This window comes from Emys orbicularis, chromosome 5, assembly GCF_028017835.1.
Source record: "Emys orbicularis isolate rEmyOrb1 chromosome 5, rEmyOrb1.hap1, whole genome shotgun sequence".
NCBI classification, from domain to species: Eukaryota; Metazoa; Chordata; order Testudines; family Emydidae; genus Emys; species Emys orbicularis.
The window spans coordinates 123,094,823-123,166,911 of NC_088687.1; the positions used below are offsets into that span (position 1 = coordinate 123,094,823).

Below are 72,089 nucleotides of genomic sequence, written 5' to 3' on the forward strand. Positions count from 1 at the left end.
GAACATTCTCAGTCAAAGCTTGTTTTGTTTTTCAGTATCAAACACAATAAAAATATTTTCTATAAAGTAACAAGAAAATGAATATTTTGATTTACAGTAACAACTAAGGCCCCAATCCTGCAGACTTACTCATATACTTACCTTTACCCAATGGGACTACTCACAGAATGTAAAGTTGGATGGCCCAGATCCTCACAAGTATTTAGGTGCCCGACTCCCACAGAGATCAGTGAGAGATAGGTGCCTAAATATCTTTGAGGATCTGAGTTGATGTGTGCATGATTCAGCAGGATAAGGGCCTAAAACAGTGATGGGCAACTGGTAGCCTAGCGGCTGTATCTGGCCTGACAGATCATTTTATTTGGCTTGTCACTGCCCAGCTTGATGCAAATGATCCAGCAGTGCCAGGCCCAGGAAGTGGGTGGAGGGCCATGGTGGGGCCCCCACATGCAAGGCCCCGCATGCCTGTGTCATGTGACGCTATGGCGAGAGTCAATGGGCCAGGGAGGAGAGCTGGGCCCAGCCCCATGAGATAGGAATTGCCACTGAGGAGTGGATGGGAGGGGCATGCTCGCTTTCAGCTCCCCCCCCCCCCAGTCCCTTCCATCCCCCCAGGGGCAGGATGTGATCCCCCCCCCCCCCCCCGCCCACACACACATCACACAACCCAACCCGCCAAAGGGTTTTAGTGGGTGTGACACCACGGCTGATCTCTCGACTCTCCTCTGCTACAGCAGCTCATGCACTCCTGGACAAGAGCGCTACTGGCCCTATACCATGCACAGATGATCAGCGCTGCCAGGGAGCTAAAAACAACATTCTTATAGAGCAGAAGCATTGGTGGGAAAGTCTAACACACTAAGAAAATTCAGGAGTCCATAGCTGCATCTGCCTCCTTGTCCACTGGACCAGGCTCAGCAAGCTACTCTCTGGCTTGTCCAGAGTGGCCTCAGCAACATGCTGCATTGGCTTTGGTTTCTTCTCCATGTTGTGACTGTAGGGCAGTGGTGCAGACAATAGCTCATGTGGTGGAAGAGTGCCCAACTCGACATCTGGAGGACACTTTACAATGCCTAGTCTCCCTTGATACAGAGGCCATGCTCTAGTTACGGAATCTGGACATTAAGCTCTGATGTCCGCATACGAAAAGAAGGAGTTTCTCCTGCACAGAGCTTGAGTGAGATTTCAACTTGTGTTCATGAAAGAGTTAACATGGAGGGAAAATATATTGGCGCCACAGGATGGAGAAGGAAATAAAGTTAACAAAGATCAAAGACTATAAAAGTGACACAGGATATATCTACACTTCAAAAAAAAACAAAACCCAAACCCATCTGTGGCAGAGTCTCAGAACCTAAGTCATCTCACTTGGTCTTGTGGGGCTCATACTACAGGGCAAAAATAGCCATGTAGACGTTCCTGCTCAGGCTGGAGCCTGGGCTCTGACACCCTCTCTCCTCGCCTGGTTTCGGAGCCCAGGCTCCAGCCCAAGCAAGAACGCCTACACTGCTATTTTTAGCTCCATAGCACAAGCCCCACATGCCTATCAGCTGATAGGCTCTGAGACCATAGATGCTGCAACTAGTGGTGCTGCCGCACCCCATGGCTTGAATTGGTTTCCATTACATACAGGGTTTACTGTTTGGTTCAATGGCTCTCAGCATCCCCACTACACAAGTTGTTCTAGCCTCCGTCTGAGACTCACAGCCGCCGGTTTGTTTTTGCAGTGTAGTCGTATCCACAGAGAGGGAGGTGCAGTCTGAACAGATGACTGGAAGCTAGAAATTACTGAGTACTAATGTTGGCTGTGACAGTGTCCTCTCGTGGCCTTGGTCAAATCATTCATCACCTAAAGTCAACGGGTGCAATCTGGACCTCAATCCATGCCGTAATTGCCCTCTGTAAAATGGGAATATAATATTACATCCCTACCACTCAGCACTATGAGGATTAATTTATATGTGCAAAGTACTATGTAAGTATTACCTCCTACTGAAGTATTTTATAAGAATGAGAATGTAAAAAATAAGAATTAAAGTAGTTTTCAGCTAGTGGTGATTTACAGGCAAAGGGCCAGCTCCTCAGCTGGTGTACATAGGCATGATGATTTCAGTGGATCTATGCAGATTTACATCAGTTGGGAATCTCACCCAGAGCTGGGAGTCAGGAAGTCCTGAGCTGTAATCTAGCTGTGCCACTGAGCCTTTCTGGGGGGTCTGGCAAATCATCTCTCTGTGCCTCAATTTGCTCATCTGTAAAAAGAGGATCATAATACTCACTGCCCTGATAAGAGTGTTGTGGGAATTCACAGGACAATGGGGTCTGATCTTGGTTGGTCGCTAGGCCTTACCACAATGAACACAATTAATAATGTTCGTAGGGTGGTTTGAACATATATAATTTTCTATATTTAAGTGCTATTTAATTAAGGCAAAGGTGAGAGGGAAAGAGGAAGAACGTGAGGGAAGATGATGCCGTAGGCCACTTCCCTCTCCGATTTCCATGCATGCCACGACTGAATTGTTCACAGCTATTTTGGACCATCTGCTTGCGAGTTAATCCCTCATTTTCACACAGTGTAGCTCTGTCCTTCTGCCCACGGGCCCCAGAAATGCTGGGCTCGCTCCTGCTTTTCATCCTCGCTCTGTTTACCAACAGTTACTGTGGTGACGCAAACATTAAAAACCGAGTCTCTGTCCCAAAGTAAACTGCAGTCATTTCCCTTCGCACTGAACCCAGCCAGCTTGCTGACCCCAGACATGATGTAGCCCTGTGAGTGTTTGAAGGGAAGGGAGGAGGGTTCTCCTTCTCCACTGAGTAGGTGGGGCCTGAGACTGCTGGCTGAAGCTGAGGTCTGTGCAGCTGGTCCTGCCTGTGCTGCTGCTGACAGGGACGCCTGAGAGGCAGCTGCAGCAGCAGCCACATCCCGCATATAACTGTCCTGCTTAACTTGCTTCTGTCTTCACTGCCTCTTGCAACTCTTCCTCCTGCAGCGCTCCCGATAACTCCTGCACAGCCACTGCAGACCTGGGGAGATAGAGGCCGTGTGTGGAGGCTTTTTGAGGATTAAATCAGCTTTCGGAATCCCAGCCCTGCAAGCTAGTCCCGAAGAGCAGCTGAGCTGTTGCAAGTTTACTCCATGCGAATGGACTGACCCAGCCTTTACTTAGTGGCTTCATGTTTTAACCTCTTCCCAGCCTCTATTTTCTTTCTGCCTACTGCTCCCTCCTGTATTGTGGAGAGCCCCATAACATTAGCAGGGGTCACAGGCATTAGAGTCACAAGCTGGGGGCTGTTAAGGAAGATTAACCCTTTCCTTTTCTTGTGTGTGTGCAAAGCCTGACTTTCCCTTTTCTATTATTCCCTCATTGCATTTTAATTGCACATTTTGCCTGTTGTTACCCCCACCCCCACCCTTGTTATTCCCCTGGATTTGCACATTTTCCTCTCCCTGATTAAAGAAGTGTCACGGGTGATGACGGTTTTTCTGTTGCGAGTTTTCTTCCTGCTGGTGCTAAGTTCTAGCCGGACCTTTGCAGAGCCCTTTGTGGCCAATGGCAAGTGTCCAGCTCGTTGCAATGTCTCCAAGTGCCCAAGCCCCAGCTGCCCAAGCGGCTACGTCCCCGATCGTTGCAACTGCTGCCTCATCTGTGCTGCGGGAGAAGGTGATTCCTGTGGCCGCAAGGAAGACCCACCATGCGGGGACAGCCTGGATTGCAAGCACCCCATGGGCAAGCGCTTCGGTAAAGGGGTATGCCAGTGCAAGCTCAGCTACCAGGTGTGCGGCAGCGATGGCAGGACCTATGACAATGTGTGTCAGCTGAAGGCGGTGAGCCGTAAGGCTTTGCAACAGGGGTTGCCAGCTGTCATCCAGATCCAGAAAGGCGCCTGTGAATCGGGTAAGACCATGCAGGGCACCGCCACCCGCATCGTTACCGCTGGTAACATTGAGCTGCTGCACTTTCAGCAGGGTCATCTTGGGTGATCAGGACTGCTTAATGTACTCCACCCAGGAGACAGGATGCAATGGGCGGGGGAAGGGAGGCGTTTTGTGGGTGAAAATGAACTCCTTAGCTGTTGTGCACATCATACATCAGTTTCCAAGTTAATGAAACATTTAAATTTCAAGTGATCTTGGAGGATTGGATGGCTCAGGGGACTGGAATGAGATACAGAGCTGATGTCCGTTAGACGCCTTACTCAATTTGGCAACCGAAGAAGATCTAAGCTGTTTGTGGCCTATGTGAAATGAGCCAGGGTGTTCAGGCCTTGTCCATATCAGATCAATCAGACTCACTAATGGGCACTGTGATCTAGTGGTTAGAGCCCTGGATTCAGGAGTACTGTGTTCTAATCCTGGCTCTGCTATTGATCTGCTGTGTGACTTTGGGCAAGTCACTCTCCGTGCTTCCCTTTACACCAGTTTTAAAATGGAATAACGAGACTTACATTCCTTTGTAAAGCACGTTGAGATCTTTGGATGAAAAGCGATATAAAGGAGTGAGCATAGCATTTTATTAGCAGTAAGAAAGCAGCAATAGAAAGGCCAGGACTGCATGGTCAGCACTATCCTTTCATCCTTAAAAGTGGTCCTTCCAAGTCAAAATCAGGGTACTGAAATCTTACCGTCTGGGGCATTTCATAATGCCTACATTTACACAATGAAATGTTTTGACCTGCCATACATCTATAAAAAATGCACCTGTGATATCTTACGTATAAAGTAGGGCAAGAAGAGACATAACAATAACCAGCCTATCAGGTGCAAGCTAAAATATCACTTATTTTTTGTTTTACTGTAACAATGTACTGTAGTCCATCATCCATACAGTAATCCCCACATATCACAGTGCTTTTGTGTATTTTGAAATGGCAAAGATACCAGGATGCTATTGTCTGTTCATCTTGTACACTAAATCATTTGAATGTTTTAGAGTGCAATTTGGTATTACGGTTTTTGCCTGACCTAGGATGTTGTACTATTCCCTGCTCAGGTCCAACTGGATTTACTAACTTCAAAAGATTTCGGTGATCAGTTGTTGATTTTTAGGTATTAAAATGAACCACTTTTCTGGAAGTGTCAATTTTACTTATTTTTGCAAAAGTTCACAAATATTCTAGTAAATTATTTAACGGCTGATTTTCACATTGTTTCCATCAACATCCCTGAAAACAACAGTGGGTAGGTGTTCTGGCATTTTAAGTGACACATTAGTGCTTCAATACTGGCAGATGAAATATATTAGCAAGGGTTGTAAAAACCATTAGAACTATGGGCAAACAATTCATTGGAAGGGAAAGGGGACTTGCCTATTGGCAGACTCTTATAGCACTTTTCATCTGTAGCTCTCAAAGTGCTTGAGAAAGGAACTAAATATTGTTATCCCCATTTTATAGATGGGGAAACTGAGACAGAGAGGTGGAGTGACTTGTCCTAGGTTATCTAGCAGGCCAGGGGCAGAGCCAAGAATAAAATACAAATGTCATAAATCCCAGTCCACTGTACTTTCTACTGAGCCACTTTGCCTCCCTAAAATTTTAAAGTCGTAAAGTGCTTTTATCTAGACATCTCAACATATTAAACCATTAATTCTGACACTTTCGATACTTAGTTTGAACTCATTCATTCAGAACATTTAGAATGTTTAACCATAAAAATTAGGATTTGATATTGTATCTAAGGTCTTAAGGAAAGTTTTGTTTTTAGTGCATGTGGCATTTCTTCATGGCATCCTGCTGTATTCACTGTAATAGAGTCAGGACATTTGGAGCAATGGAGTAGAGGTTTTTTTCAAGTAACTGTTTTTGTGTTCCCTTTATTTGTTTATGACCTGGGAAAACGTCAGCTCCAATGTAACATCTGGTTTAGAGTGAAGTTCTGATTTTTTTTTTAAATTCTACAGCTGTGCTGACTGAAGCTCAAAGTGACCAAATGTTTCGCCCAAAGGTCAGACAGAATCAGTGGATGAGCCAGGCGTAGACCACAATTATGGGTCTTTTAAAAACAATAACATGCTATGGCTGTCATAAAAGATTGTAAAAGAAAGTAACTGTTCAAAGTTAGTCGTGTTTCTACATTTTCTCTATTTGTGTAGGGAATCTGGCTGCAGATTGCTCAGAATTTGAAGACACTGACATACTTATAAAGTTGATCCAATTTCACTCCACCAGATGTATATAAAATAATATCCAGACTAACGATAGCTTTACCAAATGGCTTAGGCTATACCTTACAGAATATACCATGGCACTGAGGAGTAACCTTGGAACTTCTGCTGCTTTGCTTGTCAGAAGTTTGACATATGTAGGTGAGGTTAGGTAGTCAGTATATTTAGCTAAGATAGGGAGATGCAACACTGGCTGTACTTTTTAATGACATACATCTGTGATAAGTGTGGTTGGATAAAAATAGGGCTGGTGGAAGACAGAAGGAGGAAGAATAGATGTCAAAAACAAATGTTTTCCTCATTGTTTTAATAGCAGCTTAAACCCTCCTGGAAAACAAATGCTTTGCAATCAAAGATGCAAACCCTTACCCTCCATTAAAGTAAACATATTTAAGTTGTAATAATATTACTTTTGCTCCCAATAAAGTCAATCAAACTATTCAAATGACTAAAGAATTGAAAGATCAGGCTCAAATTTTGCAGGTGTATCACATATGTTTTGTATTTTTCTTGCCAATTTCTTAAGTATTCAAGACATTTGCATGCAACTGGTTCTTTAGAGCTCCTTAGAATTCATGTGCTGTTAATACAGTATTCCCTGCATGAAATCATCATTCTCTGCAACATCAGAGTTGGTTTCTGTGTGAACAACCCCATTTCTATGATCTGGGGAATAGTAGAAAGGAACAGGTGAAGTCTTGGAAAAACAAAATCTTCTTGTTGTGTAAATACATTTAGCAACAAAAATCCAGACAAGAAAATCAGAGAAAATAACTAATACACTGTGTAAGTGGAATTACTATTAATAAATCTATTATATTTCAAAATAGTGTATGTGCTCTGTATACTGAATATCCACACACACACACACATATTTATCATATATATTTAATTATAATATATAATATTTCAAACGTTGCTCATGGGGGTAAGTAGCTTTTTAGGGGCTTGATCTAAAGACTATTGAAGTTGATGGAAAGTGTCCCTTTGACTTCAGTCAGCTATGGATCAGGCTCTATGGCATTAAGCTGCAAAGATTTATGCACAGAGGGACTTTATGCCATGAATAGTCCTGCTGAAGTCAAAGCCTACACATGGCATAAAGTTACTCATGTGATTCAGTCTTTGCAAGATCAGAGCCTAAAAAGTTGAGTTGACTACAATGTTTAAATACTTGAAAAGAGAATCAGAAAATATGTGACTACAAATCTATCCAGCACAGCTCTGCCTGGGACATTGAGGTTTATCGACTGTTTGCACATGTGCGTAACCTTGAGGCTACAACTTGGTATATAATTACTTAAAATTTTTGAGGATTAAGGCCAAGTGAGAGAAGTACTAGAGTGGGTTTTGGTTTTTTTTTGTATTGCTGTCATAAGAGCCTCCAAGCAGCCTATGACTGTATATTTTAATAAGGGCAGCCCATTGCAAGCTATCAACTGGAAACACAAACTCTAAGTCTAGGGCACATTCCTTTTTTTTTTTTTGACTGTTTTTGTTTAGTCTGAGACTGTTTTAAAACATTTGCTTTGAGCTCTTGCGGGGAGAAAGTAAAATATTATTTAGTGACCAAAAGGAAAATATTATTTAGTGACCAAAAGGACATTTAGAATTTGATACTTTATTGTTCTGGTACAGAACATCTAAGAGGAAAGAGACATTTTGATGATTTCTTATTGCTTTTATTGCTTGTGAAAGAAGATCAGGCAGAAAGGCAAAGTGAAGCTTTCTCCTTCTGAAACAAGCTAGGCAGCAAACTGTCCTCAACTGGAAGGTATCTTTCAATCCATCTCCATCCTGCCTTTGTTAACGCAGCGAAAGATTGAGAGAGCCCATTTCAGTGTTTGTTATAAGAACATAAGAATGGCCATATTGGGTCAGACTAATGGTTTACATAGACCAGTATCCTGTCTTTTGACAGTGGCTGGTTCCAGATGTTTGAGGGAATGAACAGAATAGTGAAACTACTGAGTGATCGATCCCCTGTTTTCCAATCCCAGCTTTTGGCAGTCAGAGGTTTAGGGAAACCCAGAACATGGGGTTGTGTCCCATTGCTGGACCTATCCTCCATGAATGTATCTAATTCTTTTTTGAACCCACTTATACTTCTGGCCTTCACAACATCCTCTGGCAAGGAGTTCCACTGGTTGGCTGTGTGTTGTGTGTAGAAGTACTTCCTTGTATTTGTTTTAAACCTGCTGCCTATGTATTTCATTGGGTGACTCCTGGGTCTTGTGTTATGTGAAGTGGTAAATTACACTTCCTTATTCACTTTCTCCACACCACTCATCATTGTAAAGACTTCTATCATATCGCCCTTAGTCATCTCTTTTCTAAGTTGAACAGTCCCAGTGTTTATAATCTCTCCTCATATGGATGCTGTTCCATACCCCTAATCATTTTTGTTGCCCTCCTCTGTACTTTTTCCAATTCTTTTCAAGTATATCTTTTTTGAGATGGGTCGACCAGAACTGCACGCAGTATTCAAGATGTGGGCGTACCATGGATTTATTTAGTGGCATTATGATATTTGCTGTTCATCATGCTGTTTTCATTTGTGCATGTTAGACATCCATTATAATAATATGTTGCCTGAAACATGACATAGTCTTATACTAACCAAGACTTTATGGTCAATGCACAGCTATGCAACTTAATCTTAATTCATCAGAAAAGCTGCCTGGGATCCTATGGTTCCAGCAGATGTTTCTGTTTTTTAAGCAGACACATAATCTTTTTATTTCTTTTTCATTTCTTTCCATGAGCAAATCCAAGCACAACAGGGACAATGCTTTCCTCCAGTGATCACTTGTCAGGTTGCAGTCCTCTATAAGCCTTAATAATATAACTAAACACACAAATCTCTTCAATTTTAGACTTTAAATAAATTCGGAACCTGAATTTTAAAAAAAATTAAAAGACCACAAATTCCTACTAAGCACAAAATAGCCTATTTTAATATAATGTATTACCTCCAGAAAGGTAATGAGCCTCATTTTGCTCTCACTCTTACTAATAGGCCAGATCCTCAGCTGGTATAAATTGGTGTATTTCCATTGACTTCAAAGGGGCTATGACCATTTACTCCAAGTGGAGGATCTGGCTCATTGCCTCCACGCTGGTTTAACTATTGGCTTCAGCTGAGTTTTCCTGATTTACATGAGGGTTAGTGAGATCAGAATCAAGCCCATCATCTCTGCAGTTTAGCAAATCCACAAGTTATTAAAGTTATTATAGACTTCAGAATCTAAGATAGTAATAAGATGATAACCATGACGCCTACATTTTCAGTGACATAAGATTTAGCCCCACAACTCCCAGTGATGTCAAATGGGATTTTAATGATACCTGTATGTGGTTAAATCCCATAAAACTGAAAACGTAGGGCCAGATTTTTAAGAAAGGTCTAACAGTGAATTACTCCCACTGAGGCATCTAAACAGAGGGGCAGGATTTTGTGTTCTCAGTGGCAGCTGCTGAGTGCTGAACACTTGTGAAAATCTATTCACTTAATTTAGATGTCTAATTAGGAGCTAAACTGTTTGGAGAGTCTGGCCCCATGAGCACTTTTGGAAATCTTGTAGACAACCACAGATTCAGACAGTCCAGAAACAGTTCTGTCCAAAGTGCAATACTATGTAATACCCTTATTTTGATTAACAAATTTATTTGAGCATAAGCTTTCGTGGGCTACAGCCCACTTCATCGTATGCATAGAATGGAACATATAGTGAGGAGATGTATATACATACAGAGAACATGAAAAGGTGGGATTGCCCACTCTAAGAGGCTAATTAATTAAGATGAGCTATTATCAGCAGGAGAAAAAAAACTTTTGTAGTAATAATCAAGATAGCCCATTTGAGACAGTTTGACAGGAAGGTGTGAGGATACTTAACATGGGGAAATACATCTCTACCCCGATATAACGCAACCCGATATAACACGAATTTGGATATAACGCGGTAAAGCAGTGCTCCAGGGGGCCGGGGCTGCGCACTCCAGCGGATCAAAGCAAGTTCGATATATAACGCGGTTTCACCTATAACGCAGTAAGATTTTTTGGCTCCCGAGGACAACGTTATATAGGGGTAGAGGTGTAGATTCAATGTGTGTAATGGCTCATGTCTCCTCAAGTTTATTTTGGTGAGTCTGAGGGATGATCTGGGATGAATGGAGAGTTATAACATAGACAAAATGGACGTTATCAAGGTGCCTTCATTACGTCAGTGGGTCAACTCATACCAAGGTATGCTAGACTACAGCTCTTACCTTTACGGTTCACCAAATGTCTAGAGCTGTGTGTAGGTTGACAGAGTTTGTAAAAACTTAGAAGCATGTGGTGTCCCCACAATCTTTTTTTTTGGTCTTTATTATAAAGCTGTCAGACTGATATGGGACTTCTGACTGTTCAAAAAGTAACATTTATGTAGTTTCAAAAGTTCTCAGCACCCACAATTGGGACAAGATTTTCCAGAGAGTTCACTTCCTATGTAGACTCCTAAATGAAGTGTCCAGTTTTTCAAATGTGTTCAGCTCCCATTGAGAACAATCCAGTTTACTGCTCCTCGGTATCAAACTGGTAGCTCTTCATAGAACCTCTCTCCTAAAATGAACTAAGCCTATTTATTCTGTATCCTGTACCCTCTTTACTCTGGGTTTCCCCTTCCTCCATTTTAGACTTAATGGGTATGTCTACACTGCAATTAAACACCCGCGGTTGGCCCATGTCAGCTGACTTAGGCTCACGGGGCTTGTGCTGCGGGACTGTAAAACTGTGGTGTAGACATTTGGGCGTGGACTGGAGCCTGGGCTCTGGGACTCTTCCCTCTTGTGGGGTCCCAGAGCTTGGGCTCCAGTCTGAGCCCAAATGTCTACACTGCAATTTTATAACCCCACAGCTTTTAAGCCCCAGGAGCCCAAGTCAGCTGACACAGGCCCGCCATGGGTGTTTAACTGCAGTGTAGACATACCAAATATATCACTCCCCTTTTCCACTTATTTCTGCCACTCTCTCTCCCCCCCCCTTTATTTTACTTAAGGAAGAGACAAAAATATAAACTCACCATCAGTTGTTGAAGGCTCTAATGTTAATAAGTTACTTTTTGGAATCTGTCATTCCAGCTGGTCCAAATCAAACCCTCTCAGTACGTGACCTGCGTACATGTACTGTGTTCTAGGCATCCAGGGCTTGGAGGCAGTCTTCTGCTGCTAATTAGTATAAAACATTTCTACAAAGTTATAAATTTTGCTTCTCCAGCCAGTCACAAGGGAGTCACTAGAGTCAGACTCTGAATCACCCTCATGGCTGAGTATACTGTCTGCAGTGCTTCTGATATTTGCTGTTCCAGGGAAAGAGGGACAAAGTTGTCTCCAGGCTAGGTGGTGCTCATTGCTACAGGACTACCCTGCCTCATTTTTGTCAGCCCCCTTTTCTGTTTGTGTGACTCTCCCTCTATTGCCCCCAGCGGTGTCTTCTTCCCTTCCTCTCCTACCATATTTTCCTTCCTCCTCTTCAGTTTATCTTTTCTTCCTCCCCTAGATCAGTGGTACACAAACTTTTCCAGTTGTGCCCCCACTTACCATGCACGGAATTTGTCATAACCCTCCCCCCACCCAGTACTTCTAATCTGAAACTGTGTTTTTTTTTTTTTTTTGCAAGTTGGCAGAAGGAATGAAAAAATAATTTTTATTACTAAATTTATAAGACCAGCTAAAAGTTATTAGGAAGTAGTAAACACAGAGTATTACAAACTGCAAATGTAGATTTTTAAAAAAAAATTTCAAATGAAAACAAATTAACCACTCGTATGGCAATGTGAAAAGTGATATTTGTTAATATCATTTCTCACAGCAGACTTACTAGCACCCCATCGCCACCCTTACTTCTGCGCTGCTGCTGGCAGCAGCCTGGCTTTCAGAGCTGGGTGGCTCTGAAGGCAGCGCCGCCACCAGCAGCAGCGCAGAAGCAAGGGTGGTGATGGGGTGCTAGTAAGTCTGCTGTGAAAAGTGATATTAATTAAATTTCTTCCCGCCCCCCAAGAAAACCTCTTGTACTCCCCATCCCCGTGGAGGGCACACTCCCCAGTTTGCGCACCACTGCCGTTGATCACACCTGGAAACCTGCTGCCACTCATAATGCTTCCTTAGTGGTCCAGCAGGAGCAGCCGTGTGTAACTGATCCATTGTTTGCGAGACTCACTCTGCTGCTGTGGCTACTGATTCTGGTGGACTAGGGAAATGCTGCAGACAGGATCCTAGGCGCAGACACAAAGGGTAAACTGGTGCAGTTCTATTGTTTTAAATGGAGCTATGCTGATTTTCAGGGCCACGTTTATCATTAGATTACTCTAGTTTTGTGGCAGTTTACACCAACTGAGGTTCTGGCCCTCAGCCTTTCAGAGAACCTATAGGAAGATGTGATAATAGTATTATGTCATGTCAGGGCATGTATTTAAACTCTTATAAGTAGATTTCATTGGAACAAGATTGTACTATAGAGTCAAGCAAATTGCCTGTGATTTGAAAGTCAAATGAATCCCATGTAGCAGTACGTAAAATAAACAGCACTATACACCGCTTATAACTGACTGACCTATGTGATCCCTGTTTGCAGTATCCCCTTCGAACAAGGTACTGGAGCAAGTGTATATGGTTAGTTAGAGAGATTGTTCAGAGTGCGTGAGAATGAACATAAAAATAAAAGGCTGCATCTAACTCTGCCAAGTCATTCCATCTATTTACACAATATCATATAAATTTAGCTTGCTGAATGTAAGTGTGGTTTCCACTAAAAAGCAAATCCTGCTCCAACAAAAGAAAAACCACAGCTGATTGTTACTACTATGGGAGTTCTATGGAGAAATGCCCAGTTGTCTTTCAGTTGGCTTAATCTGTGAGAGGTTTCTTTCCTTGGAACAATTCGCTGGTATTCGTGTTACAGTTGTATCCACTCCATACTAAACTCACATTGCACTAAAAATCCAAGTCATTTTACCCAAGCCATCAGGAGTGAGCTGAGTTGGAGTATGTAGCTTAATGAGGGCTCCTTGTTCTTGTGTCACAAGACAAAAAGAGCAGATGCTCCCGATCTACCAGCTCTCTACCATTCCTTATTTTATCATGTTGCCTGTTCTTTCTAAGGTAAACAGTCCCAGCCCACTTAGTCTCTCTTCACATTAAAGCTTTTCCATGTCCCCCATCTTTTCCATCACTCTTTTCTGAACCCCCTCTAATTCTGCCCTAGACTTTTTGAGGAGGGGTGACCAGCCCTGCACCCAGACACTCAGGCGCGAGTGCCACCAATTTATTTTCCGTCCCCTTCCCTATACATCCTAACATCCTGTTTGTTTTTTTGGCTGCAGGCTGCACAGCGAGTCCAGGCCTTCATTGAGCTGGCAATAGGAGCTCCCTTTCCTAAGTTGATACAGTTAATTTAAAACCCTGTAAGGTGTATGAATGGTTTCATTTTTTCCTCCAGTGGTGCATTATTTTGCGTTTGTCAATGAGGAACTTCATTAGCCATTGTGTTGCCCATTCACCTACCTTGTTTAGATCCCCAAGATGCATCCTAGACTTCTCTCTGGACTTCAGTAAACTAAATAACTTGGTGTCATCTGAAAATTTTGCTGCTTCACTACTCACCCACCTTTCCAGTTCATTAACACAAATATTGAACAGCACTAGACTTGATAACTGAGGCACCCCATTGTTCACATTTTGCCATGCTGAAAATTGTCCATTCAGTCTTCTCTTTGTTTCCTGTCTCTTAGACATTTTTTGATCTGTGACAATACTTTGACTCTCACTCCATGACTACTTAGCTTCTTTAGTTCCTTCTAGTGAGAGACCTTGTCAAAGGCCTTTTGGAAGTCCAAATAAATTATGTCAGCTTGTTCTCTTTTATGCACTAGTTTATTGACACATTCAAAGACTTCTAATAGATTAGTGAGACATGATGTCCTTTTGCAAAATCCTTACTGGTTAGACCATATCATATCATGATCTTCCAGTTATCTTATTATTCTATTTCTAAAGATTATTTCAATGAATTTATCAGGCACAGATATAAGGCTAACTGGGCTGTAATTCTCTGGATCACCTCTAGAGCTCACCTTTAAACTTTGGTGCCCAAGATAATCTTTCAACTAAGAACCAGGTAGAATATCAAAATATAGGAAAATGTTTTAAATTATTATTGATTCCTTCTCCCATCCCTCTTCCCCCAGCCCCATGTCTCTTCTTCCTCTTCTGTGTCAGCCTCTCTCTCTATTTTTCCTTTGTTTCTGACTCCTTCCCCCCCCCCCAACCTCTTAGTCTCCCTACTCTTATTCTCAGTCTCCTTCTGGGTCTGTCTCTGTCTCCTTCTTTAAAAGTTAGGTAAGCCGCCGCAGAAAGAAAACAATGTAGATTATGCAGAGAAGTGCTTTATCTGTGCCTCTTGCTTGTTACATTGACTAGGCTAAAAAAAGTCTAATACTTTCAGTAGACTCTTCCATTCATATAGCATTTTTCCCTGAAGCACTACATAAACTGAACATATTATGAGGCCAATTCAACCTTGAGCCTGAGCTGAGCTCAGTGCAGGGACTGAGGAGGAGGCGTAAAAGATCAGGCCTAAACAGAATGGGCCTTACTTCTGTTCTAACAGTGAGAGAATAGGCGTTTGTGTTCCATTCTCATTCAATCCACATCTGCAAGTCTCCCTTAGGTACCAACTGTGATGGAATAAGTTTTATGATGTGTAGTGAGTCCATCAACTCCTTCCCATAATGCATGGAACTACAGCCATTGCACCAGATCTGAACTAACCTAGAGATGAAAAGTGCTATGTCTCATTACAAATCCTCTGAGCAATCCGGTACTCTAAGAGTTTATTTGAAATCACCAGACTGTGTACATATGACTACAATGGAGGTAGGTGAAGATATAAAAGAAAGCTGCGATTGATCTTCTGACAGTGTTACAAAACAAGATTAACTCTTTATTGGTTTAAGCACAAAGTTTCCATCTACCCTGAAATGACTATACTGTGTTCCAGTGGGGAATGCCTTATTGTACTGATTTCTATTATCTGTTTAGTCTCCATCATGGTTTTGCTGGGTGGGAAACTAGTCACAATTTTGGTTACAGGTGTGAAGTGTGATCTCCTCCTGCTGTTCTGTGAGGAAAATCAGCTCAAACTTTATTCCTATTCTCATGCATATTCCTGCTGATTTAGATCCTGAACCTCCAATGGGATTCATTCACGTGGAATGCCATTGAAATCATTGGTACTCCCCGCCAGCATAAGGGTCTGTATAAACACTTCCCTTTGCAGGACTGGAGTCTTAGTCATTATGGGAGTGTACAGTTAGAGTTGTTTACAAACAGCTTCTTTTATGCTAGGAAATTTCAGAAATGTACTATTTGCCTTTGCAAAACATTTGCAACAGAGTTTATCATAAAAGTGCTGAGAAACAATTGTCCATGTCTTTTAAGCTTCCTGTAATTTCTTTGGGGCAAGACTATCTACTATTATGTTTGTACAGTGCTACAATGGGCCCCGTTCTCCCTAGACACTACTGTAATAAACATGATTGATTCAAATCATAGAATATCAGGGTTGGAAGGGACCTCAGGAGGTCATCTAGTCCAACCCCCTGCTCAAAGGGGGACCAATCCCCAGACAGACTTTTTACCCCAGTTCCCTAAATGGCCCCCTCAAGGATTGAACTCACAACCCTGGGTTTTAAACAACAATTATGACTAGTTCTGAAAAAAACCAGCCAGACAAGGCCATCACTAAACCTTGTGAATTGCAATTAATCTAGGAAGTTCTTAGCCAAATGACCTTGCCATTTTCTCAGGACAAAACAAAACACAAGCAATTTTTAAAAGTCTCATGGCTTATATGCCTTTCCCCTGTCTGGTTGGAAAATGTCCCCATGTGAACTATAGACAAATTTAACTCATCTGATTGGTACAAAGGGTATTTTCTTATTAACATACCCAATTTTTTCTGCTAGTATAGGTCACCAACAGCCCAACAGCCCAAGATACAAGTTTAACTTCATTGCAGATGTGGTGGAAAAGATTGCACCTGCAGTTGTACACATTGAACTTTTCCTGAGGTAACTTCTTTTGACTGTGTGTGTTCTAACTGCATTGTTTAGAAGCATGCGACACATGCTTGTGCTGCCTTTTGAAACCAAGCAACCCAGTAGCAGACTAACGCTCTAACTGAAGCCTGTAACTGTTAACATTTTCTTAGAAACCAGCAATCTCCTGTGGTCAGACAAAGATAAACAAAACCAAAGTCTTGCAGGAGTGTTTTTTCAAATGATGTCTCAACCACCCCGGAGCAGTGATGCCCAGTGTTAATTCAGCTATGCTTGCGTGTAGGAAGGAATCCTGGTATTAAGCAGTAGTGCAAATGGATAATAAATGTAGTACTAATAGTACCTAGCTACTTATACTGCTTAACATCTTCGCAGTACTGTACATACATTAACTATCCTCACTACCTTTGGATAGATCAGGTATTATATAGAACAAAGTGAAGCTATCTTATTTGTTTTTGAGATTCATTCAATCTTGATTTGGACAGAATGTAAAATATGAACCATTCCAGTGAAAAAAATGTACATAGAAAGCTAAGCTAGAAAAAGGCTGCTTACAGTGATTGCCTAAAGAACTTCACTCTATTTACTTTATCCAAGAGATGGTTAAGAGGCAATATGATCAGGAGCTATAAGTACCTAAGTGGGGAAAAGATATCTGATAGTAGAGGGCTCTTGAATCTGTTTGACAAATGCATGATAAGAGCCAATGGATGGAAGCTGAAGCTTGATAAATTCAGATGAGAAGCAAGGTGCAAACATTTTTAACAGGTAAGGTAATGAACCATTGGAACAACATACCTGGGGATCTGGGGGTTTCTCCATCACTTGGTGTCTTAAATTAAGTTTGGATGTCTTTCCAAAAAATCTGATGCAGCTCAAAGAGAAGTTACAGGCTTGATGCAGGAATCACTTGGTGAACTTCTATGAGCTGTGTCATGTGGGAGGTCTGACTAAATTATTCTGCCTGTAAAATCTATGAATCTGTTAATAGTTTGCAAAAACTTTAAAACCCAAGACCTGTTTGCTCTCTCTGTGTATATATTATAAATCCTTTCTCCTTTCCAGAAAAGAAAACATTTGCCCCAGAGTTCTTGCAAAAACTCAGGTCAGATTAACTCCTCATCCCTCAATGATATGCAGTGTATTGGGCACTGATTGTGTCCAGGGCTGGCTACACTTCAGTGTTGCTGTATGTACCATCGGCTTCAAATAATTTCACAGCCTGGACTGCATCTTACCAGGGAGATTGATTCCTGGACCAGTTCCCCTCCCATTTGCTATCACTGAAACCATCTCCCTTCCTATTTGCATAAAACACCTGTAGCAATGGCAGCAATTGCTGACAAGGAAGAGTCATACTTAGAAAAAATCTTTAATGTATTTGTAACTGTCTTCAGTGGAGTAAGTGTTTCTTCAGTTTTCTAAATCACGCCATTTGTTTTGCTTTTCATTTTGTCTCCCTTTTCTATCTCTTCTTTCCCCTTCTCAACCCCTGCCTTCCCCTGAACATGCTTTTGTGCCCCCTGCTCCACTCTCCTATCCATGAGTTCCTGCTGCCAGTTCCTCCTCTTTCCTGCACAAGCTGCCTCGCTGCCTGGGGCCTTTCTCCCTTGTTCCCTGGTTCCCCACTCCTACCAGAGGTGTCAGTCCCATTCTTAGTTCCCTCTGGTGTCTGGAAGCTCTTGTTTCCTGCCTTCATTCTCCTCTCACATAGCACCAGTGATGAGTGAAGTCAGACGGGCAGATTCCTTTCCCTTTATTCCAGCTACCTTTACTGGCATCTAGGCGCCTTTTTTGCAATGTAAATTACAGATACCTGTAAAAGTAGCTGAAAACAAAGATGGGAAAGGACCATGACCTTCCAGCTCTTTGCAGACCTCTAGCAAAGTGCTCCACGGTCCCACATTTCAGAATCCCTGGCATGACATTCATTAGAGCTGGTCTAACAATGCACCCACATTTTTGTGAAAATTTTATCTTCTTTTGTCCAAGTTTTAAAATTCAGTATATTTTTAAAAAGCAACAGAGAGTCCTGTGGCACCTTTAAGACTAACAAAAGTATTGGAGCATAAGCTTTCGTGAGTGAATACCCACTTCGTCAGACGCATGTGGGTATTCACTCACGAAAGCTTATGCTCCAATACTTCTGTTAGTCTTAAAGGTGCCACAGGACTCTCTGTTGCTTTTTACAGATCCAGACTAACACGGCTATCCCTCTGATACTTGACAGTATTTTTTTACTGGATCTAACATCAATGATAAAGTGCTTTGGGATTCTTCAGCGTGAAAGGTGATATATATGTATGAGCTGTTACAAACTGTAATAAGCCTCGTTAAATAATAATATTATTATTCCCCACAAGCTGTTTAATTTATGAGATATTTTGTTGTTTGCTTCCGGTACAGACATCCTCTCTTTGGCCGAAATGTCCCCTTGTCCAGTGGATCTGGGTTTATAATGTCAGACTCAGGTTTAATTGTAACCAATGCCCACGTGGTGTCAAGCAGCAATGCTATATCAGGGCGACAACAGTTAAAAGTGCAGCTACAGAATGGAGATACCTATGAAGCAACAATCAAAGACATTGACAAGAAGTCTGATATAGCAACAATAAAGATTCATCCTAAAGTAAGTAATCTAAGAGGTTAAATGAATCAGACTTGTAGCCTCAGCTCAGTTGTGTTTTAGGGTACGTCTTCACTTACATCCGGGTCCGGATGTAAGCAATCGGTTTTCTGAGTTCGATTTATCGCGTCTGGTTAAGACGCGATAAATCGATCCCGGATCGATCCCGGAAGTGCCCCGGATCGATCCCGGAAGTGCTCGCCTTCGACGCTGGTACTCCAGCTCGGCGAGCGGAGTACGCAGCATCGACGGGCGAGCCTTCCTGCCGCGTCTGGACCGCGGTAACTTCGGACTAAGGTACTTCGAATTCAGCTACGTTATTAACGTAGCTGAATTTGCGTACCTTAGTCCGAAGTGGGGGGGTTAGTGTAGACCAGCCCTTAGGCACAGCCTTGTTTGCTGGAACATATTTTAAAGAATTCTTTAGAAGCATATGTGGAATTGTTCATTATTAATGTCATGCAAATTTCACAGTGCAAATGAACCTAAGATATTTTTAATAGCAAGACATGGTCTTCACATTTCTTTGCTCCAGTCAGGAATTAGCAGCCAGAGAGACTGCAAAATAAGCAGTTTATTAGCAGATCTTGTTAATATGATACAATTCAGCTAAAAAAGGGGGGGAAAGAAAGTTCCCATTTCAATGACTAAACATATAGTAAAATCAAGGACCCAGAACCAGTGATTTCAATGCAGTGCTCTGATTTATATCACTGAAGATCTGGCTCAAAATGTGGAATACTACTATTAGTGGAGTGTCACAGTGATCTTTAATAAAAGTCTGGTTCTTCCAGTATTTAGACCAGAAATAGTTCCATCGTTGGGCAGGAATTGAACAAATTGCCTCATGGAAACTTATTTTGATTGTTGCCTGGGAATACTATATCTCTCATTTAGTAGTATTTACTAGTCAATGTGAAGCCTAATATAAATTTCAGATGAAATGTAAGGAATAGACTGCAGCTGTAGGCCTGGGAAATTTCACATCTTGTTAATAAATTATTTCACCGTTTCTGGTATGGAAGCACTGATTAAAAGAAAGATGTGGATGCTGCATATTGGAAAACATAACTGGAGATGTGAGTGGGACTGTGTTTGAAGAAAAAAGTCCTTTCAGTGTTGGGAGAGGATGGGATATTTGAAGTGAACATCCTCTCTCTCAAAAAGCATCTGCTTTATTGGGACAGTTTAATACTTGTAGTTAAAGGCGCCATCCTGCCTGAGGTGCACAAGAGGGGAACATTGGCCAAAGGGGAAGAGTCAGCCTGCTGAGAGCAGAATATGTGATGTGGTTGTACACAAGAGTCCCCTAGCAGTTACTCATAGTTTACATACCGCCAGGCTCTCCCACCTTTACTCACACTAGGTGATACCTTACTCCTCAAATAATCCCATTGATTTCGGTAGTGCTACGTGGGCAGTGAGGGTATGTCTACACTACAGGATTAATCCGAATTTATATAATTCGAATTTAGGAAACCGGTTTTATAAATTCGAATGTATTCGGCCACACTAGGCACCATTAATTCGGTGGTGTGCGTCCAAGCTACCGTAGTAGCATCGATTTCCAGAGCGTTGCATTGTGGGTAGCCAATAACATTGAATTGCCAATAACTTTGAATTGCGGCCACACTAACCTTAATTCGGATTAACAATACCGATTTTGACGCTACTCCTCTCGTCGAGGAGGAGTACAGAAATCGAATTAAAGGGCTCTTTAATTCGAATTAAATGGCTTCGTTGTGTGGACGGGTCAAGCGTTAATTCGAATTAAAGCAGCTCAATCCGAATTAAAGTCGTAGTGTAAACTAGGCCTAAGATACTGCACAATGTAAGAAAGGATGGCAGAATCTGGCTTGTGATGGCTTGCACACCATGACAATGGTGATCCCATGGAAAATGGGTGAGTTTGTCCCAGAATCCTGTTGGGGCTTATTCTGTCATCTACTATAATTGCAAGGCAGCTCCATTAGCACTGAGCATTTTTCTTCTGAAGACAATAGCAGGAAGCAGTGACCTGCAGTGTATTGAGCTGGCCTGAGCTGTGGTATCCTGACTTACGATGGCAGAATTGCTCTTCCGCTGGACATAGGTGGCAGCATATCCTCTGGCCTGTAGATAGGATTTGGTCCTTACATTTCATTTTGATTGACCAGCCACAAACTGACAGTAATTCTTTGTTTTCTTCCTGTTTTTATTTTAAAAGAAAAAACTGCCCGTATTATTACTGGGCCACTCGGCTGATCTGCGTCCTGGGGAGTTTGTTGTGGCTATTGGGAGCCCTTTTGCCTTGCAGAACACTGTGACAACAGGTATTGTCAGCACTGCTCAGCGAGATGGAAAGGAGCTAGGCCTGAGGGACTCGGATATGGATTACATTCAGACAGATGCCATTATCAATGTAAGTACTGGGTAGGTGAGGAGTTCAGAAACTCACCAGATTTATAGTCCTGGAACCTTGAAATTCCACCGGTGCCGCAGGGAATAATTGCCCTGTTAGAGGAATTCAACTGAATAAAATGGACTTCCTATAAAATAAATTATGCCCTCTTCATGCATGACAGATAGATTATTCTGTCTGTGGGTTAGATTCTGACCTTAGCCCTGAGGAAGAGAAGGTGCAGAAGATGCCCCACCCCAGCAATAGTCCTGGGAGGCATTGTGAATGAGAGGCACCCCTTGGAGTTACAATCCCCCCCGTTTCTGCCTTATCCAAGGGAGCATATGTGCAATGACATATGGCTGGTATAGATCAGCTCCTGTCTGCACTGGCTTGGCTACTCTGGCATGCAAGTTGTGAGAGTGGAGCCAAAGCTCCATTCATTCTCTACCCAGGGAAAGAATAAATGGGTGAGTAGCGTCACGTACCTGTATGTGCCCAGTTTTAAGGTTCAGGGGTCTCACACAGGGACTTAAGGAGAAGTTCTTACTCACTTGTTCTGCCATATAGTCCAAATGAGAATCTAGCCCTAAATCACTGTAACAGCCTGAGACTCCAATCAGGATTGAGGCCCCATTGTGTTACATGCTGTACAGACACATATGAAGGCGCAGTTGCTACTCATATGAGGGGCTACAAGGGATGACCGAAAAAGACTAAATTATGCCCTCAGATACTTGCATGCAACTTCTAGTGAGTTTAAGGGGTGATGACAACTAAAGTCTGCCAAAACTTTAAAACAAAAATATTCCCAGAAATATGTATTCACTAAATTCAGACAATGTACTCAGCAGAGTAAATTAATAGTATTTAGCCTTTTACACATGCAAAGCCCTTTGTAAATATTCATTATTTCTCACAATACCCTTTTGAGGTGGTTGTATCAAGGAATCTGGTTTATACACTGGGAAACAAATGTATAAGAGGTTGAGGGTGACATTTAGCAGCCTAAGTCCCATTAACTTCTAAATCACTGAGGCACTTTAAAGATTTTATTTGACGGGACAAACAGCAAGTTGGAGGCAGAGCCAGGATTAGAACAGGACTTTCTTGATTTCAAATCGGTGAACATTGCTCCAAACCTGTGCATGAGGCCACCTCTGCCCCCAAAAGCTTCTGATCCAGTTCAGACACAGACAGCAGAGTTCAATACGTAATACAAGAGCAAAGGTGATATGATGGTAGGCAGGGCTTAAATTCTCATCGAGTATTTCCCGGAGCCCCCCCATTGCCTCCCCCCAGGCATTCTATGAAAACTCCTGGGGGGTTGAAAATATTTCCTGGAGCTCCGCTCTGGACTGCTCTGGCTGAATGTAAGCCCTGAGAGTAGGGAAGGAAGGAAAAGACCGGAAAAAGCGACATTTTGAGTTGTTCTTCCAACAGAGAACATGGAGTATGAAGATGGTCTCAGGCCTGGAGAAGCAGTAAGCTTAGTTAACTCACTCATTCCTCCTGAGCATAGGAAGAGTCTGATAGTTGCTCTATTCAGAAGCATTCCTCCTGCTCAGCCAGACACTTCAGCAAGAATGCGTAGCTGCCTTGTGAAAGGGCAGGAGAGACAAAAGAGGGAATGGGCAATACTCTACTAAACTGAACTATATTGTATTTGTACACATGGGTTTTTTACCATCAAATTATTCTAGCACAGGACAGCAAGTGAAAGGTGACTCTGGTTCTCTATTATTGTGAAAGTTTTTGCATGATTCAGGGAATTATATCTGAAAAAGCTGGCTCAGTTTTCCACAGTCAGAAATAATTCAGATCTGTTACAAATGGTTACTTGACAAAGATATACCATGAAATTAATACAAATCAAAGTAGATTTTATGTTTTATTTTTCTGAGAATAAACAGCACTTTGCCCAGTGCAATCAATAGGTAAACTCTTAGATGGCGCGTACTGGTAATTATTAATCCATTGCTTGTTTATTTTGACTAGTAGCTTGCTGCTCTTGGCTCTTTGATAAACTGACCCAAAAAGTTGGCCCAACTCAAAAACAAATGTGTGCAGCCAACAAGTAGATAGGCAAGTGACCTCTACACATCCCACTTCCTGCAGCTTTCTGCTTTTTGGGTTTTTTCCTTGAAAGTCTTCAGATACTGGGAAAACTCAAAAATGCTTAGTTAAACAGTTGTCACATTTCCCCCCAGAGCTAGCTGCATATCCATGATTAGTAAAGCAATCCCTGTGTCCTTATCTACCTCACAAGGAGATGCAGTGAGGCTTAATTAATGTTGGCCAGGTTCTTTGTGCTCCTTGGGGAAAGTAGCTGACAGTATCACAACCCAATGTGCTGATTGACAGGTCTAGGTTTTATTAAAAAATATTGGTTTATTAACATCGTCCTGAGATGTAATTTGCTAAACATGGATTAAATATTTTCCAACCTTTTTGCAACAATACCTAGGAGAATAAAAATATGGTTTTACATTTTAGAGACTTTCTTTAACATTTCCCCTAATACTAACCCCAGTTTAGAACCTGATCCTGCAAAGAAGCAACTATAATCATAAGGTTCACCACTTGGATTCCTGTGCAGGATCAGGCCCTTTGATTCTCAGTTCTTTATGACAGGGATTGTGTCCTTCAGTGCAGTGCCTCGCTCACTCTCAGGTGCTAATAAATAACAGGATCTGAAGTGCCATTTTCCTTTCCTGACGTAAAATAACAATTTAACATATTCTGCCATTATATTTACAGTATGGAAACTCAGGAGGACCTCTGGTTAATTTGGTAAGAACAGATTGATTTTTTTTCCTTTACAGAACAGGCTTACTTATCTCTTATGTTCTCAGTGGAGGTGGAATGTCCAATATATTATACACATACACAAATCTTACATCATTGAAGTGACAGGTCTTCAAGAAAAATCACTAATGGCTAAATTGTCAGATAATGGCATATAAGTTATGCCTGTGAAAAACATCTGTGTGTGGCTACAAACTCTCCCTCTGCTAATGCAAATCTGGTAATTGCACATCTAACTGTATATGCAGAAAGACATGTATCTGACGTGTACAAATGCACATTTTTTGCACATAGAACTTAGCATTAAGGTCTGAAAATGTGTCACTAGAAGACAAGTAAAGAAAAACAATTTGATTCAAAGTGAAGAATAATTTTATCATTATTTATTGTATCACCACTACCACATTTTGGGTACCTTTCTCAAAACCCATGAAAACAATTATAATAGGAAAGAATAACTTCCCCAGTAAGTCATTGCTCTACTTCTCCAGAGAGTGAGTAACTGACGTCAACTTACTTATTTGAAAAATAAGGCCTTAGGCAGTGGGATTAATCTTGTAGTCCTTTAGAGACAATTTCATTGGCTGTCTTCTTTCCACAGGATGGTGAAGTGATTGGAATAAACACTTTAAAGGTTACTGCTGGAATTTCCTTTGCTATTCCTTCTGATCGCATCTCTCAGTTCCTCACAGAGTCACATGACAAACAAAATAAAGGTAAATTCTTTAAGCAACACTGGCTAGAAAAAATACTGTTCTAAATGATACTGCAAACTCATATTTTAGTAGTTTGGTCTGTGTTAACCAAAAGAGAAATACAGTGGCTGATTGCAATATACAGCATATCTATTGTATTTATGTGGCTCCAGTACTATAATACCTCACAATATCTAATGCATTTGTCCTCACTGCCCCCTATGAGGTAGATATTATCCCCTTTTTATATATAGTGAACTGGGCAAAGAGAAACTGAGCAACTTGCAAAAGGTCATTCAGGCCACATGTGTTAGAGCAGAAAACGGAACCTGCATCTCCTGGGTCCCACGCAAGCACGTAATCATGGCATCATTCTTCCTTTCTGTTAGGCTACTGTCCTGTACGCTGTATTCTAGAATAGCACCATGCCAGCAGTAATGTTGAAAGACAATAAAATTAGTTCATAGAGAACCTTTCATCCTGAAGTATAATTGATAAATTATATCCCTATGGAAACACATAATAATGTTATAATAACTAAAAGAATGAAACATTATTTTACATTTTCCAGTTCTGAGAAACTAACAAGCCTCACAACAGGAGGAAAAGAAATGTTGACTAAGAAACCCTGCTGTATTCCCATTAAAAGTGCCATAAGATCTTTAATAGCCACAAAGGGTTAACAGGACAGAAGTGAGGCTCAGCTCACTATATAAATAACTTACAAAACACATTTAATTAATAGGGAGGTGCTCTGGAATGCATTTATTTTAAGAGACCTTTTTGTTTTTATAAATACGTTATTTGAAAATACTGTCTGGATTTTAGTTGTAAATTATCTGGTTCAAGAACTGCGTAATTCGTACACATTCAGCTGGCAGTGTGACAGAATGGACAGCTACAGCTCTGGGACACTCTTAGGTATGAACTTGGCAGATAGGCTGTCAGTGAAAGGCCACCAGGATGCAGGTCTTGGTTTCTGTTGGTGTTTAAACTAATAAGGACAAATGCCACCCACCTGCCCCAATGGATGAGGAAACTTGATATGGACGGCAGTGAAGGGGAAGTGTCCCAGCAGCGAGGGAGGGAGACACTCACTTAGGGACACTAGGTAGCTCCTTCTCCTGGGCGTCTCTGGCACCCATTGGCCAGCTGGTGGGGAGGGCTGCTGATTGGCTAGCATTCACCAGCATTTAACAGGGTATGTGGAACCTCTTTATGCTCCCGGAACCAGTTAAATGCCTGGTACAGGAGAGTATGGGTGATGCGCGGGTAGCACCCCTCCCTGGTGTTAAAGTTTAATAAAAGTTGGGGCCTCCTGCTTAATTCCGTGCACGTGCCTGTCCTCATTTTGCTGCTGTGTCCGCATCAAATCACAGGAAGGCTGCACACAGCTGAGGGAAGGAGTGTTGGCTTACAGCCTGAGAGAGGTTGTGGCGGCATTATATATGGGGATTTGGGATTTGAAGACAGCTTCTTGGAAGAAAAAGTGGTATTCTATTATTCATAAACCTAGAGACCCAAAGAATAGACAATATCTCACATATGAGACTCAGAGAGAAAGTCACCAGAAAGGGTGAGAGTTGTAGATGAACCAGCTTAACTTGAGGTACACTTAGGAACAGCTTGTAATTTGACCTTAATCAAGGAGGATTTCCCTCCTCTTCTTTGTCACTGCAGATTACCCTAAGGAGACAGGGAGCAGACAGGGTGGGGGATAAGATCCAAACACCCACGACACACTGGGTAGCTTTGGGAGGGATAATGCCACTACACCCTATTCATAAATGACTTCTATTTGCATGGGCTCCGCTACTGCTGTGATGATGATGATGATTATTGGTATTGGGGTAGCAGCTAGGCACCCCAGTCAGGGGCCACAAACCCATTGTGCTAGGTGCTGTACAAACACAGAACAAAAAGATTATCCCTGCCCCCAAAGAGCTTACAGTGTAAGTACCCCAATTACTGTCAAATGTACTTCCCCATGCTGGATGTATCTGCTGGCTCCTATCTCTAACTGTGTCTGACACCTCATGCTGAATGAGTTGTTGCCATTTCAGACTCAACATGGCCAAAACTGACCTACTAATATTTTAGCCCAAACCTTCCTCCCTACCTCAGTCCTCCAGTGCAATTCATAACTTTACCATCCTCCCTATCCCCCAAACCCATAACTTAGGGGTTATCTTTCATTCCTCCCTGTTCTTTTCTCAGCATATCCAGCTGGTAGCCAAGTGAGGTCACTTCTCTAGAACCTGCCCCTTTCTTTGTGTACTGACTGCCAAATTGTTTGTTCACATCCATATCTTCTCCCACCATGACTGCTGCAAGCCTCTCTTCTTGGGTCTCTTCCGTAGTAACCTGCCCCACCTTCTCGCGCCTGTCCATCCAAAATGCTGCTGCCCAAATCAGTTTTCCTATGCCATCCCCTCAGCCATGTTGAGTCATTGCAGTAGCTTCCCATTGCCCGAGCCTCACATTCACAGTCTTTGTGTTCAAGGCCAGACCTAGCCTACATCTCTGACTTGGTCTTCTTTTGTGCCCTATCTCTCACTCCTCTACACTCACCAATGATTCTGGTCTCGCTATCCCCTTTATCTGCTTCTCTCACAGAAATGCCTGTGTCTCTTTCCATGCTGGAATGCCCATCCTGAACCTGTACAACTGGTCACCTCCCTCCTCTTCCACCATATTCAACCCCCTACTACACAGAGCAGACAAGAAGTGAAAGGGAAGAGCCAGACCATTGTGATGTGTATGTACCATACTGAGTGGCCACCAAATCTTGTTATTTTCAACTTTGTTTCTTCTCTATATGGCACACTTGGTTACTAACCCTCACTTGCAATGTCATACTGAATCAAGACACTCATCTGGTCAGGCATCACTTGTATACTTGTAAGGAAGCACCTGGCCCATTTGCCCTGAACCACTGGCTATTCTTTAAAGTCATTTACTAGCCCTTGCTGTGGTGGAAATGTGGAAGGAATGAGTTTATTTCAGCAGTTATTTGCATGGTGTTCAGGAATAAGTTTGCATTTTTGGACACTTAGTAATAGTTTTCAAATTTCCATACGTATGTTGTTCCTTGTTATGACTGTAAGTAGAATTTCTAGTTTTTCATCATCCTTTTCCTTGGGGCCAGTTACATTTCATCATATGAAAATATAAAAAGGGAATTGGTAGTTTAACTTTGATCCACCCTCAGAATCATGCTATGATTAAATCATAGGGAATAAGGATAAGGGTGTTTCCATTCTGCTCTGAATATAATCTAATTGAAAAGATTGGATTGTGGAAGCATAAACTAGTACAGTAACCTTCTTAGGAAATGCCTCTTTACACCTTGATTCTGCTGTAGAGGAGACAGCCATGACATTGTATAATTAGTATGACTATGGCTTTTAAAATCTCAGTTGAGCAGATAACTTCATCAGTGTTGTATAATGTGCATAGTCATGAAATCATACTGTGTGTTTACTATGTAATCCTACTTTCATAGATGAAGAATCCAAAATATATACTGTATTAGGAATCATGAGCAATATTTAAATCTATAGTCGTTTACCACTCTATCAAATGGGATGGTCATAATAATAATACCTTATTTATTATTACCTTAATAATAATACTTTTATTATATAGAGCTTTAGCCATTCAAAACTCTGTAAAAGCATTAATTAACACTGAGTACCTCAGGGAGGTAGGTAAAATCATCCCATTACATAAATGGGAAAATTGACTGTGCAAAGGCTGGAATTTTCAAACTGGGTACCTAAAATTAGGCACTTAAATAAGTGGTCTGATTTTCAAAGGTGCTGAGAATCCCCAGCCTCCTATGACTTCAACACCTCTGAAAATCAGGCCACTTATTTAGGTGCCTAACTTCAGAGATCCAGATATGAAAAAATCGGCCTTAGCAATCTGTTGAAGGCCAACATGGGAGTCACTGGCAGGGCTGGGATCAGAACTCAGGACTTCCTAGAAAAGTGTTAGCAGGGAGTATGGGATGAAAGACAGTAAACTAACTATTAGCCTAAATATCAGCAAAATATTCTTGCCTTTGAGGACAGCTAAACCAAATCATCTAACAGGATGGGCTCCATCCAGGGCTAAGCAAGTTGTTGGGTTTAGCAAATAGTAATAATTATTAAAGATAATAATAGAGATAAATAGCTGCATACAGGTAAAGATATTGATAACTGTCATTTGGGCTGTTCTTCATCGTAGAGTTGCATTCAGATCATTGGTTCACTCTATAACTCAGTTATACAGATTGAAAAAATACACAGCCCACCAGTAAACAGGGGAGGCTGGAGCTTTTTCATTGTATCTGTTTGGTAGTGGAATATTTTTCTTAAATAATTTCAGGCCTGCTGATGCAGTCTAAATGCAATGGGTGTGAACTGAATAGTAGGAAGTTTCCCTGCATACCAAGTAGAGTGCAAGATTAGTTCCTTCCTTAGAAAGGGGGAGGGATAGCTCAGTGGTTTGAGCATTGGCCTGCTAAACCCAGGGTTGTGAGCTCAATCCTTGAGGGGGCCACTTTAAGGATCTGGGGCAAAATCAGTACTTGGTCCTGCTAGTGAAGGCAGGGGGCTGGACTCGATGACCTTTCAAGGTCCCTTCCAGCTCTAGAAGATAGGATGTCTCCACTTAAAAAAAAAAAAAAAAAAAAAAAAAAGGTCTTGGTGAAATCCTCATCCCATTGAAGTCAACAACAAAACTCCTATTAACTTCAGTGGCACCAGGATTGCACTCTTACTGACGGTGGCAATACTCACATGATAAAGTTATTCATGTACATGAGTGTTTGCAGGTTCAGGCCCATAATTTGGCTCTAACAATAATACTGTACTTTTGCTGTAGCTTTGTCTGTGGTTATGAATATTTGTGCCGTTAGTCCCTTACTGACCTGTCTCGTTTTGTATATTATCATAATAATCAATCAAAAAGTTTAACTTTGAGAAGAAGAGGCTGATAGTATCTAGTAAAAAGAACAGGAGTACTTGTGGCACCTTAGAGACTAACAAATTTATTAGAGCATAAGCTTTCGTGGGCTACAGCTAGTGTCTTTCTTATGTATGAAAATATCTCATAGAACAGAAAGCTCCTTAAGTAGTTAGCTTAATCTGAACTATCTAACAATAGATAGATAGTTCAGATATCTATTGAACAATAGAAATCTATTTGATTGTTCAAATCAAATAGATAGATTTGAACAATAGATAGATAGTATCTATTGTTCAAATCTATCTATTGTTCAAATCTATCTGTAGTTTACTGTAGCCAGTTTTGCTCAATTCATCTTAAAAATTTCAGGAGAGACTAAGCATTCCAGGGAAGGCAACAAAGATGGCTGGAGGTATGCTGTAAGATTGCCAAGGGCCCAGTAAATCCCACATTTCTGGGATGTGTTCCGTTGACTTTAATGGGAATATAGGGTGTGCAAGGAATGCAGGAGTAGGTCCCCGGCCTGGGATTATTTATCCTGGAAAGCACAAGTATTAGAGGCAACTGTTTAGTCTCTCCTCTTCATCCTCTCTCATAATGTGAAAGCAGCGGGATGCTCAAAGAAGTTGCAAGACAGTTATTCTGGAACAAGTGAGAGGAAATTCTTTTTTATACAGGATATAATCAACTGCTGAAGCACTCACTGCAGGATGTCATCAAATCAAATTAGTACATAAAGCAGCTTTTTGGCATCACCGCCACTCAGAACGGTTGTAGCTACAGAACCAATGGAGTTATCCCTGCCTATAGCAGGGCTGAATTTGCCCCATTTAAACTCACTTGCACCACAAGTTCAAATGCGTAAGGATCACTTCACTATGTTTTCATTCTTTGGAAAGCAGATACATTGAGGGCTTGTCTACACTTGCAGTGCTGCAGTGGCGCCACTGTAGTGCTTCAATATAGATACTAGTTTTGCTGACGGGAGAGGTAATCCACCTCTCTGAGAGCAGCGGCAGCTCCAGGCACCAGTGCTCCAAGCGCGTGCCTGGGGCGGCAAGCCGCGGGGGACGCCCTGCCGGTCCCTGCGAGGGCGGCAGTCAGGCAGCCTTCGGCAGCATGCCTCGCAGGCATGCCGCTGAAGGCAGCCTGCCTGCCGTGCTTGGGGCGGCAAAAAAGCTAGAGCCGCCCCTGTCTGAGAGGCAGTAGTTACAGTATCTGAAGAAAGAATTATTCCATCAGCCTAGTGCTCCCTACATAGGGTCTTAGGTCAGCTAAATGCGTCACTCAGGGGCGTGGATTTTTCACACTCTGAGTGACATTTTCTAACGTAGACTGGCCCTAAGTGTCATGTAGTTTACTTGTGTGGGGCTTTCAGAGGTGTCCTTAGAAGGTTCTGTCTCTATAAACATGGAAGACCCCATGGCACTTTTGTCTCATTGTTTAGGCACAGTCCTGGGAGGCAGGAGACTGGCTCTGTTAGAGCTTGAGTCATGTAACCTCTCAGTAAAATGGGGCTGATCATACTTATCCGCCTCATGGGTGTGTGGTGAATCTAAACTAATTGCTGTTTAGTGGCTGTCTATATAGTATTGTAAAGCACTTTGGAGTGCTATGGGATCTGTTCACTACGTGTGCTGTGCGACTAGTCGCCTAAGGTATTGTTTCTGCTCCCTGCTTGGAAACTTTTAAAACAAGAGAATAGGCCCTGATCCTACGAGCAGTTCTGTATGGGGATTTCACAGTATGACCTGATGGTTAGCAAATGTGGGCTTTGACAAACCAACAAGGGAAGCAATTTCCAGGGTTGAGGACCTATTACTGAGAATTCTTTGCCTTTAGCATACTTCTGATAAACCAGGAGCTCTTAGCTTGAGCACCACATGTGAGCTCAACACCTGCGGTATCGGGCAAGGAAAGAAGTGTTTTATTTATTTATTTATTTATTTATTTAACACTGTATTTATTTAGGTTTTTTGGTGAAATTTCCATTCCCCTCCCCCTGAAATTTTTTTTGTCAAAATCTCATTTTGACAAAATTGATTTAACCATCTTTGGATCAAACATACGTAGTGACAAAAATTTGCATTCTCTTAGGTGTAATAAGTTCTAAAAATTTTGGTGCTACTAAATCTTTTAGAAATCTTGGATGTTTCCTGAACTTTCCTTAAGGAAAACGTTTATAGTACTGAAACCGATCTTTTGTGAGTTCTTTTATAGCGCCCATTATCTCAGCAATGGGACTAGAGAGGAGAAATCCTAATTCTAATCATCCAGGGCTTCATGAGAGAAGGCGCAAGACCTTAGAAGTCATTCTAATCACTGTGCATGCTTTGCATTCTCTGTGCTATTAATCTTGGTAAAGATTAATCTGATACCTCTTGCTTGTATTGGCTTTTACCATTTCAATGGAAAAGGTGTTCTTGTGATTGCCTAAAATCTTTATATATAGCTGCTGTGTTTTTTTTCCAGATGGGAAAAAACGCTTCATTGGCATAAGGATGCTGACAATAACACCCATGTAAGTACCTTTTAAATATTTTCATATAAACTGCATTGGTATACATAAAATGTATTATAAAGGTTCAGCAGTGGTTCAGAGCAACAAAGTTCTGATCTGTATGTAAACTTCCACTAGGTTTGTGAATATTTTTAGTTTTCAGCAGTGAAATTTACATTCTGAGATCAGGAAATTAATCATCTCACAGTTCTCCCACTCCTGCCATTGGTGACAATATACATGAATGCGTGCTCTGCAAACTTTCTCACTCTGCTTTTCCCAGTCAGCTGATGTTCTGTCAGAATCCAATTCCTTTTCCACAACCAAAATGAAAGTCACACTAAGCATTATTTTGATACCAGGGCAATACTTTTCCTTTAGTCCAGATACAGTGTAGGACTAAAAAAGTCAACTCCATTCACTTGTCCCACTTTGTTAACAAAACCAACAAAACATTCCCTTGCCAGCTGAATGTATGCAAAAGAACTGGCAGAATAAGAACAATTTCTTCCAATTATCTCTTCATCGTATTTAACATAAAATCTGTAATTGTCTAGTGTCTGAAATATCAGTGGAGAGCAAATGAACATAAGAACGGCCATACTGGGTCAGGTCAATGGTCTGCCTAGCCTAGTATCCTGTCTTCCGATAGTGACCAATACCAGATGCTTCAGAGGGAATGAACAGAACAGGGCAATTTTTATTGAGTGATCCATCCCCTGTCATCCACTCCCAGCTTCTGGCAATCAGAGGTTTAGGGACACCCAGAGAATGGGGTTGTGTCCCTCATGATCTTCGCTAATAGTCATTGCTGGACCTATCCTTCATGAACTTATCTAATTCTTTTTTGAACCCACTTATACTTTTGGCCTTCGCAACATCCCCCGGCAATGAGTTCCACAGGTTGATTGTGTTGTGTGAAGAAGTACTTCCTTATGTTTGTTTTAAACCTGCCACCTATTCATTTCATCGGGTGACCCCTGGTTCTTGTGTTATGTGAAGGGGTAAATAACACTTCCTTATTCACTTTCTCCACGCCATTCATGATTTTATAGACTTGTATCATATCCTGCCTTAATTGTCTCTTTTCTAAAATGAACAGTCCCACTCTTTTTAATATCTCCTCCTATGGAAGCTGGTCCATGCCCTAATTATTTTGTTGATTTCTCCATACTTTGCCAATTCAAATATACCTTTTTTGAGATGGGATGACCAGAACTGCATGTAATATTCAATGTGTGAGTGTACCATGGATTATATAGTGGCATTATATTTTCTGTCTTATTATCTATCTCTTTCCTAATGGTGCCTAACATTTAGCTTTTTTGACTGCCGCTGTACATTTAGCAGATGTTTTCAGAGAACTATCCATGATGGCCATCACCATATTTGGGGTTGGGAAGGAATTTTCCCCAGGACAGATTGGCAGAGACCCTGGGGGTTTTTCACCTTCCTCTATAGCATGGGGCATGGATCATTTGCAGGTTTAAACTAGTGTAAATGGTGAATTCTCTGTAACTTGAAGTCTTTAAACCATGATTTGAGTACTTCAGTAACTCAGCCAGAGGTTAGGGCTCTATTATAGGTGTGAGTGGTGAGGTTCTGTGGCCTGCAGTGTTCAGGAAGTCAGACTAGATGATCAAAGAATCATAAAACTGGAAGGGACCTCGAGAGGTCATCTAGTCCAGTCCCCTGCCCTCAAGGCAGGACTAAGTATTATCTAGACCATCCTTGACAGGTGTTTGTCCAACCTGCTCTTAAAAATCCCCAATGATGGAGATTCCACAACCTCCCTAGGCACTTTGTTCCAGTGCTTAACCACCCTGACAGGAAGTTTTTCCTAATGTCCAACCTAAACTGCCCTTGCTGCAATGATCACAATGGTCCCTTCTGACCTTAAAGGCTATGTGTCTATGACTGCAAGGTCTTGCTTGAGTGGTAACACCTAATTTAGACCCCATCATTTGTATTATATTGGGATTATACTTTCCAGTGTGCATTACTTTGCATTTACCAGTATTGAATTTCATCTGCCATTTTGCTGCCCAGTCACCTAGTTTTGTGAGATCTCTTTATAACCCTTTGTACTCTTCTGTTTACACTTAGACAATTCCTCTTTTATACCAGTAGCTCTGTCTCCAGTGTGGCAGAAGGCTGTGTGACTAAACTCCTGTTTGCAGCATATGCAGCTGATGTTTTTGACTAAACAGTATTTATTTTATTGAGTTATATTTTTGCTGTCTCAAATATAAGGGTCAAATCCTCAGCAGGAATAAATCAGTGTGTCTTCATTAACGTCAGTAGTCGCTGACAGACACCAACTGAGGATTTAACTTTAAATATCATGACATATGCAGTCAGTGTGAGGCTTTGCTGCATTTGCAATATCTAAAGAAATATGGCAAGAAGTTTCCCTGGCCATTTTTGGTAAATAACAGCTCTATTGCCACCTTTTGGGTCTACAGCAGCAGCCAGCCTAAACATTGATTTTGTGCAAGCGCTCATGGGCACACGTACACGCCCCCTGGACTGACCCCCTCCCCTCTGCAACAGGCCCCCCAGCTTTGCCCTTTGCTGCCTACCCCATTTGCCCCTTGCAGCCTTTTGCGCCCCCCAACTTCAGTTTGTTTGCCTGCCCCGCCCTTTTCCCCCTGCAGCTTGGTTTGTTTGTCCCACCCCAGCGCTACAGTTAGCCCCTTGGTTCTTCTGCCCCACTCCCGGCCTGGTTGCTCCCCTTCCTTTGTGCCCCCCCTTGTCCTGATTGGCGCCTCCCTTTGTGTGCACATGCCCCCTCCCATGCGCTTGTGCCCCCCCGTTTTGATTGATCACTGCACCCCCCTGATGTTATTGTAACCTTCCCTCCCCTATAGGGTTACCATTCGTCCGGATTCTCCCGGACATGTCCGGCTTTTTGAGTTTAAAAATAGCGTCTGGGGGGAATTTGTAAATGTCCGGATTTCCCCCCTCCAATGCAGAGCGCGGCATGGCTGACAGGGCAGCCAGCCGGATCGAGCCACTCGCACGGGACTCCGGCAGCCAGAGCCCCTCCTCCGCTTCCCCCCTCCTCTCCCCTGCAGCTTCAGATCACTCCCCTCCTCTCTCTCCCCCCGTCCCCCTCCCTGCATTCGCAGATCGCCGGCCATTCGCATCGGGCCTTCAGCAGTCTGGAGCTCCTCCCCCTAGTCCCCCTCCCCTGCTGCCCAGCGCGCCGCTCCGCAGCACTCTGCGAGGGCGGGAACCGGGCTGTGCGCTCTGTGGGGGAGCGCGGCAGCATGTCAGGCTCCACATGGAGCCCGACACGCTGTTCTGAGCGGCACGGTAAGGGGACCAGGGGTCGGAGAAGGGGCAGGGGGGTTCTGGAGGGGGCAGTCAAGAGACAGGGAGCAGGGGGGGAGGGTTCGATGGGTCATGAGTTCTGGGGGGGGGCTGTCAGGGGGCGGGGGTGTGGATAAGGTTTTGGGCAGTCAGGGGACAGGTAGGATGGGGGGGGTCTCAGGAGGGGGCAGTTAGGGGACAAGGAACAGGGGGGTTGGGAGTTCTGGGGGGGGCTGTCAGGGGGCGGGGTGGGGAGGGATCGGAGCAGTTAGGGGTCAGGGAGCAGGGGGGTTTAGATGGGTCGGGAGTTCTGGGGAGGGGGTCTGTCAGGGGGCGGGGAGTGGTTGGATGGGGTGTGGGAGTCCCGGGAGTCTGTCGGGGGCGGGGGTGTGGATAAGGTTTTGGGCAGTCAGGGGACAGGTAGGGGGTAGGGTCCTAGGGGGGCAGTTAGGATAGGAGGGTCTCAAGAGAGCAGGGAGGCTTAGGTAGGGGGTGGGGTCCTGGGGGGCAGTTAGGGGCAGGGGTCCCAGGAGGGGGCAGTCAGGGGACAAGGAGCGGGGGGGGATTCTGAAGGGGGCAGTCAGGGGGCGGGAAGTGGGAGGGGCAGGGGCGGGGCTCCCACCGTCCTCTTTTTTGATTGTTGAAATATGGTAACCCAACTCCCCTAGTGCAGCTAAAGGAGCTGGATTTCCATCTTACGTCGGTGACTGACCCCCCTCCAAGTCGCTGTTAGCCCCCCTATCTGGCCCCCTTCATTTCGAAGCCCTCCTCCCCTGCCTGCAGCCTAGCGGGGAGGAGTGGTTGACCTGCTTCCCCTCCCCCCTCTTCTCCGGTGTTTTTTTCCCTCCCTCCCTGCTCATTATGGAGGGGAATGTGGCGGGCGAGACCTCTCAAGTAGACCCCGCCGCCCCTCCCCTGCCTGCCCCCCCGACATCCCCCCTAGCCTCTACCTCAACCGCCGCTGCTGGAAAAAAAAAATTACAGTGTCTGTGTGTGTGTGTGTTTGTTTTAACTCTATTAACTTCATACGGGGGAAATTGTGAAGCAGTGCTGGTTTCCTTTCCATCTGACTGCATAGCTCACAAACTCTCCGGTTATGATACTGAAGCACAGCTATCCATGGCAACTGAGTTGAAAGTCTTTACACCCAGAGATAGGCTTGAAGCAACTCTGTACCCTAAGCCTGGGATTCAGTCATCCTCAAACATTAGGGGGGCAAAGTGTTTTACAATCTGTATTTTGCAGCTGGCTCCTTACTCTTTTAACAAGCCAAATGCAGAACACTCGAAAGCAGAGCAAAATTTCCCAAACAAGATTTTTCTTGAAAAACTCAGGAATCTGGTCTTGCTGTGGACCAGACACAGGTCTCCTGTTTGACTACTGGAGTTTTCAAAAGTGTTGTATTTTTAATTGCGGACACAATGAGAATGAAATGCCAAAATAAACAAACTAGACTATCAGCAAATGTTTGCCTTATCACCAGTGTGAATGTTACTCAGCTTATAAACTCTCTGGGCCATCTTTTCATTCTGTGTTAGTACAGCACCTAGCACAATGGGGTCCACGAGTGAAGCTCTAAGGTGCTTCCACAATACAAAGCACAGCAATAACAGAACAAGCTATTTCTGCATGAGGTACAAGACAATAATTATGGCATGTGCAGTTGAGGATGCATAATAACAAATCTGATTCCTTTTAAAAATCTGCTGATATAGAGAGTTTTTTTCATTCAGGCAATTTTAATGATAATTTGTGGATACATACTTAGGTTAAGTAATGTATTTTATTACACTTATTTATTCAAGAGAAAGCTCAAGAATAATGTAGTACTTTTGAAAATTATTTCTCTTTGAAACAATTACTGATTTCAATATTTTAATCTTCTCTTAGTCTTGTGGAAGAACTAAAACTCAATAATCCTGACTTTCCTGATGTCAGCAGTGGAATTTATGTACACGAAGTTGTCCCAAATTCACCTTCTCAGAGGTAGGTGGAATCCAAAGCAAATATCATTTTTCTTCATGTTGAAGATACTTATCCAACAGAAACTAGCAGGCAGTGTTGTCGTTTATATTCAAGGTCTTGCATGTTCTTGCTTTATATTATTTTTGCTTTTCAAAGGGAATTTGGGACGTTTAGTAGAATACCTGTTAAAATATTTTGATGAATTTCTATTAACATTTAAAATAGTCAAATATTTATAATATCATTGCTAAGGGCAACATCTTAAAGTATTAGCTAGTTTGAATTTTTAAATAAACAAACACGCTTAAAGAACTATGTAACCATATTTGTATTTGAAAGGCAAAATTAAGTGTGAATAAACAGAACCTTTAATATAAATGAGGATGCTGCTTGCCAATCTTTGTTGAATAAATGTCTTCATATGTTCCCTATTACTATGACATAGTAGCTGTTGGCTTGAATTTTCTACAGACTAGGCTCAGTTTTCAAACTTCATTTCATACTAATATTGTTAAGCCCCAACACTTCATCTCGGAGGAATGAATGATTGTTTTTTCAGGCTTTCTACATATCCGATTTTAAGACTTTTTCTAGGAATTAATAAGAAAATTGGAGGATGAACTAAGTCATTCAGATAAATATTTGAAGGCAAAGAGAAAAAAAAAATTACCAGCATTTTGGTCAGTACATTCCGTCCACTTTAGAATTTTTAGAAGTAGACTTTGTTTCTTTTCAAGGCACTCAGTATATATGACAGGGGACAGTCTAATCTTGGCAGAAGGATGAACTAAAAAGACTCACTGGTGAAAGGTATCTTTCATGTCTATGTTGTTATAGATACTGAAGTTTTGAGAAAACAATACCTAGTGAAAACTAGATTTGTGCTCTATCTGTCGTCACTGTTTTAGAAGACATCTCTTCAATTCAATGCTCCATGGGTACAATTTTTCATATAACATTTTTTTTTCAAAAATTGCAGATTCTGCAATGCCAAAACATTTTGCAGATTTGTGTTGATTTTGCCAAATTGCTCATTTTGGAAAAAAAATTAAAATAAATCAAAACATCTCATTTCAATTTTTCAGTTTTGAAATGACTTTTTTGTTTCAAAATTTTCTTTAATGTTATTTTTAAAAATTCAAATACATTTAGAAATTATCAAAATCAAAAAGAAACATTTTGATTTTGTCAAATTGAAATATTTAATCTGAGCAAAAGCAATTTTGTTCAATTGTATAATTCACTGAAAAATTCAGAATATTAATTTTTTATCCATTCTGAAATGATTTTTCAACTTTTTGAAATTGCCAACAAATCAAAAAATCCATTATTCGCCTAGCTCTAATGCTTCATGTTTGATTTTAGAAAACTGCTGAGATTACAGTTTACTGCAGTTAGTAACACCCTGAATGAAATTCACCCCTATGGAAAGGCTGAGAGCAAGACTTATGTACGACATCCATCAAATAAGTGGTGCATAGACCTTATGCTGGTCCTCTATACAGGGTGAATTCATGCCCTTGAATACACAGCTTAATCCTTGCTTTATCTTGCTTATGCAGAGGTGGCATCAAAGATGGAGACATCATTGTCAAAGTAAATGGACGTCCTTTGATGACCTCCAGTGACCTGCAAGAGGCTGTGATGAATGAGTCACCTCTACTACTTGAAGTTCGAAGGGGAAATGATGACTTGCTATTTAACATAGAGCCTGAAGTTGTCATGTAAATCGAACTGAGGAAGCTCACACCATAACTAAACTCACTTATTCTGAAACATCAGATACCTCCTTTACAGCTGCAGTGATTATACTTCCTGTTGACTAATGACAAGGTGGACTAACTTGATTGCCTGAGCCATGTCTGTACATAGTAGTTAAATTTAATTAGGTTACAAAATGAAAACAAACGTGATTTTACCTTCAAAGTAATTTCGTTAAAAATATTTTGAGGAGAACAAGAAACAACCCCACAATGTGTGTAAATTGGGCACATTAATTATATGTCTGCCATTGCAGGGGCCTCAGGCACTGGTGCACTTCGGCCCTTCTGTTCTCTGCCTGTGGCCGGGGCGGCTCCAAGCACCAGCGCAGCAAGCGCGTGCCTGGGGCTGCAAGCCGCGGGGTGCGGTGTACCGGTTGCCATGAGGGCGGCAGTCAGGCAGCCTTCGGTGGCATGCCTGCAGGAGGTCCGCCGGTCCTGCGGCTTTGGTGGCAATTCGGCGGTGGGTACGCCTAAGGTGCGGGACTGGCAGATCACCCGCAGAAACACCGCCGAATACGGGTGACCAGTGGACCGCCTGCAGGTGTGCCGCTGAAGGCCGCCTGACTGCCATGCTTGGGGCGGCAAAAAACATAGAGCCGCCCCTGCCTGTGGCACATAATAGTCTAATCTCCTGTGACCGTAATGCTTCGGTCTAATTTTGGTTGTTGGCTTTAGTGTGTGGGTACTGGGTGGTATTGATGGCCTGTGATGTACAGGAGTTCAGACTGGAACTGGTGGTCCCTCTGGCCTTAAACTCTATGACTCTGGGGTGTCACTATAGAAACTGGCTCCAACCCCAGTCCCATTAAATTTAATAGAAGTTTTGCCATTGATGGCGGGGTTAGTCCTGTAATTTGAAAGTCCATAACTCCATCAACAGTGAGGAAACATGGTTAAAAAGGGGAAATTGCCATTGGATGATTATAAGCAGGATTTTGACACAACAGAACTAAGCTACTTTGACCAAAAGCTGAGCTTTTTGTTTGTTTGTTTTTGCATTTTTTGCCTCTTTAAATGTGAAATTAGCATTGGCAAAGCCTTTATTAGTTCTTGGAGCTTGTACATTATATGTGAATGCAGGTGGGGAAAATTTGTAAATATAAAAATAGTATGAAAGTGGTAACAGGCTATAGAGTGTTACACCTAGGTCATGCAATTCTGGAATATAGTAAATGATTCTTATAGAATTAATGCTTTAGTTAAATATATAAAAGTCGAAACAATGTGCAGAAAAAAAAGTTTGAAAATGCACAGTATTTTTACAGGGTTTTTTAAAGTCATGGTACAAATTAGTTTTTCATTATACTGGTACGCTTTGCTGAAAAATTGATATACTACTTATGCTTGTACTGTATATGTTTCTACTGTAAGGAAATTGAAGTTTGCACAAATAAAATTTTGCTTTGCACCGCTGTTAATAATTATTTTTGCAAATATTCTCTTGTTCTGGAACAGACTCTCCCAAGAAGAAAGTGAAAGGATTTTTCATGCTATTTAACAGCTCTCATTCCTGAATGGCACTGGATTGCTTGGGCACTTTACAGATGATTCTCTTCTTAATGGCTTGTGGAGATCATCTGAAGCGAGATGAAGGTTAAATCCTTCATGACCTGTCTTAACTAATATAGAATCATAGTGATTTGACTTGTTCACAAGCAGCCTTTAATTTTGCCAACTAAAGATAGGGGTTAGCTCGGCAGCTTTTGAGGTTGCTAATTAAAAGTAACCTCAGATAAATTCCAAATCTAATCCAGTCCATTAACCAACTTTCATTGTAAACAAGATTAATCTGAATATTCTGTGTGTGGATAGAAAAAAAAATCTGATCAACAAAATAATCGAAGTGTACAAGTGGGATTGCTTTTATAGGCAAGATTCTAAAAATCGCCCTTTCCTCATAGTGGAGCAGAGCTGGCTGCCTTCTCCCAAAAATGAAACACCAAAACACCCCTTTGATAAATTTAACCTTCTACTAGCCAAAAGGAATTACACAGAGGATTGGATTAGATTGCACCAAAATGGCAGGAATCTTCCAAAAATTGCTGGTTATGGGGCTGAGGAAATCCAGATTATATCCCCAGATTCCTCACTACAAATTCTTTTCCTCCTCTCCCTGTTTCAAACGACACACATTGAACACTGTGCTGTACTATCACACGTAGTCTGTATAGCTTTCAGAAACAAAGTTAACTTAAACCAAGTTACTGGGCAAACTGGTTGAAACTACAATAAAGAAAATGATCAGACACATAGATGAACATAATTTGTTGGGGAAGAGTCAACATGGGAAATCCACTCAATGTGCAGCGGCAGTCAAAAAAGAAAACAGAATGTTGGGAATCATTAAGATTTAAAACAAACAAAAGGAAGTATTTCTTCACACACTGCACAGTCAACCTGTGGAACTCCTTGCCAGAGGATGTTGTGAAGGCCAAGACCATAACAAGGTTCAAAAAAGAACTAGATAAGTTCATGGAGGATAGGTCTATCAATGGCTAGTAGCCAGGATGGGCATGGATGGTGTCCCTAAACTCTCTTTGCCAGAGGCTGGGAATGGGTGATGGGATGGATCACTTGATGATTACCTGTTCTGTTCATTCCCTCTGGGGCACCTGGCATTGGCCACTGTCAGAAGACAGGATACTGGGCTAGATGGACCTTTCGTCTGACCCAATATGGCCGTTCTTATGTTCAAGTTTCTTTATCAAGTGCTTCTGTTTCCCTCCTTGCTTATGATTATGACAAAGCATTTTTGTTTAAATAGGAAGCTAAGGGCCTGATCCAAACCCCATCGAAGCGAATGGAAAGACTCATTTACATCAGGCTCCAAATGAATAAATGGCACAATTCCTTACCCCTTCTCTGTGCAAACACATTCAGGCCTGTGCCCAAGGAAAGGGGGACATTTTTGTGGGAACTCCTTTTTGAAAGACCACCTTGGCTTAACCACGAGATCTTGCATGATCTAAAAAATAAAAAGGAGTCCTATAAAAAATGGAAACTAGGACAGATTACAAAGGATGAATATAGGCAAACAACACAGGAATGCAGGGGCAAGATTAGAAAGGCAAAGGCACAAAATGAGCTCAAACTAGCTACGGGAATAAAGGGAAACAAGAAGACTTTTTATCAATACATTAGAAGCAAGAGGAAGACCAAAGACAGGGTAGGTCCACTGCTTAGTGAAGAGGGAGAAACAGTAACAGGAAACTTGGAAATGGCAGAGATGCTTAATTACTTCTTTGTTTCGGTCTTCACCGAGAAGTCTGAAGGAATGCCTAACATAGTGAATGCTAATGGGAAGGGGGTAGGTTTAGCAGATAAAATAAAAAAAGAACAAGTTAAAAATCACTTAGAAAAGTTAGATGCCTGCAAGTCACCAGGGCCTGATGAAATGCATCCTAGAATACTCAAGGAGCTAATAGAGGAGGTATCTGAGCCTCTAGCTATTATCTTTGGAAAAATCATGGGAGACGGGAGAGATTCCAGAAGACTGGAAAAGGGCAAATATAGTGCCCATCTATAAAAAGGGAAATAAAAACAACCCAGGAAACTACAGACCAGTTAGTTTAACTTCTGTGCCAGGGAAGATAATGGAGCAAGTAATTAAGGAAATCATCTGCAAACACTTGGAAGGTGGTAAGGTGATAGGGAATAGCCAGCATGGATTTGTAAAGAACAAATCATGTCAAACCAATCTGATAGCTTTCTTCGATCAGATAACGAGTCTTGTGGATAAGGGAGAAGCTGTGGATGTGGTATACCTAGACTTTAGTAAGGCATTTGATACGGTCTCGCATGATATTCTTATCGATAAACTAGGCAAATACAATTTAGATAGGGCTACTATAAGGTGGGTGCATAACTGGCTGGATAACCGTACTCAGAGAGTTGTTATTAATGGTTCCCAATCCTGCTGGAAAGGCATAACGAGTGGGGTTCCGCAGGGGTCTGTTTTGGGACCGTCTCTGTTCAATATCTTCATTAACGACTTAGATATTGGCATAGAAAGTACACTTATTAAGTTTGCGGATGATACCAAACTGGGAGGGATTGCAACTGCTTTGGAGGACAGGGTCATAATTCAAAATGATCTGGACAAATTGGAGAAATGGTCTGAGTTAAACAGGATGAAGTTTAACAAAGACAAATGCAAAGTGCTCCACTTAGGAAGAAAAAATCAGTTTCACACATACAGAATGGGAAGAGACTGTCTAGGAAGGAGTACGGCAGAAAGGGATCTAGGGGTTATAGTGGACCACAAGCTAAATATGAGTCAACAGTGTGATGCTGTTGCAAAAAAAGCAAACATGATTCTGGGATGTATTAACAGGTGTGTTGTGAGCAAGACATGAGAAGTCATTCTTCCGCTCTACTCTGCTCTGGTTAGGCCTCAGCTGGAGTATTGTGTCCAGTTCTGGGCACCACATTTCAAGAAAGATGTGGAGAAATTGGAAAGGGTCCAGAGAAGAGCAACAAGAATGATTACAGGTCTTGAGAACATGACCTATGAAGGAAGGCTGAAAGAATTGGGTTTGTTTAGTTTGGATAAGAGAAAACTGAGAGGGGACATGATAGCAGTTTTCAGGTATCTAAAAGGGTGTCATAAGGAGGAGGGAGAAAACTTGTTCACCTTAGCCTCTAAGGATAGAACAAGAAGCAATGGGCTTAAACTGCAGCAAGGGAGGTCTAGGTTGGACATTAGGAAAAAGTTCCTAACTGTCAGGGTGGTTAAATACTTGTCACCTTCTAGTCTACTGTTGGAAATGGGCCATCCTGATTATCACTACAAAAGTTTTTTTTTCTCCTGCTGATAATAGCCCACCTTAATTGATTAGTCTCATTAGAGTTGGTATGGCAACACCCATTTGTTCATGTTCTCTGTATATATATATCTTCCTACTGTATTTTCCATTGCATGCATCTGATGAAGTGGGCTTTAGCCCATGAAATCTTATGCCTAAATCAATTTGTTAGTCTCTAAGGTGCCACAAGTACTCCTTGTTCTTTTTGCTGATACAGACTAACACGGCTACCACTCTGAAATCTGAAGAAAGAGAGGCTAGTGTCTTAGCTGGGACTACCTGTTTGTTTATTTTCTCTTTATTTATTTATTTTGCTGCTCCTGAGTGGCTGGTCTGTTCTCTGGCATGCTGAAAGGGGGAGAAGTATCTGGAAGGGCTTGGCTGGCCATCACTGCCAGAGTTCTACAGAGGGCTCCTACTTTAGCAGCTGGACCTGAGTGAATGCACATTCCCTGCAACACCCCAAGGGGCTGCAGTGTTAGCATCAGGTTCTTGACAGGACCATGTAAGTTGTTACTGCATTTAAAAGAAATCACAAAGACCTCTTTATATTGAGATAATATGGAGTCCTAATGTAATTTTTAGCCAAAGCTAAAAGCTTATAAATAAGAAGTGGGTTTTAGCTCACAAAAGCTTATGCTCAAATAAATGTGTTAGTCTCTAAGGTGGCACAAGTACTCCTCGTTCTTTTTTGTATAGTGATTGTTTCCAGTGTTGTTGTAGCTGTGCTGGTCCCAGGATATTAAAGACCAGATGGGTGAGGTAATGTTTTATTGGACTAACTTTGGTTGGTGAACGAGACAAGCTTTCAAGCTACACACAGCTCTTCTTCAGGTCTGGGAAAGGTAATCAAAGTGACTCAGAGACCTTCAGTTGCTAAGCATCCCAGTGTAGTTTATTTACACTTGCTCTTTCCACCACTTTACTGATTCATACACCATAATTATTATTCAGTTTCTCCTCACTTCTCTCAGGGGAGATAAAAGAAATCCTTCCCAGTTCTGCAAGCCTCCTTTTTCCCTTGTACTCCCTCGCTATGCCTTATTACACCTCCTGTGTTAATGGGCCAATTTTCTCATTAGTCCTCCCCCAGCCCATTCTAATCCACTAATTCAGCTGTTGGTTCCCAGCACTCTGTCACAATGTCACAGCTAAATACAAGGTGGAACAGATTGCTTAGTTTAAGTAGTGAACACATTTCAAAGGACCATTCAAGGTGATGTGGACTATTAACAACTCTGCAGTCACAGGATAAAAAGGGGGGTTGGGGATTACAGATTGTTATAGTAAACCATAAATCCAGTGTCTTTATTAAGACTGTAATTTTTAGTGTTTAACAAAATTATGAATTTGTTTTGTTTTAAACCTTCTGGCTATTAATTTTATTTGGTGACCCCTAGTTCTTGTGTTATGAGGAGTAAATAACACTTCCTTCTTTACTTTCTCCACACCAGTCATGATTTTATAGATCTTTATCATATCCCTCCTTAGTCATCTCTTTTCCAAGCTGAAAAGTCCCAGTCTTCTTAATCTCTCCTCATATGGCAGCCATTCCACACCCCTAATTATTTTTGCTGCCCTTTTCTGAACCTTTTCCAATTCCATGATATATTTTTTTGAGATGGGGCGACCACATCTGTACGTAGTATTCAAGATGTGGGTGTACCATGGATTTATATAGAGGCAGGGTCTGGTGCTGCTCTGAATTGGTGGGCCCTACTCTGTGGGGACCTTGCTTCTAATGATGAATTTGGGCAGATGTTTGAAGATCAGAAGATGAGGTTCAAAAATATTTCTTTCAGGATGGAGTCTCCATTGAGTATGGATTGTAGTTGTTTGACACCCCATATGGGTTCCAGTATAAGGTGGTAGGGGACAACTAGGGGTGTGCAGTCAGAGAGTCTTATTTTTCTGCATCAAAGCAGGTTCTCTTGGGGTATTTGGGTGGCCTGTTTGATGATGCGATCTATTTTTCTGGTGGAGTGCTAAGTGTGTATCCTGGAGTTTCTTCTCGGATTATGTTCTGTGGTATCGGAGTGCCTAGCTATAGATAACAGATTTCTTAATGTGTTTGGGGTGGTTACTAGCTCTGTGGAGGTAAGCATGCAGATATGTGGGTTTCTTGTACACTGTATAGTTGTCTGTAGGGTTCTATTGTTGTCACTGGTGTGGGAGTGTTCTAGAGAGTTTTGTGAGTGGTGGTTGTTTGAAGTTGTGGTCGAAATTTGAGGAACTTTAGATCTTCTGCCTAGAAGATGAAAATATCACTGATGTATAACATTGGTTTTGTGGTGCATTGTCTAGAAATTCTTCTTCAAGGTGGCCCATAAAGAGGTTGGCATATTGGGGAGCCATCCTAGTACTCATGGCTGTTTCCATGGTTTGGACAAAGTGGTTTGTGGTTGAATGTAAAATTGTTATGGATGAAGATGAAATAGATAAATTTGTCAATGTGTTTGCAGTGGATATCTGAGAGTTGTCCATTGTCTTGTAGATATTTGAGGAAGGCAGTGATGCCGTTATGGTGAGGGATGTTGGTGTATAAGGAAGTGTCATCCATGGTGGCAAGGATGGTGTTCTGAGGGTTGTTAATGTTATGGAGTTTCTGGAGGAAGTTGGTTGTGTCCTGGAGGAAACTGGTATTTTGTGTGGTGAGTGGTTTGAGATGATATTTATGAGTCCTGATATTTCTCCAGTAAAAGTGCTGTGGCCAGATATCATGGGTCTGCCAGAGTTCACTTGTTTGTGTATCTTGAGAAGCATGTAGAAGATCCTGGGGGTGGGTTTGTGGGGGATGAGGTTGTGGAGGTTTTTTTGGAGTTGTTTGGGGAAGGATTTGATGATATCTTTTAATCCTGGGTGAATTGTGGTGTTGGGTTCCTTTGAGTTTTTTCTTTTCAAAAGTTTCAACATTATTCCTGAAGCAATCAGTGTAATGATCAAGTGTGTAGTTTTTGTTCACTGAGAGGTCTCAGTCCTTGTCCTTCAGAAAATGAGCCTGGGAGCTTAAATTCATAACTTTGCTAGAGACTAAAATTCATGGCCTTAATAAAGACACTGGCCCCAAAATCCAGCATGGGGGCTGATAGGAGCCAGCAGCAGGCACTGATTGGGGACAATGAAGTCACTCTGTTGCTGAAACCCGTTCCAGAGCAGGCTTTGAAGCAGGAGCAACAGCAGCACATTCTGGGTCCATACTTGGAGGAGCTGATGGTCTCCTCAAGGAACAGCCCACTGCGGAACCTGCAGCAGACACAGATGGGACAGAAGTGGACCCTAGGCTCAGTAAGTTTCTGGCTCTATTTTAATGTTTTATTAATACAGTAATAGGAGCAGATTCTGCTGTGTGAACTAAGGCAAAAGTTATGAGAAGCCTTGGCTAGCAGCGTGTATCTGCTAATGGTGGTTTGTATGCTGGTGGTGTGGCTTCGCCCCTCCTTCCTCCTCCACCCAACCACATGGTGTTCAGAAAAGTGACCAGGACCAGGTGATTCAAACAGTAAAGAACATCTTTAAAGTGTATTTTGATGGGAAAGGGACAGACTTTTGCCATTCCTGTTTCTTAAAAATAATAACCTTACCTTGCCATACCTGTAAGTATGCTGCTCTGTAACCATTCTACAGGCTTTCGAGCCACCTGGAAACAGTGAGTTCTGTGTGTGTGTGTTTGGGGAAATGTATTCCATTCTCAAATCTAGTCCATTTCAATTACAGGTAGTCCTTATAGTCCATAGGTGACAGAATCATTTGTCCCAAATATGCCTGTGGTTTGAAATTTTGTCCAGAAATGTGCTGGTGGGTGGGAAGGAGAGACTGAATTTCTCTCTGTTTTCATGCAGTCAAAACATGCTACTCCATGTGGAAGCTACTGCAGCATTCTGTGGATTCCCTCATGAATTCTGACTTGGGTGCTGATAGCCGCAAACTTTTCCTGAAGCAGGAACTCCAGATGGGGATGGTTGTATTTTTCAGAGTTACTTTGGTAGCTGACCAGCCCATGCCACTTATAGATGTGCTGCTCAGTCAGTATACATCTGAATAGTTCTGTTGCATAAAGTGCAGGTTTCCCACCAGCAGCTTGAAGTAACATCGTCCTTTGCTAGTCAGGTACCACAAGAACTGTTATGTCCTTCAAAATGTAGAAGCCCTGAAATAATTGAAAAAGCTTTTGTAGCACAGGCACTGATGGGAGCTGTATACCCCAAACCCAAGTAGTTTTGCAATTTTCTGAAATAAAAAAAAGCAGCTTTGCATTTTTAATTTATCTTTGTGCCTGTCATTTTTGTGCTGCCATTAACCAGGCTATATCCAGGGAGCTTCTGTGGTCAGAAGCATCCTTCTCACAATATACTGAAGTTCAGTTTATAAAAGTACCATTTTTTGTCCTAGAAATTCCACAAGGATTTTTTTTCTGTGTTTCTACAGTGAGCTATTTGAGACAATAATCCTCTGTGCCTTGTCTTTTCCAGGCCCCTTGACCTCTACTGGTTGCAGTATCTCCACAGCTCACCCACACTGCAGTAGAAGCCTGGGACAACGTATCTTCATCAACCTTTCCAAGAGGAAGCATTTCCATGATGAACTTCAAACGTAAGTTCTGGAGAGGACCAACAAGCAGGTCCAGTACCAAAGACAGAGACACTTACGGCTGGAGGAAAGGCATACCACAAGACAAGAGAAAGGGTCAACCTGTCTGAACAGCTTGAGGAGAGGTTTTCAGCACAGGAGCAGGCACTTGCTTCAGAGTTCCTGCAACAGGAATGGTGGCTAAGGGAGGCGGACAGAGTTTACCAGAAAGAGTTGTTTGAGTGGCTCATATCACTAGTGACTGCAAAAGTAGTGGCTCCTGCTGCATCACCCCTGCCATGGCCTGAGTCCCCTGTGTGCTACCCTGAGCTGCAGTCCAGAAGCACCTTGGAAGACTCCATCACTGGCTGGCACCTGCAATTGGGGCCCCATGAGCAGCTAGGCAGGGCAACCTTGCTCCATATTGACCCCCTCCCCTGTGGATGCCCCAACCTCCCTCCTACAGTGTTGCATGCATGGCAAATGTGGAAAGAAGAACAGGTGGCCATAGGACGTGCCATGGTAAGGGGTGTCTGTCTTGTACATGATTTCACTGTTCATGCACTTTGTTTTTATTTTTATTTTTCTGTAAGGTTCTGTTACTGGTGTTTTGGTGTGGTAATGGGAGCTTGCCTACCTGGGAATGGATGAATATTGTACTTTTCTAATAGAGGTTTATAAAGGTTTTTTTTATATGTGAAGAATGTTTTATTTATTTCGATCACTGCTTCACATCGTATGATGTGTATTCAAAATAATAAAGGTAAACACATGATCACAGGGACAATTAGGAATTAGTATGCAAAGACTGTCCCTCAATATAGTTATCTATAGCAATTCACACTTCAGTCACTTCCTTCCATACTGTGAATAATCACCCTCCCCCACACCCAATTTCATAAGTGGTCTTGTCATTCATAAGTACATTACATGGCATTAAAATTCCATGCCCCTTCACAAAAACTCCATCTCTCTTCACAATCAGTGAGCCTCCATACCATCACTCCTCACACCCCCGCCCCCACAAGCACATTCATAAAGGTACTATTCCCCCTCTTCCGTTGCACCATGCAAGTCCATAATGTGGGAGCACAAAACATCTCTGGCTTCTGGTACCTGGGTGCATCCAGCTTCTGTAGGTGTGCTTTCTGGCTGAGCGTACTGATTCAGGGGCCCCTCGTTGTCATAGGTCCATTCAGGGGGAAATGGCTCACCTCTGGCTTCACGATGATTGTGAAGAGCACAGCAAGCCACAGTAATGCAGACAGCACTGATGACAGTGGCATCCAAATGGGTCTGTAAACATCTCAAATGGGATTTCAGTCTGCCAAAAGCACATTCAACGACCTTTCTGTACCTGCTGAGAATGTAATTAAAGCATCTTTTGCCAGGGCCCCTGAAATCAGGATATAATTTCATAAGCCAAGGCAGAAGGAAGTATGCAGGGTCCCCAGAATAACAGTGGGGACAGTAATTCCATTTATGATAAAAAGCAACAGAGAGTCCTGTGGCACCTTTAAGACTAACAAAAGTATTGGAGCATAAGCTTTCGTGAGTGAATACGCACTTCGTCAGACGCATGTGGGTATTCACTCACGAAAGCTTATGCTCCAATACTTCTGTTAGTCTTAAAGGTGCCACAGGACTCTCTGTTGCTTTTTACAGATCCAGACTAACACGGCTACCCCTCTGATACTTGACTCCATTTATGATGTCATTTGGTGGGAATAGTGTCCCAGCCTGTCCATGAATGTAGACTCCTCTCAGTGGAAAACCCTGGCTTCATGAACTTTTCCAGTGCAACCTACACTGACATTCATAAATCACCCTCCGTGGTCCACAAGGGCCTGCATAACAATAGAGTACAGTAGTAGTCTTTGTGGTTTATGTGCTAGAGGAGGGCAAACTATGGGCACATGAGTCCTATCAATGGCCCCAGTCACTTTGGAGTAAACCACACAACTGATTGCCTCAGAAACCTCCACAACCACTTTCCAACACCAAACTGGTTTGCAGTGAACCTGTAGCAGTCTGGGGTAGCCAGTTTCCAGATGGCTATAGTTACCTGCTTCTGGACTAGCATGGCTGGCCTCATGCATGTGTCTTTATGCTGGGGGGTCAGGACAAGCTGCTCACAAAGCTCCAGAAATGTAGCTTTCTTCATGCAAAAGTGCTGGAGCCCTTGCTGGTCACTCCAGGTCTGCATGACGATGTGATCCCACCAAGCTGTACTGAGAAGCATCAGTTTGTCTGCCATGCTCGGGTACCCCTCCTCCTGCTCCATAATAAACGGTGTCAGGTTCCTTTGGTGGGTCAGAAAACACTGCTGCAATGTCCACCAGCATCTCACGGAAGCTCTGCCTGTTTCCTGACACAGGAGTGAAAGCACAAGCAAGAGGAGTTCTTCAAAAAGTGCCTCCTGCATGTAGCTGCCTCCAATAGCTGGGAGCACACTGACCAAAATGACTATTTGGCAGGATGTGTTGGTGGATTGTTCTAACTTCCTGTAATGTGCAGCATGGAGCCAAGTTTTCCCATAGTGCACCGTGGTCAAAGGGCTAGAGTGGCCACATTTTGGGTGGGTGCCAGGGAGTCTGGATATGGTTGGTTTGACTCAGGTGCTGTAGTGTGGACACCAGAGCCCCAGATTCCAGCCTGGGTTAGAAAATTCTTAACCCAGGGTTAACGATCAGTGTAGATGCTCAAGCCCTGGGTTCTCTAATCCAGAGTCAATTGACTCAAGTCCCACTAACCCTGGGTTTACATTGCAGTGTAGATGTACCCTCTGAGTACCTTTCCCAGACCTGAAGAAGAGCTCTGTGTAGCTCAAAAGCTTTTCTACTGCACCAACAAAAGTTGTTTCAATAAAATATATTACCTCATCCATATTGCCACTGTATAATGAGACCATAATACATACATACAAGGGAAAATAGGTATTTGACTTTGCTCCTACCACCTCAGTGAAGTAGTTCCAGGACAAAACATTTTCTTAAACTTTGTCTGAGTATCCTTTGGAACTTACATATCTGATGATCCACACAACTGCTGTGCCTTTGCATTGGACTAGATTTGATTCTGGGGAGACTAAAAGGTCAGATGCTGCTTTATGGGAAAGAAAACTTTGTCATTTCTCTCCAACACAATATTGTCTGTGGCTCTAGTCTAATAGTGGTGTGACACTAATGAAAGCTGGGAAGAAAGTGTGAACTTTATTTCCTGGATCCAGTCATGTGACCTGGGTCATGATTTCAAAAGTTAATAGCCCTGTCATAAAATGAGTTTGGTATCCACTAATGCCAGGAGTTAATGTTCCATCTAAAACACTATATTACCATCCCTAGTTTCACAGCACCTATTTTAGCAAAGTTCTTTGGACTATAAAATGCTTGGCTGGATCTCCTTAAATGTTCCGGCACTTTTCTGTAATACAGTTGCCTGGCTGTGTCTCTCTCCAAGGCAAAAAATACTGGCTACATATGGCAGAAGTATGATTTTGATCTCTAAGAGAAAACTGGCAGCTGCAGTTTGTCTAAGTCAAGTTCAGGTCAACAGGATGAAAGCATTTGGTGTTCATTAGCTGGACAATCTGTTATTCCCAGAAAGATGTCTAATCCTGCCTCATTGTTTACATAAAACGCCTGATCCATGGAAGTAAAATGATAGACTCCCATTGACTTCAGTGAACGATGGATCACGCGGAGAGTCACACAGGAGTACAGGGCATTCCGCAGCCACGTAAGAAAACAAGATGCCTGCTCCAGAGAGCTTGCAAGCAAAGGGCCTGTTTCTGTTCCCAGTGAACTCAAGGAAGATTTTCTGTTGGCTGCAAGGTGAGCAGGTTTGGGCCCAAAATAAGAGGAAGAAGTGATTGGAGCAGCGGGTAGTGGGTGGGATGCAGGTTGGAACAGAGATGAGGGAAGGAAACAGCACAGAAAAAGAGGAGTGTGAGGTCTCTCTTGGGAGACAACTGGTTTTAAGGAAAGCAGATCTTAATCTTTCATTTGTTTTATATATTTTGTGGGTCAGATCCTTGGCCAAAGTACCATAAAGCTGGCTTACCTAGCTACATGGGGATTCTTTCTGCCCATGGGACTGGCACAAAGCTGCCTTAGTGGCTCCTAATCCATCCCTTCCCCCTGCCCTCAGTGTAGGGGTGTATGGCTGGGACATCGCTACATTCCAGCAATGCCCTCCCGCCAAAATGGGCCATGCAGGCCATTGACAGTGCGGATTAGAGCAGCCTTGAGACTGGGAGTAGTTTGCTGCTGAGCTGCAGGAGCATGCAATGCCTTTGTGCACACACATATACCTGTTATGGGATAGACCAACCCCGCAGGGAACCAGAAGAGGTTAATGAGAGCCTGGGGGCTCCATAAGTCTTGTCCTGCTACACCTGCAGTAGATGTGAAGCCTGGAGGGAGGAGTTGAAAGGGCTGAACCCAGATCAGCAGGGGGGCTGACCAGGAAGAGGACAGATTGCCCAGCTGGAGTTAGGGAGTTGAGTGAAGCTGCTGGCAGACAAAGCTCCCGGAAGGAAAGAAGGAAGGTAGGTAGGGCTGTGGCTGGGAGCTCAAGATGGTTGGGAAGGAAAGTGGGAGGAAGCGAATCTGCCCAGTATTCTCTGTGCTGGTGGAGGGACTTGAAGGGAGCTGGAAGATTCCTGCTGAGTGAAGGACTGCCCAGGCATGGGAGTAGAGAAAACTTCCCCTGTAGCAGAAGATGCTGAGAGGCTCTGCAGTGAGCCTGTGGATGAGGCTTAGATAGAGAGGAACTGCTACATGGTGAGCTTGGGAAGAAGCTGTGGCAAAGGCAAGGGCAAGCAGATGGTCCAGGGAGGCAGCATGGGGCCTGGACCTGAACCCAGAAGAAAGGGACTCAGGAGGGCTCTGATTCCCCTACTGGCCCACTGAGGACAGTGGAGTGGAAACCCCGATAATGTGGAAGGACTATTGAACAACCCCCTCTCCCCACAACACTAGGGGTAATGGCTAGTGAGTCTGAGGCCTATGGACTATTGGCTTACCCCAGAAGGGGTGGGACTACATGTGACCCAGCTAGAGAGCCTATTCACAAGAAGTAGAGCACTGCAGGGCTGGAAAAGAAGTCAGCTGGAGGCACAAAGAGGGCCTGCTATGCCAGGCCCAGCAACGAGGAGTGAGTCACACTCTCTGCCCCTTTCCTGGGCTTTTCTTAGCAGCATTCCTCAGCCACAGGTCAGGATTGGGCCTATTATTTGCTGCCATTTCCCTCCCTCTTCTGTGATGTGAGCATTTGCACCTGCTGAGTTCAAATAACTGCTATTATTGTAAGGAAAGGAAACTAGTATTTAGAATCAAAGGCGCAGCACAAAGCCTTCAATGGGGCACTATATAAAGCCAGGGTGTGTTTTCCCATTTAGAGAATTACTCCACCCCACAAACCTATAAACTGTTTGCATAAACTTGGATGTGTTTAGATGGGTGCATAGCCTTAACCCACTTATATATCAGCTGGCATTCCGTAGTTGTTGTTGTTAATATTCCTTTCTTGCTTGAGGGTTTGTTTGCTTAGGAGGAATTCAGAGGAAAGAGGACTAGAAGAATTTTTTTTTCCTTCTTGGATTCATCAGGAGTCTACAATGCTGTTGTGTGCACTGGGTTGATCACTGTCTCGTCTGGTGGTTAGTGGAGGTTAGGTAAACTGGTGTGGGATAAAGAAACTGGGTTTGACCATCAAAGGTCATAGAAGCCAGGAACTGGGGCTCAGAGGGAGAGAGAGAGCATGAAAAACAGACCAGAGAAGGTGTGCATGTGCTTGATATGGGTGCCAATGTGCACTTATAAACTGAAATATAAGGATTGTTATGAAGCTTGCCAAAGGCTGTCTTGGAAGTTTGCGTGTGTATTTTGTTCGGGTTTTTATTTATTTATTTATTTTGGCATTTCCACTGCCTTCACATGCAGGCCTGTGTTTGCTCTCATGCCATGTTCCCATAACTGAAAATTATCGTTGTGTTATGCAAATACCTTCAGTCTTCTATTGAGTCCTTTCCACCAACACTCATAAGCAGACGGGGTGTCTGCCTTAAAGCATTAAGAGGTGTTCATTTTTTTTGGAAGTAAATTCAGGCAGAAAGGACCAGGCCCACTTGCAACTGTGCAGATGCCCTTAAAGAGGCTTTGGTGGTTGGCCCTGTTCTGATTGACAGGAGTGAAGTTCTCTGACCCACACATTGGGGAATCTGCTCTTGTGTTCCATACCTGCATGTATTCTGTGCTATAGTCTGGCACATTATTGTATCAACCAGGCAGAGAATGGATGGGACAGAAACTGCCTCTGGACATGGTAGTGAGGCTTTGGGCTGTCAAGTAGTAAATAAATATGACCGAATAACAGGAAAAGTATATTTACTCTTTCTCATGTGAGATTTCCCCCCCCCCCCCGGGAGAGGAAGAAAGCCAGGAAAAGCAATTGCCTCCCCTTCAAAGGACTCCTCTGGGCACAGTGGGAACATGTTAAAAAACTACTCACTCTTTGTTGCTCCAATAAACACTAGCCACAGCTTTCACAAACAGCCAGCCCCAGTCATGGTAAGAGAAAAACAAGTTCCTACAGGAAGCAGTCGCCAAGGAAAACACTTGGGCAATTCAAAAGACTTAGTCACACAGTTGCACAGCTGCTAAATTCAATGACTTATAGCTGCAAGATTGTCTCCATGTGGAACTGGGTTCCACTATATCTCGCCTTCCCTAGATGGGAGTAGGTGGGCATTTTGTGTCACTACCTGGAAACCAGGAGCTTAGCAAAAAATAAGATACACAATTTTGCCTCCAACCATAAAGGCTTTGGCTGTGTCCTCATCAGGCCACATTAAGAGCCTGATAGGATGAGGAGGAGAGGAGACCTCCTGGGGCTGGAGAAAACTGTGCTGGTGATTTGGGAGCTGACTCTAGCCTCTGAACTGGCAATGAAACTGTGTGCCAGCATTGGGGATAGAATACACTCTGCTGTTAGAGGAGTACTTGTGGCACCTTAGAGACTAACACATTTATTTCCTCATAAGCTTTCGTGGGCTAAAACCCACTTCATCGGATGCTTCATCGGTTTTAGCCCACGAAAGCTTATGCCCAAATAAATTTGTTAGTCTCTAAGGTGCCACAAGTACTCCTCGTTCTTTTTGCTGATACAGACTCACACGGCTGCTACTCTGAAATCTGCTGTTAGAGTAGCTGTCTTCCATGTCAGATAGAAACCCCGCCTGAACATTCATGGTCCTAAAAAAAATCTTAACTCTTTTCAGAAGATTAGGATATTTGCCTTTGGTTGTATCTAAAAATGATAAATAGCTTTTTCTATACCTAAAAATTCAGGACTTTAAAGTCCAATGCCTTGGGACCTTTCATGGCTAGAAACCAGTCCTATGCATTCCATTGGAAAAGCTGGGCATTGCCTTTGGGATTGACTGCCATTGCTGCCTCTCCAGGATCACAAGAGATTTCAAAATTTACAGCATACTCATCTACGACTAAATATTGTCTATCCTGGCATTTGGTCTAGTGTAAATCTAAGGAGAAAGTGCCACATTTGAGGAAAAATAGGAAACTTTTGTAGGAGATGGATGTTTGGTTTTTTTTCTTACGCTCTTTATAGCTACTCAGTAGTTTGGAATGTTGAGAAAGGGTGAGAGGTGACAGATTAGTGGGCAGTTTGCAGATGAGGTGATGAAAGGTGCAATGATAAATGCAGTGGTCACATGGCTTTGCAATTAATCCACCAAAAGCTATCAGCTCCACAGAGATGGTGTACAGATCTTGCACCCAGTTTACTGAGCTATTGGGGTATTTTTAGAGGAAAAGCTCTGAGGTGTCTTACTAATCTCAGTCATTGGTGGTGTTATCAGGATACATCCACAGACATATTGTGTGGAAGCAGCTGTTTATGTTGAATAACAGCAGCTGCAAGGGAAAGAAAGACACATGAGTAGGACCTGGGGAAACTGCAAAAAAGACACATGAAAGAAAACTTGGTAGAAATCCTGTAAATCACCATGCTGACTAAACATTCCTATTAAAAACCTAGTAAGCCTTGCTAACATGATTATAGCATAGTTACAATGATGGAATTTATTATGTGTGTTGAAAGGGAAAAAATCCTGGAGACAATGTTTGTCTTAAGTCTGCATTTTAACGGCCACCAAGGTCAATGAGCCAAAGTCTTAGTGGTATTTTGATGGCTAACTTGCAGTGAAATCAATGGTAGTTAGATGGCTAAATACCGTTAAAAAAACCTGGCTTAGTATTTACAATCTTTGCCTTACTTTCTGAATTCTCTCCACTGAATATAATGTGACATTTTACACGGGTTCACAAAATCGGTATTTTCTTTATGAAGAATTGAGCCTGGGTCTAACTTTTTTACATCTTTTTGTTCTGCATACTAAAAGGAAATGTGAATCAGTTCAGTACTAAAAATTTTATTAAGATGATGTTAAAAAAAAAGTGAACAGAGTTTGAGCATAGAAGTTTCTGGTTATCAGGGAATAACGTACAGATTATCGAGGGTGCAAAGTTGGTTTAAGATCGGGTGGCATAAGGAATACATAAACTGCAATATCCCCGATTGGGGGTTAAATGTTGATGGGTCAAAGTACAGACATTGAGATATGAGGGTATGAAGTTCATAGAGTGGCTATGTTCGGGTGTGGAGTATAATGAGTGGACATGATGATGAGGATGGATTGACCCTCATATGGTGAGATTTAATGTTCAGTGAGTTTATGGTTCCAGTTCATATGATCCAACGGAGAAGGTCTCTTGGTCCCTTTCTCATAGTGGGAGAACGATGTCACTCTGGCTCACGCCTCCTGGTACTGTTGGTGGCCGGTGATGTGCTCGATGTAGTACTAAGGGTCTTTCCTTTTCCCATTGACTCTAATGGTGTATCAGGCCCTGAAATGCAAGACTAAGAACTAGCCCAGAGGTCAGCAACCTCTGGCATGCGGCTCACCAGGGTAAGCACCCTGGCGGGCCGGGCCAGTTTGTTTACCTGCCGCGTCAGCAGGTTCGGCCAATCGCGGCTCCCACTGGCCGCGGTTCGCCGTCCTAGGCCAATGGGGGCTGCGGGAAGTGGCACGGGCCGAGGGATGTGCTGGCCACGGCTTCCTGCAGCCCCCATTGGCCTGGAGTGGCGAACCGCGGCCAGTGGGAGCCGCGATAGGCTGAACCTGCCAACGCGGCGGGTAAACAAACTGGCCCGGCCTGCCAGGGTGCTTATCCTGGCGAGCTGCGTGCCAGAGGTTGCCGACCGCTGAACTAGCCCTTGGCCTAACGAGGCCCTTTTTTTGAAGTGCCTTGGGCAGATTTTGGTAACCCTGTGGTTCCAGGTCAGGAATAATTTCCACAATGTATACAGTTATGGGAAGGTTTAAAAGTGCTAGAAAATTGATATGTTACCATAGCTTCAGAAGAGTTGTATCTTGCAGGAAGTTTGCCAGGGCAGGGCCTCTCTCTCTGAGGCCCACCCTGACAGACATAGCCACCTCTTGTATAAGCCCTCTGCTGTGACCCAAATTAGCAGAAATGATAAACTTAGGAGGAATTGACACGTTTTGTTTTTCTCATCAGAAGACTGTTTAATTTTTGACTTAAATCAGAAGCTGAATTCAATCTCCAGCGGTGGAAGGTTGGGATGCTTGTCAACGGCCACCAACAGAGAGATAGTCACTGGAGTTGGTGGGAGGTGACTGCAAGTAAAGGACATCAAAGATGGAGTTGGGGGAATTGTAAAGTTAAAATCTATCCATTTTATAATTCAGCATCTGTATTTACCACAATAATAGTGATTAGAAACAGAGTCACTCTGTGAAATAAATAAGCTGTGGTCTGAAGAAGAGTAAAAGGGTGGAAATTGCATGGAATCTAGGTAGGAAGGCTTTGTAAAGCAGAATGGTGGCTATGTAATACCACCCCACTCACCACATAGTCACCTACCACAAGAAGGTGGGGAAGCCAATTGCAGCATGGAATATCTGTTAGATATACGAGTTATTGGGAGGGCTATATAGCTATATCTATTAGTAATGGGGGCTGTATTAAAAACCATGCTATCCAAGTGGATGGTTGTTGGTTCTCTGTGTATGGCCCATGGGCTTTTTGTTTGTGTGCCTTCAGCCAACAAATTGCCTTCCCATCCTGTGGCAAATATTTTGACGTTGCCCTGAATTGCGACCAGAAAGTCAAACAAGTGATATTTTTCACAGAATAAAAAGATACAACAATTTTCAACTCAGAAATATTAAAACAATTCTGTGACTGGGTGTACTGAGCTCTTCGGGGGGCTCTGTGGTCCTATTACACTGCACCCCAGGAAAGGAGCAGTGAAGGTGGGTCCTCCAGGCCTGCCTAGAGAGGCTTCATGGAAGTAGCCAATCAGAGCTAAGCAGGCTCAGATAAAAGGAACTGCAGGGCCTTAGCAGGTCAGTTCCTGGCTGGGATCAGAGCAAGATCTGGCCCAAGGAATGAAAGGAATAGCAAGAGTCTGTTTCTGGCTGCATTTTGCTTAGATGGGCTTGCAGGGGGAGAGAGGTCCTAAAAAGCTTAACCCTGAGGTAAGGATGAAGCAAAAAGGGCCCAGGGAAGATGTGCCAGCAGACTGAAATTGAGCTGTGCATAGCTATTGTGCATAGAGTCCCTGGGTGGAATCTGAAATAGTGGGCAGGCCTGGATTCCCTTAGTGGCCACAAGTAAAGTGGTGTAAATCCCAGAAAGCGGGCAGGACTGAGTTGGAAGCTCAAACAAAGGGCTGCATTTAAAGGGGGCCCAGTGCCAGGACTGAAGACCCTACTAAGGGTAAATAGACTGTTTGCTTAATACCCTGGAAAGAGTTCATTTTTGACTGTGATTTGGCCAATGGGCTGAGCCACTGAAGACTCACCAAGCAGGGTTGACAGTCGGCAGGGGTGCCAGGAGCAGGGAAAGGCCTGCAATACTAAATGCAGCAGCAAGATGCACTCAAGAGGTGGATGTCCCCGGCTAAAAGTTCATTTTGACATCTTTATTCAAAAGAAAATGTGATATTCTGATATAAAATTGATGTGAAACAAAACCTTTTTATTACATTTCATCCACCAGAGCCACTGTGGTACTGTATGGGAGTTGTGATTTGGGTGTTTCATGCCCCTATTCTCAACTATGGGATGTAGCCTAGTTGCACTTTGGTTATGGGACCCCCATGATGCACCTAAGCAGGTTATCCAGAGGCTAGATGGTGGTTTTTCATGGTTGTAGTCCAGCCAGGGAACCTGACCCACAGGGGACATGAGGCACCCACCCTACAGCTCCCATAAGGTACTGCAGTAGCTCAGGTATACTCAGATTCACACTGAGCTGAAATGTTTTGATACAATCCAATGAAATGGTTTGTTTTGGGTCAAACAGACCCCAAACAACTTATTTTCCTCTTGGGGGAAATTGACTGTTTTGTGGAAACCACACTTTCAGTCAATAACACACTTCAAAGGAAAACTTCCAACCAACTCTACCTATGTGAGCATGTCAGCTGGGCCAACTCTAGGCTGTACCAAGTGTGAAACCTCACAGAGATCCATGTTACTAGCACTTCCTCTCCTCTCACATCCAGGATTGTTTGTGTCCAATGGCCACCTTTAAGGATGAAGTATGCCGGGAGGGGGGGGGGGGGGGTGTCAACTTCCACACAACCGCTGAAAGCCTTTCTGCCCCCATTCTAGCTGCTGAAAGCCTTCTTATTCTGTCAATAATATTAAGCACCTTGAGGTACATTGCTTGTTAACTTTTCTGCATCCCCCTAAGGTCAAACATGCCTGTCCTGCCCAACTGTTGAACCCTCCAAATCCACAGATGTCATGCAAGTTACACATCTGTCTGAGGCCCCATGTGTTTTATTTCATATGAAACCTTGGATCAGCCTTACACAGCAGCCCTTCTGCATTTCTGTTGGCCCTACACTGAAAAAGGGAGGATATGGCAACCCATAGCTCCTAAATATCTCACAATTGTGCACTTTTATATGAGATGGTAACATGGACCCAGACTTTCAAACTTACGCAGTTGTGTGTACAGTTGTGTGTACATAGAGTTAAGCATGCAAATAACAAATGTGTACAATGGATATTTGCATAATCACAACCAGTTTTATGCTGTTACACTTGCATGGAATTGAATGCACCTAGCTGAAAATCTGGCCCTATGCTACTAGAAATGGTTGTAACATTAGGCAAAAATTTATGTAACTAAGCAATCTAATCATATTTAGATACCATTCATAATTATTTTCTAACAAATATCTACTAACAATAGAAAAGAATGTTGATTACACACTGTAATGAGACTCCTGAACTGAAAGTTATAATCTATTGTAAAAGCAAAAATTTCTCCAACACTATTTTGGAAGACTGTTCTATGCCTAGTCTTTAACTTTTAATCACCTTAAGGTAGGAAAGAACTATATAAGCAACAAATTTTAGTTTCAATAGTGTGTGGCACAAGTGTTTCTGCTGTAAATAATTCCATAACTTTAATTTGTGCTAACATTAACAAATACAAAGTCATACTGATTGTACTGCACTGGCTGGGTTTATTTTAGCTTAAACTTCCCTCCTAAAAAAAGAAACAGCAAATGCGTTGTTTTAATTTTCCTTATTCTGTACAGATTGGAGAAATCAACAAATGGGTCTTAATTACATGAGGTACAAAAAACCCCAGACTGTTCTGGGTTGTACCCAAGAACTAATGCTATGGCCATATCAGATTATAAATACTAATTTTTCAGTTTTGATTGTAAATGTTTCTAAAAATAGAGGGACTGAGGGAACATTTACAATTTGTTACAATGATGAATCACTGTTACTTTTCCAAGTTAAGCCTTGTAGGGCCTTTTGTAAATGTATGTGTGACTCAATAAGAACTAGATCAGTGGTTCTCAAACTTTTTTTTTCCGCGGACCACTTGAAAATTGCTGAGGGTCTCAGCAGACGACTTAATGATCTTTCCAAATGTTGTTTGTACCATTAGCTAACTATTGGATAAAAGCGTTACATTAAAAAAACCCTTAATAATAATTAACGTTTATTGTTCTACAAATAAAAGCACACAACTCATATTTTAATATCAGTAGTCTTACCTTTCAAATGCGATAGATGTGCCCTATCTCCCACACCGTGGCAGCCGCCGAGCTGGGGCTGGGAAGAAGGGGGGTCTCTCCCCCGCCACAGCAGCCACAGAGCTGAGGCTCGGAAGGAGGACCATCTCTCCCTGGCAGCCGCAGCCCTAGAGCTGGAGAAAGTTGCCTCTTTCTCTGGCTGCCACAGCCCTGCATATCCCAAATTCCCCCCATCCCCTCTTCTCACCCCACTGCCACCTCCCACCTACCTCCTATTCCCCCCAAGGCCACCATCTCACCTTACATGTTCGTCTTCTCCAGGGTCCAGGCACCTAATTAGTGGAGCCACGTCTGCATGGCTCCACTAATTAGGTGGGTGGCCCTTCATTCTCTTGTCTGCGGCTGCCCAGACGTGCACCTTAGAGGGAACTATCCGTGGACCACCTGAATGGAGCTCACGGACCACTGGTGGTCCACGGACAACAGTTTGAGAGTCTCTGAACTAGATCAACAACATAATACAATGAAGTAGAAAGTCAAAGAACTATATGGAGTTTCTGTAAATTCAGTGGATGTCTTACCTTTGCTGTCAACCTTCCAAGATCCAAATGTGTCACAACAATCTGTTTCATGTATAAGATCAAAAATAAGACACTCATAGAAACTAGGGCCCTCGTGCAACAAGGAACTTGTGTATGTAGCAACTTTAAGCATGTGAGCAGTCCGTGGGACCAAACATGTTTCAAGTTAATCATGCGCTTGTGTAACTTGGTTGATTTGGGGCCTAGGAATAGTGTGGGGTTCATTTCTTTATTAATGTTTGCATTCTGGTAGTGTGCATGTTGTGTTAAGCCGTCCACATACCAAAAAAAAACATGGTCCTACTCTCATGTAACATAAATGAATAAATATGAGCTATCCCCAAATGCCCCTCTCACTAGTCACTGTTACTAAATAGCTAATTTCTGTTAAGCATCACAGTAGAAATAGGTCTTGAGAAGGATTTGAAGTAGAAGAAGATAATAGACATGATAGCATGTGTACCAAACAGGGATCTGCAGCAGGGCAGAGTAATAGGAGGGCAAATGCAATGAGAAAGTGATTAACTATCACAGGGCAGATTGTGAAGGGACTCCAAGGTAAGGGCAAGAAGCTTCTACTTGATGGAATGAGGGGGGACCCAGTGGAAGGATTCAGAGTAGAATGTGAGGATCAGAGTAGAAGGCAAGAAAGATTATCTCAACAGTTGTATTTTGTATGTACTGGAGAGGTGTCATGTGGGTATGAAAGAGGCCAGAGAGGAGGGAGCTACCAGTAATCAACTCTAGATCTGAATGTTTCCTGCAACCTCACTTTCAATATTTGGGAGGTGCGGGACTGAGAGTATGGTTCTATTCCAAACTGCAATTGACTCGCTGTTACTGCCTCTTTGTTGTTGTTCATTTGTTTGTTTTGTGGCTTTTTTTGGTTCACAGGTCTAACCATTTTTTAACCCAAAGTCACAAATGGTTTTGAAATTTTGACAGACTTTTTAATGTTTTTCTTAAATAAAGCAACGGGAAATTATGAAATGAAACATCTTTCTGAAACACAAACACTTCGTTCAGAAATGCCAGAATGAACTGTTTTGACATTTTCAACATTTAGAAAAAATCTTCTGACTAAACCAACTTGCTGAAATTGACCCAAATCACAAATTGTTTTGGTCAACCCAAATCTGCATGTTCACCGAGAAAAGGTTTTGTGCTAAAAATTTTGCCCAGCTCTAGTAAAAGACCTTAGACTAATCACTTGTTATCTTTGTGCCTCAGTTTCCTCATAATAGGGGGTTGAGAATCATTCTTACCCACCTTTATAAAGCATTTTGAAATCTCAGGCAAAATGTATATATTTATACATCTGATTAATGTATATAAAAAGTGAGACAGCAGGTTTATGTGGGCTGGCACCAGGCAGATGTCTAAAATAAGTGATGCCTCTATCGGCATCTGTAGACAGTGAACATTTCATAAGAATGTTTAGGGATGCACTTTTATAGATGCTACTGTTTCAGTCCTTTAGCAGTAGAGTGGCAACATGCCCAATTGCTGTCCATAAACACCCAAATATTTACTTTGGAATGCCTTCAAGATAAGAATTTAAAGTTAGCACAGATGGAAAATCAGTACATCAGTTTGTTAAACAAATAGTTAAAGTGCTGGATTTTCTTTTAGGTGGATTATTTTAGTAAAAGTAAAGCTGAATTACTTCCGCTGCTACATATTTTATCAAAAATATCCTACATAATATAATTAATATACATCATACTAAAAACTCCAAATTATTATTTCAAATTAGAGATAGGGACAAATTTTGCCTTGATAGAAACAGTTGCAACTTGACTCCACTTACACCATCATACATCTGATCCTAAATGTTTAGGGTCTGAATCAAACCCTACTGAAGTCAATGGAAACAATCCCATTGACTTTGATCAGACTAGATCCAAAATCTTAATCTGGTTCAAATGCAGTAGAAAGTCTAGTTTGTAAAATTTAACCTGCTACTACACCATTGAATATTGCATAGTATTATAAGTAAGGCTACGTTTTAGTCACGGGTATTTTTAGTAAAAGTCATGGACAGGTCACAGGCAGTAAACAAAAATTCACAGCCCGTGACCTGTCCATGACTTACTATATACCCTGACTAAAACTTGGGGGAGATGGGGGGGGGAGCACAGCCTGGGAGGGCGTGCCACGGGTGCTGTGGTGGGAGAGGGGGTTGGTGGAGCTGGGGCAAGCTCCCTACCCGGCTCCTGGAAAGCGGTGACCCCAGTTCCTAGCTCCATGTGCTGCCTCCACTCCGCCCCAAACCCCGGTTCTGTAGCTCCCATTGACTGGGAACCGCGGCCAATGGGAGCTGCGGGGTGGTGCCAATGGGCAGAGGAAGCATGTGGAGCTAGGAGCTGAGGGAGGGGAGTTGCTGTCGCCCTTTTGGGGAGCCTCCCTAGGTAAGCACTGCCCCGCACCCCCAGCCCAGAGCCTTCCCACACCCAAACTCCTGCTGCTGGGGGGTGGGGGGCCCGAGACTGCCCCAGCAGCGGCCTGTGCGAATGGCCCAGGGGCTGCCTGAGCTGCTCAGGTGGTTCCCAGTCCAGCTGCATGGGCCACTGCAGAAATCACGGAGGTCATGGGAAGTCACAGAATCCGTGACCTCCATGACAAACCCGGAGCCTTAATTATAAGTAACTTATCCACTACGTCCACGTTCCTATTCAGACACTTGTTCATTAATTGGACTGGAGGGTCATGCAAAAATCCAGGCAGCAAGTCAACCTGTGTAAGAGCCTATTCCTGAAGTCCAGAGGACTACTCATGGCCCAGCAACTCAAACTCTGAACAGGGAACAGGAAAATGCCCCTTAAATATTTGTACTCATTAAGGACATAGTTGGTTTTTGAAGGTCTGAATCTCTGGGAGCTGTTTGGAAAGCCCACCAGTAGGAAGATTACCAGCTTTGTTCCCAAAACAAAGTTTTAAGGAGCACTAAGGAGTCATCTGTTAGCCGAGTCATCAGTTAGCCACCTCATCAGTCCTTTAGAAAGCTGATAGGCATTAGCTGACTTTTATTCTCTTTGTATTTATAGTATTGGCAGAATGGTTTTAAAGCATCTGTTGAGTTTAATACTTAGCAAGTAATGTGTGCATTCTACAACACTAACTCATCAGGTAACCATTTCAGTACTGGCAGGGCTTTCTAGCAAATTGGCATCAGAAGGAGACAAATGAGACTGGTTTTTATTGTATTTTATTCCCCAAGATGCAAAAAAGCTTCCAAATTCTGTTACTAGAGGTTTCAGAAGAACAGTTACAGCAGAGGAATATTTTATTTGTGCCAACATTTAGGATAGACCATCCAATTAAACAGCTCTTTCTAGCTGCATGAGACTGATATCTTTCCATTCTCATACTTTGTTTTTTGCCAAATCTCTCCCGCCAAATAGCTCCAACAGACAATCTCAGGGAGATACCTGTGACGGGTTGGATCACAGAAACCCCCTTGGGAACTGCCACCCGATGTGCAAAGACTACCTGCTTCTGTTTTCCCTGCCAGCTCAGGACTCCAGCACCCTGTCTTGCTGAGCCAGACACTCCCGTCTGGCTCCAACACAGACCCAGGGTCTGAATCACTTGTCCCAAAGCTGCAAGTTTACCTGAAAACAGCTCACAGAAGTGTGCTTGTCTTTAGCACTTAGATGCCCAACTCCCAATAGGGTCTAAACCCAAATAAATCCGTTTTACCCTGCATAAAGCTTATGCAGGGCAAACTCATAAATTGTTCTCCCTCTATAACACTGATAGATATGCACAGTTGTTTGCTCCCCCAGGTATTAATACATACTCTGAGTAAATTACTAAATAAAAAGTGATTTTATTAAATACAGACAGTAGGATTTAAGTGGTTCCAAGTAGTAACAGACAGAACAAAGTAAGTCACCAAGCAAAATAAAATAAAATGCGCAAATCTATGTCTAATCAAACTGAACACAGATAATCTCACCCTCAGAGATGCTTCAGTAAGTTTTTTTCTCAGACTGGACACCTTCCAGGCCTGGGCACAATTCTTTCCCCTGGTACAGCTCTTGTTCCAGCTCAGGTGATAGCTAGGGGATTCTTCATGATGGCTCCTCTCTCTCCTTTGTTCTGTTCCACCCCTTTATATATCTTTTGCATAAGGCGGGAACCCTTTGTCCCTCTGGGTTTCCACCCCCCCCACTGGAAAAGCACCAGGTTAAAGATGGATTCCAGTTCAGGTGACATGATCACATGTCACTGCAAGACTTCATTGCCCACTTGCCAGCACACACATATACAGGAAGACTCACAGGTAAATACAGCCATCTGCAGACAATGGTCCTTGTTAATGGGAGTCATCAAGATTCCAAACCATCATTAATGGCCTACACTTTACATAATTACAATAGGCCCTCAGAGTTACATTTTATATTTCTAGTTTTAGATACAAGAGTGGTACATTTCTACAAATCGGATGATCATACTCAGTAGATTATAAGCTTTGTAATGATACCTTACAAGAGACCTTTTGCATGAAGCATATCCCAGTTACGTTATACTCACTTATTACCATATTTTTCTAAAACTATCCCAGTTACATTATATTCACTTATTATCATGTTTTTATAAAACCATATAGACTGCACAACGTCACAATACCATTCAAGGAAAATGAATAGATATGTTCAGAAAAGAGAAGTCTAAGGCCTGGTCTACACTAGACATCAATCCAGGGTGTGAAAATCCCACACCCCTGAGTGGTGTAATTAAGCCGACTTAAATACCGGTGTAGACAGTGCTAGGTCGATGGAAGAATTCTTCCATCAACCTAGCTACCACCTCTCAGGGAGGTAGATTACATATACCAATGGGAGAACCCCTCCAGTCAGCATAGATAGTGTTTACACTGCAGCCCTGCAGAGGCCCAGCTGTGCTGCTGTAGCATTTTCAGTGTAGACAAGCCCTAAGAAATTCTGTCTATGGGCTTATCTACAAAGGGCTGGCAAAGCACATTAGAGTGTGTGCTTTGTAAAGTGCTTTAACAAGCTGCACAATAACCACCCCATGTAGATCCTGCTGGTGTGAACTAAAAGGATCAAGTTTACATTAAGATAGTCTGCCCTGCCTCTCTCCCCCCACAGTTCATATGACAGCTGGTTGAGATTTTTTCCATCAAAAAACATTTTTGATGGAAAATAGTTTCCACAAAATTGAAACTTTCCATGGAAAATTTTTGACTTTTGCCAAACTCTTCAAGTTTACATCAGGAAAGTCATAACAAAATACTTCATTTGGGGTTGGGGTGACCTGAATCAAAATATTTCAGTTTGTTTGAACTGAACTGAAACATTTCCATTTAGATCAGTTCAACATTAAACTGTCCAGCTGAGCTGGCATAGTATGTCATGGTAGTTGAGGTTTTGTTACTGTTACTCCATATAGTTTTTCAATCTTAAGTATAGAAAAGAGAATGGTCAAATCTTTTGGGGGGAAATCACAACACTTCAATGTCAAAAAGTGTTTGGAAAAAAGATTACATCAAAAAAATTGCCTTTGTTTTTAAACGAGTTTTTGTTCAAAAAAATTCAGCTCTAACTTGAGCATCAACAAAATTCTAACCAAAGCTCCTAAAATCCTTTCTCATCGTCCTTTTGGATCTGTATAAAGCCTAAGATGGGTTCTCTGGAGTTTGTCACTTATTTGGTTGGACTGCAAATATCCCTTCGAGTGTTGTATCCTACTAGTTTTATAAGGTAGGCCTTCAAATAGGTAACCAAAATACTTTCTAATACAGGGGTGGCCAACCTGAGCCGGAGAAGGAGCCAGAATTTACTAATGTACATTGCCAAAGAGCCACAGTAATATGTCAGCAGCCCCCCATCAGCTCACCCCCATTCCCCCGCTCCCAGTGCCTCCCGCCCACCGGCAGCCCTGCCGATCAGCACCTCCCCCTCCCTCCCTGCACCCCCCGATCAGCTGTTTCGTGGTATGCAGGAGGCTCTGTGGGGGAAGGGGAGGAGCAAGGGCATAGCAGGCTCACAGGAGGGGGTGGGCAGGGGTGGAGTGGGGGCAGGGCCTGTGGCAGAGCTAGGGGTTGAGTTGAGCATCCCCCAGCACATTGCAAAGTTGGCGCCTGTAGCTCCAGCCCCAGAGTGGGTGCCTGTACAAGGAGCCACATATTAACTTCTGAAGAGCCGCATGTGGCTCCGGAGCCACAGGTTGGCCACCCCGTTCTAATATATTAACAGGAAATAGCCCCTCCACCCCCCACTTTCTTTTTAAATGTTTGCATGTCTTGGTAGGTATCAGCCCAACAGCCTTGTAGACTGAAATCCTCTTTGAATAGCCATATCAGGATGGCATAGGACATAGTCCTGCAACTTTCCCCACACTAATGGATTTTGCTAGAGCTGGTTGAAAAATCCAATTTTATTTTGGCCAAAACAATAAGTGAGTGAAAGATTTTCGTTGGAAATTTTTCATGGAGAATTTTGATTCAAGTTTCTATTTTTAAAAAATTTAAACAAAAGGAAATTTTCACGTTGATTAATTTCAAATGGACACTTGTTATTTAAAAAAAAACAAACAATTTATAATTATACAACTGGAATGGATCTCGAGAGGTCATCTAGTCAGTCCCCTGCCCTCATGGCAGGACTAAGTATTAGACCATTCCTGACAGGTGTTTGTCTAACCTGCTCTTAAAAATCTCCAGTGATGGAGATTCCACAACCTCCCTAGGCAATTTATTCCAGTGCTTAACCACCCTGACAGTTAGGAAGTTTTTCCTAATGTCCAATCTAAACCTCCCTTGCTGCAATTTAAGCCCATTGCTTCTTGTCCTATCCTCAGGGGTTAAGAAAAACACTTCTTCTCCCTCCTCCTTGTAACAACATCCATTATAAAAACGTTCTTTTTTTTAAATGAAATGAAACTGAAAAGTGTTCATTTAATTATTAAAAGTTTGACAAAACTGTGAAAACGTCACTAAAATCAAACATTGATGAAACTGCAGTTTTGATGGAAAAACATGTTGGGTGGAAAATGTTCACCAGCTCGGATTTCTGCCCTGACATGGAAAGACAACCTGTAGAGATGTCAGAGTAATTGTTTCCATAGTATCATGGGGTGACTGGCCCCCTGAATGGAAGTCAGGGCCCAGTCTGCCCATGATGGGCTTCTTTCAGGAGAACAAGCCCATCTTAGGCAGTCGATGACTTCTAGGTTGGCTAGGTGGTTGGTTATCTGCTAATGAGCACCTGGACCTGATGGGCTCTGGTAGCTTTTTCATTGGAGGGTGGACCCTAAGGAGTGGAGCTTCCCAGGAATAAAGCAGGAATTCTCCCAGGGAAAGGAACTTTAGGAGGGAGCTCCCACATAACTGTAGAAGGCCCAGCCTGTGCTGGTGGGAGAAGAGCTGCAATTGGCAGGAAGACCCTGCAGAGGCACTAGCTCCAGGAAAGCAATGAAGGTCAAGAGGGCCTTGTGGGTAAAGGGTCTGGACCTGGGACTCATGAGTGGCTAAATTCATCTGGAGTCTACCTCCCTGCTAAGAAGCCTAGATGAAAGGCGTTCTGGTGTTTCTGTTGAACTTTCAATTAATAAATAAGACCATTGGAATGGTGGAGAGGAGGTGCTGCTTGACATATGACAGCTTTGAACTTACTGACAGCCCAACTGGGGAAATGAAGGTAGGATGTAGTGCCACACCTGGTTACTGGGGGCACATGAGCGGGGCACGGACATCTTACAATAGCCAAATCAATCCTTAGTGTCTTTTGAGACTAGCAAGAAGGTGCCAGTCTTTGGTTTGGATATCTGACCACTGAGAACTGGACTGAGTGCAGCAAACTCATTTGACATAGGCCAACAAACAGCTATCAAATGGCAACAATTTTTGAACCAGGGACCATGAGGTAAAAAGTTGAATAACATATTACTAATCCTCTATGTCATTTAGCTAACCACTTGACTCCCCTTCAAACCAAATCAAACCACCCAACACCGTTTGTAATTGTGCTGTGATCAGATTAAGAATATATCCGATTAGCAGAGCCACACAAGTGTCTTGGTAAAGAATACATTATTTGTGGGATGTCTTAGGGCCCAGAATCTTATAATGGTAGCTTAATTGTCATTGTCTCCTTTTTCAGATTAAATAAAGTTTTATCTCATTTGTCATCAAAACCATCCAACTTTTTTCAGAACAAAAGAAAGAATGGATAGAACAAATGTATAGGAAGTAGGATTTGACCCCACTGCCCAAGCTTTATCTTGCAGTATACTGAGAGTTGCCTCAGTTGTTTACACAACGTATATACATGCACCAAAGTTAGCAAGAAAAGATTCTCTCTAATTTATATATGTTAGAGAGAGAGTGGTGTGTGTGGTTATTATGCCCTCATAAGATCAGTCAGACCAAAGGGCAAGTCTCTTCATAGAGTTTTCTTTAGATTTGAATGTACAGTAAACAAAAAGGTTTGCACTCTAGGCCACTCTTGTAGGGATTGCCTAAGAACTGAGAAATCTTGTGAACACGTGCACACATTTGGAATAATTATATTTTGCAAAGGATAGGAGAAATAGTTGTTCAAAGGACTTGCATATGAAACTGGGTTTTAGTTGCAGGTGTTTATGACAATCTTTCTTATTCCAGACATTTTGTTTCTTTCGGAGATTTTCCCAATGAGAGATATTTGTTCATTGCTTTTTTTAGTACAAGCAAAATACAGGCTTCCTTGAGTGAAAACATGTATTCAAATCAATGCAGAACATCTTAATTCTGGCTAGAACCTTGGGGCTGTATTTGTGTTCTCTAATGAGATTAGTTCTCTTTCCAATTTAGCTGGCCTATTCAAGCCCATTTATGGCTGTGTAGCAGGTTTAGAAGCTTCCCCATAAATTTAATCCACTCTTCAGTGGTGACAAATAAAATGTCATCCTTCACTAAAAAGTTATCAGATCTCAAAGGGTAAGATTCTAATTTTTCAACCTTAGTTTCCAGTTGTAAATAAAATGGCACATGACCAGAAATAGATATCATTAGGCCTTTCCATCTCTGGCCATAACTGAATCAATATACTTCTCGGATTCTAATTAAAACTAGAGTTGAGAATTAGCCTCTAGCTATCCCAGTACTTCCTATCTCCCCTGTTTAATCTTTTAGATTAGAAGCTCTTCACAGTAGTGGCTGACTTCATTTCGTGCTTTGCATGCAGTCAGTGCTCAGCTAATAGGAAATGATATACTTATTGAACCACAGACCCACACTAACTTACCTGGGTTTGTGGTTTGATGTTTACCAAAAATGTAGAGAACATAGGCTGAGATCATTCGCATAGAATTGTAGGAGTGGAAGGGATCTCTGGAGGTCATCTAGTCCAGTCCCATGCACTCATGGCAAGACTAAGTATTATCTAGACCATCTCTGACAGGTGTTTGTCTAACCTGCTCTTAAAAATCTCCCGTGATGGAGATTCCAGAACCTCCGTGGGCAATTTATTCCAGTGCTTAACCACTCTGCCAGTTAAGAGGTTTTTCCTGATATCCAACCTAAACGGTCCTTGCTGTAATTTAAGCCCATTGCTTTTTGTCCTATCATCAGAGGTTAAGGAGAACAATTTTTTCCCCTCCTCCTTGTAAAAACCTCTTAATGTACTTGAAAACTGTTATGTCCCCTCTCCGTCTTCTCTTCTCCAGACTGAAAAAATTGGGTTTGTTTAATCTTCCTTCATAGGTCATATTTTCTAGACCTTTAATCATTT

At 42.6% G+C, this 72,089-nt stretch overlaps 1 protein-coding gene across 1 annotated transcript; it reads left to right on the top strand.

The window, feature by feature from the left end:
* Positions 1 to 3,475: 3,475 nt before the first annotated feature.
* Positions 3,476 to 39,243, top strand: HTRA3 (HtrA serine peptidase 3). The gene is made up of 9 exons (XM_065405187.1): positions 3,476 to 3,899; positions 16,180 to 16,279; positions 18,677 to 18,899; positions 21,103 to 21,297; positions 24,037 to 24,069; positions 24,686 to 24,800; positions 32,208 to 32,256; positions 37,441 to 37,536; positions 39,078 to 39,243. The coding sequence occupies exons 1-9, from the start codon at positions 3,476 to 3,478 to the stop codon at positions 39,241 to 39,243; spliced, it is 1,401 nt and encodes a 466-aa protein (XP_065261259.1).
* Positions 39,244 to 72,089: the final 32,846 nt, after the last annotated feature.

Bases quoted from the DNA above. Each gene is read 5' to 3' on its own strand.
- HTRA3 (XM_065405187.1), top strand. From the start codon at position 3,476: ATGACGGTTTTTCTGTTGCGAGTTTTCTTCCTGCTGGTGCTAAGTTCT. The intron at 3,900-16,179 runs GTAAGACCATGC...CTGCTAGTATAG, and splicing joins GAAAGGCGCCTGTGAATCGG to GTCACCAACAGCCCAACAGC. The intron at 37,537-39,077 runs GTAGGTGGAATC...TTGCTTATGCAG, and splicing joins CCAAATTCACCTTCTCAGAG to AGGTGGCATCAAAGATGGAG.